Source organism: Phyllobates terribilis, unplaced genomic scaffold, assembly GCF_046119375.1.
Source record: "Phyllobates terribilis strain yellow unplaced genomic scaffold, ASM4611937v1 Scaffold_1__5_contigs__length_1240528914, whole genome shotgun sequence".
NCBI classification, from domain to species: Eukaryota; Metazoa; Chordata; class Amphibia; order Anura; family Dendrobatidae; genus Phyllobates; species Phyllobates terribilis.
This window is the reverse complement of record NW_027362761.1, coordinates 154,745,482-154,817,147: the sequence shown is the minus strand read 5'-3', so window position 1 is coordinate 154,817,147 and position 71,666 is coordinate 154,745,482.

Here is a 71,666-nt window from a genome sequence, read left to right as displayed (position 1 = left end):
TTGTGACAAAAAAATATATCTGTTGAAAATAGTCTTGTGTAGGCCCGACATCGCAGTGTGGTTTCGCAGTTCAACGGGTCAAATCGCTGTACTATCCAGTTTTGGGCCTTTGGTATCTAAAAAAAAAGCAGTTTGAGTGTGTCGCTCACTGTTCAGCCGCAAATATCTCTATTTAAAAAAGTGTGGTATACCCCAGTAAACAATAACTGTGGTTTTGCCATCCCACGGTAAAAAATCTCTATTATTCAGCTTTTGGTAGTTTTTTCCGTAAAGAAAAAAACAGTAGTGTCTCCTGACTGTTGAGACACAAAAATATATCTGTTGAAAACAGTCTAGTGTAGGCCCGACATCCCAGTGTGGTTTCGCAGTTCCACGGGTCAAATCGCTGTACTATCCAGTTTTGTGCCTTTGGTATCTAAAAAAAAAGCAGTTTGAGTGTGTCGCTCACTGTTCAGCCGCAAATATCTCTATTTAAAAAAGTGTGGTATACCCCAGTAAACAATAACTGTGGTTTTGCCATCCCACGGTAAAAAATCTCTATTATTCAGCTTTTGGTAGTTTTTTCCGTAAAGAAAAACAGCAGTGTCTCCTGACTGTTGTGACACAAAAATATATCTGTTGAAAATAGTCTTGTGTAGGTCCGACATCCCAGTGTGGTTTCGCAGTTCCACGGGTCAAATCGCTGTACTATCCAGTTTTGGGCCTTTGGTATCTAAAAAAAAAGCAGTTTGAGTGTGTCGCTCACTGTTCAGCCGCAAATATCTCTATTTAAAAAAGTGTGGTATACCCCAGTAAACAATAACTGTGGTTTTGCCATCACACGGTAAAAAATCTCTATTATTCAGCTTTTGGTAGTTTTTTCCATAAAGAAAAACAGTAGTGTCTCCTGACTGTTGTGACACAAAAATATATCTGTTGAAAATAGTCTTGTGTAGGCCCGACATCCCAGAGTGGTTTCGCAGTTCCACGAGTCAAATCGCTGTACTATCCAGTTTTGGGCCTTTGGTATCTAAAAAAAAAAGCAGTTTGAGTGTGTCGCTCACTGTTCAGCCGCAAATATCTCTATTTAAAAAAGTGTGGTATACCCCAGTAAACAATAACTGTGGTTTTGCCATCCCACGGTAAAAAATCTCTATTATTCAGCTTTTGGTAGTTTTTTCCGTAAAGAAAAACAGTAGTGTCTCCTGACTGTTGTGGCACAAAAATATATCTGTTGAAAATAGTCTTGTGTAGGCCCGACATCCCAGTGTGGTTTCGCATTTCCACGGGTCAAATCGCTGTACTATCCAGTTTTGGGCCCTTGGTATCTAAAAAAAAAGCAGTTTGAGTGTGTTGCTCACTGTTCAGCCGCAAATATCTCTATTTAAAAAAGTGTGGTATAACCCAGTAAACAATAACTGTGGTTTTGCCATCCCACGGTAAAAAATCTCTATTATTCAGCTTTTGGTAGTTTTTTCCGTAAAGAAAAACAGTAGTGTCTCCTGACTGTTGTGACACAAAAATATATCTGTTGAAAATAGTCTTGTGTAGGCCCGAAATCCCAGTGTGGTTTCGCAGTTCCACGGGTCAAATCGCTGTACTATCCAGTTTTGGTCCTTTGGTATCTAAAAAAAAAGCAGCTTGAGTGTGTTGCTCACTGTTTAGCCGCAAATTTCTCTATTTAAAAAAATGTGGTATACCCCAGTAAACAATAACTGTGGTTTTGCCATCCCACGGTAAAAAATCTCTATTATTCAGCTTTTGGTAGTTTTTTCCGTTAAGAAAAACAGTAGTGTCTCCTGACTGTTGTGACACAAAAATAGATCTGTTGAAAATAGTCTTGTGTAGGCCCGACATCCCAGTGTGGTTTCGCAGTTCCACGGGTCAAATCGCTGTACTATCCAGTTTTGGGCCTTTGGTATCTAAAAAAAAATCAGTTTGAGTGTGTCGCTCACTGTTCAGCCGCAAATATCTCTATTTAAAAAAGTGTGGTATACCCCAGTAAACAATAACTGTGGTTTTGCCATCCCACGGTAAAAAATCTCTATTATTCAGCTTTTGGTATTTTTTTCCGTAAAGAAAAACAGTAGTGTCTCCTCACTGTTGTGACACAAAAATATATCTGTTGAAAATAGTCTTGTGTAGGCCTGACATCCCAGTGTGGTTTCGCAGTTCCACGGGTCAAATCGCTGTACTATCCAGTTTTGGGCCTTTGGTATCTAAAAAAAAAGCAGTTTGAGTGTGTCGCTCACTTTTCAGCCGCAAATATCTCTATTTAAAAAAGGGTGGTATACCCCAGTAAACAATAACTGTGGTTTTGCCATCCCATGGTAAAAAATCTCTATTATTCAGCTTTTGGTAGTTTTTTCCGTAAAGAAAAACAGTAGTGTCTCCTGACTGTTGTGACACAAAAATATATCTGTTGAAAATAGTCTTGTGTAGGCCTAACATCCCAGTGTGGTTTCGCAGTTCCACGGGTCAAATCGCTGTACTATCCAGTTTTGGGCCTTTGGTATCTAAAAAAAAAGCAGTTTGAGTGTGTCGCTCACTGTTCAGCTGCAAATATCTCTATTTAAAAAAGTGTGGTATACCCCAGTAAACAATAACTGTGGTTTTGCCATCCCACGGTAAAAAATCTCTATTATTCAGCTTTTGGTAGTTTTTTCCATAAAGAAAAACAGTAGTGTCTCCTGACTGTTGTGACACAAAAATATATCTGATGAAAATAGTCTTGTGTAGGCCCGACATCCCAGTGTGGTTTCGCAGTTCCACGGGTCAAATCGCTGTACTATCCAGTTTTGGGCCATTGTTATCTAAAAAAAAAGCAGTTTGAGTGTGTTGCTCACTGTTCAGCCGCAAATATCTCTATTTAAAAAAGTGTGGTATAACCCAGTAAACAATAACTGTGGTTTTGCCATTCCACGGTAAAAAATCTCTATTATTCAGCTTTTGGTAGTTTTTTCCGTAAAGAAAAACAGTAGTGTCTCCTGACTGTTGTGACACAAAAATATATCTGTTGAAAATAGTCTTGTGTAGGCCCGACATCCCAGTGTGGTTTCGCAGTTCCACGGGTCAAATCGCTGTACTATCCAGTTTTGTTCCTTTGGTATCTAAAAAAAAAGCAGCTTGAGTGTGTCGCTCACTGTTTAGCCGCAAATTTCTCTATTTAAAAAAGTGTGGTATACCCCAGTAAACAATAACTGTGGTTTTGCCATCCCACGGTAAAAAATCTCTATTATTCAGCTTTTGGTAGTTTTTTCCGTAAAGAAAAACAGTAGTGTCTCCTGACTGTTGTGACACAAAAATATATCTGTTGAAAATAGTCTTGTGTAGGCCCGACATCCCAGTGTGGTTTCGCAGTTCCACGGGTCAAATCGCTGTACTATCCAGTTTTGGGCCTTTGGTATCTAAAAAAAAAGCAGTTTGAGTGTGTCGCTCACTGTTCAGCCGCAAATATCTCTATTTAAAAAAGTGTGGTATACCCCAGTAAACAATAACTGTGGTTTTGCCATCCCATGGTAAAAAATCTCTATTATTCAGCTTTTGGTAGTTTTTTCCGCAAAGAAAAACAGTAGTGTCTCCTGACTGTTGTGACACAAAAATATATCTGTTGAAAATAGTCTTGTGTAGGCCTGACATCCCAGTGTGGTTTCGCAGTGCCACGGGTCAAATCGCTGTACTATCCAGTTTTGGGCCTTTGGTATCTAAAAAACAAGCAGTTTGAGTGTGTCGCTCACTGTTCAGCTGCAAATATCTCTATTTAAAAAAGTGTGGTATACCCCAGTAAACAATAATTGTGGTTTTGCCATCCCACGGTAAAAAATCTCTATTATTCAGCTTTTGGTAGTTTTTTCCGTAAAGAAAAACAGTAGTGTCTCCTGACTGTTGTGACAAAAAAAAATATCTGTTGAAAATAGTCTTGTGTAGGCCCGACATCCCAGTGTGGTTTCGCAGTTCCACGGGTCAAATCGCTGTACTATCCAGTTTTGGGCCTTTGGTATCTAAAAAAAAAGCAGTTTGAGTGTGTCGCTCACTGTTCAGCCGCAAATATCTCTATTTAAAAAAGTGTGGTATACCCCAGTAAACAATAACTGTGGTTTTGCCATCCCACGGTAAAATATCTCTATTATTCAGATTTTGGTAGTTTTTTCCGTGAAGAAAAACAGTAGTGTCTCCTGACTGTTGTGACACAAAAACATATCTGTTGAAAATAGTCTTGTGTAGGCCCGACATCCCAGTGTGGTTTCGCAGTTCCACGGGTCAAATCGCTGTGCTATCCAGTTTTGGGCCTTTGGTGTCTAAAAAAAAAGCAGATTGAGTGTGTCGCTCACTGTTCAGCCGCAAATATCTCTATTTAAAAAAGTGTGGTATACCCTAGTAAACAATAACTGTGGTTTTGCCATCCCACGGTAAAAAATCTCTATTATTCAGCTTTTGGTAGTTTTTTCCATAAAGAAAAACAGTAGTGTCTCCTGACTGTTGAGACACAAAAATATATCTGTTGAAAACAGTCCAGTGTAGGCCCGACATCCCAGTGTGGTTTCTCAGTTCCACGGGTCAAATCGCTGTACTATCCAGTTTTGGGCCTTTGGTATCTAAAAAAAAAGCAGTTTGAGTGTGTCGCTCACTGTTCAGCCGCAAATATCTCTATTTAAAAAAGTGTGGTATACCCCAGTAAACAATAACTGTGGTTTTGCCATCCCACGGTAAAAAATCTCTATTATTCAGCTTTTGGTAGTTTTTTCCGTAAAGAAAAACAGCAGTGTCTCCTGACTGTTGTGACACAAAAACATATCTGTTGAAAATAGTCTTGTGTAGGCCCGACATCCCAGTGTGGTTTCACAGTTCCACGGGTCAAATCGCTGTACTATCCAGTTTTGGGCCTTTGGTATCTAAAAAAAAAGCAGTTTGAGTGTGTCGCTCACAGTTCAGCCGCAAATATCTCTATTTTAAAAAGTGTGGTATACCCCAGTAAACAATAACTGTGGTTTTGCCATCCCACGGTAAAAAATCTCTATTATTCAGCTTTTGGTAGTTTTCTCCGTAAAGAAAAACAGTAGTGTCTCCGGACTGTTGTGACACAAAAATATATCTGTTGAAAATAGTCTTGTGTAGGCCCGTCATCCCAGTGTGGTTTCGCAGTTCCACGGGTCAAATCGCTGTACTATCCAGTTTTGGGCCTTTGGTATCTAAAAAAAAAGCAGTTTGAGTGTGTCGCTCACTGTTCAGCCGCAAATATCTCTATTTAAAAAAGTGTGGTATACCCCAGTAAACAATAACTGTGGTTTTGCCATCCCATGGTAAAAAATCTCTATTATTCAGCTTTTGGTAGTTTTTTCCATAAAGAAAAACAGTAGTGTCTCCTGACTGTTGTGACACAAAAATATATCTGTTAAAATAGTCTTGTGTAGGCCCGACATCCCAGTGTGGTTTCGCAGTTCCACGGGTCAAATAGCTGTACTATCCAGTTTTGGGCCTTTGGTATCTAAAAAAAAAGCAGTTTGAGTGTGTCGCTCACTGTTCAGCCGCAAATATCTCTATTTAAAAAAGAGTGGTATACCCCAGTAAACAATAACTGTGGTTTTGCCATCCCACGGTAAAAAATCTCTATTATTCAGCATTTGGTAGTTTTTTCCGCAAAGAAAAACAGTAGTGTCTCCTGACTGTTGTGACACAAAAATATATCTGTTGAAAATAGTCTTGTGTAGGCCTGACATCCCAGTGTGGTTTCGCAGTGCCACGGGTCAAATCGCTGTACTATCCAGTTTTGGGCCTTTGGTATCTAAAAAAAAAGCAGTTTGAGTGTGTCGCTCACTGTTCAGCTGCAAATATCTCTATTTAAAAAAGTGTGGTATACCCCAGTAAACAATAACTGTGGTTTTGCCATCCCACGGTAAAAAATCTCTATTATTCAGCTTTTGGTAGTTTTTTCCGTAAAGAAAAACAGTAGTGTCTCCTGACTGTTGTGACAAAAAAATATATCTGTTGAAAATAGTCTTGTGTAGGCCCGACATCCCAGTGTGGTTTCGCAGTTCCACGGGTCAAATCGCTGTACTATCCAGTTTTGGGCCATTGGTATCTAAAAAAAAAGCAGTTTGAGTGTGTTGCTCACTGTTCAGCCGCAAATATCTCTATTTAAAAAAGTGTGGTATAACCCAGTAAACAATAACTGTGGTTTTGCCATCCCACGGTAAAAAATCTCTATTATTCAGCTTTTGGTAGTTTTTTCCGTAAAGAAAAACAGTAGTGTCTCCTGACTGTTGTGACACAAAAATATATTTGTTGAAAATAGTCTTGTGTAGGCCCGACATCCCAGTGTGGTTTCGCAGTTCCACGGGTCAAATCGCTGTACTATCCAGTTTTGGGCCTTTGGTATCTAAAAAAAAGCAGTTTGAGTGTGTCGCTCACTGTTCAGCCGCAAATATCTCTATTTAAAAAAGTGTGGTATACCCCAGTAAACAATAACTGTGGTTTTGCCATCCCATGGTAAAAAATCTCTATTATTCAGCTTTTGGTAGTTTTTTCCGCAAAGAAAAACAGTAGTGTCTCCTGACTGTTGTGACACAAAAATATATCTGTTGAAAATAGTCTTGTGTAGGCCTGACATCCCAGTGTGGTTTCGCAGTGCCACGGGTCAAATCGCTGTACTATCCAGTTTTGGGCCTTTGGTATCTAAAAAAAAAGCAGTTTGAGTGTGTCGCTCACTGTTCAGCTGCAAATATCTCTATTTAAAAAAGGGTGGTATACCCCAGTAAACAATAATTGTGGTTTTGCCATCCCACGGTAAAAAATCTCTATTATTCAGCTTTTGGTATTTTTTTCCGTAAAGAAAAACAGTAGTGTCTCCTGACTGTTGTGACAAAAAAATATATCTGTTGAAAATAGTCTTGTGTAGGCCCGACATCCCAGTGTGGTTTCGCAGTTCCACGGGTCAAATCGCTGTACTATCCAGTTTTGGGCCTTTGGTATCTAAAAAAAAAGCAGTTTGAGTGTGTCGCTCACTGTTCAGCCGCAAATATCTCTATTTAAAAAAGTGTGGTATACCCCAGTAAACAATAACTGTGGTTTTGCCATCCCACGGTAAAATATCTCTATTATTCAGATTTTGGTAGTTTTTTCCGTGAAGAAAAACAGTAGTGTCTCCTGACTGTTGTGACACAAAAACATATTTGTTGAACATAGTCTTGTGTAGGCCCGACATCCCAGTGTGGTTTCGCAGTTCCACGGGTCAAATCGCTGTGCTATCCAGTTTTGGGCCTTTGGTATCTAAAAAAAAAGCAGATTGAGTGTGTCGCTCACTGTTCAGCCGCAAATATCTCTATTTAAAAAAGTGTGGTATACCCTAGTCAACAATAACTGTGGTTTTGCCATCCCACGGTAAAAAATCTCTATTATTCAGCTTTTGGTAGTTTTTTCCGTAAAGAAAAACAGTAGTGTCTCCTGACTGTTGTGACACAAAAATATATCTGTTGAAAATAGTCTTGTGTAGGCCTGACATCCCAGTGTGGTTTCGCAGTTCCACGGGTCAAATCGCTGTACTATCCAGTTTTGGGCCTTTGGTATCTAAAAAAAAAGCAGTGTGAGTGTGTCGCTCACTGTTCAGCCGCAAATATCTCTATTTAAAAAAGTGTGGTATACCCCAGTAAACAATAATTGTGGTTTTGCCATCCCATGGTAAAAAATCTCTATTATTCAGCTTTTGGTAGTTTTTTCCGTAAAAAAAAACAGTAGTGTCTCCTGACTGTTGTGACAAAAAAATATATCTGTTGAAAATAGTCTTGTGTAGGCCCGACATCCCAGTGTGGTTTCGCAGTACCACAGGTAAAATCGCTGTACTATCCAGTTTTGGGCCTTTGGTATCTAAAAAAAAAGCAGTTTGAGTGTGTCGCTCACTTTTCAGCCGCAAATATCTCTATTTATAAAAGTGTGGTATACCCCAGTAAACAATAACTGTGGTTTTGACATCCCATGGTAAAAAATCTCTATTATTCAGCTTTTGGTAGTTTTTTCCGTAAAAAAAAACAGTAGTGTCTCCTGACTGTTGTGACAAAAAAATATATCTGTTGAAAATAGTCTTGTGTAGGCCCGACATCCCAGTGTGGTTTCGCAGTACCACAGGTAAAATCGCTGTACTATCCAGTTTTGGGCCTTTGGTATCTAAAAAAAAGCAGTTTGAGTGTGTCGCTCACTGTTCAGCCGCAAATATCTCTATTTAAAAAAGTGTGGTATACCCCAGTAAACAATAACTGTGGTTTTGCAATCCCACGGTAAAAAATCTCTATTATTCAGCTTTTGGTAGTTTTTTCCGTAAAGAAAAACAGAAGTGTCTCCTGACTGTTGAGACACAAAAATATATCTGTTGAAAACAGTCCAGTGTAGGCCCGACATCCCAGTGTGGTTTCGCAGTTCCACGGGTCAAATCGCTGTACTATCCAGTTTTGGGCCTTTGGTATCTAAAAAAAAAGCAGTTTGAGTGTGTCGCTCACTGTTCAGCCGCAAATATCTCTATTTAAAAAAGTGTGGTATACCCCAGTAAACAATAACTGTGGTTTTGCCATCCCACGGTAAAAAATCTCTATTATTCAGCTTTTGGTAGTTTTTTCCGTAAAGAAAAACAGCAGTGTCTCCTGACTGTTGTGACACAAAAACATATCTGTTGAAAATAGTCTTGTGTAGGCCCGACATCCCAGTGTGGTTTCACAGTTCCACGGGTCAAATCGCTGTACTATCCAGTTTTGGGCCTTTGGTATCTAAAAAAAAAGCAGTTTGAGTGTGTCGCTCACAGTTCAGCCGCAAATATCTCTATTTAAAAAAGTGTGGTATACCCCAGTAAACAATAACTGTGGTTTTGCCATCCCACGGTAAAAAATCTCTATTATTCAGCTTTTGGTAGTTTTCTCCGTAAAGAAAAACAGTAGTGTCTCCTGACTGTTGTGACACAAAAATATATCTGTTGAAAATAGTCTTGTGTAGGCCCGACATCCCAGTGTGGTTTCGCAGTTCCACGGGTCAAATCGCTGTACTATCCAGTTTTGGGCCTTTGGTATCTAAAAAAAAAGCAGTTTGAGTGTGTCGCTCACTGTTCAGCCGCAAATATCTCTATTTAAAAAAGTGTGGTATACCCCAGTAAACAATAACTGTGGTTTTGCCATCCCACGGTAAAAAATCTCTATTATTCAGCTTTTGGTAGTTTTTTCCGTAAAGAAAAACAGTAGTGTCTCCTGACTGTTGTGACACAAAAATATATCTGTTGAAAATAGTCTTGTGTATGCCCGACATCCCAGTGTGGTTTCGCAGTTCCACAGGTCAAATCGCTGTATTATCCAGTTTTGGGCCTTTGGTATCTAAAAAAAAAAGCAGTTTGAGTGTGTCGCTCACTGTTCAGCCGCAAATATCTCTATTTAAAAAAGTGTGGTATACCCCAGTAAACAATAACTGTGGTTTTGCCATCCCACGGTAAAAAATCTCTATTATTCAGCTTTTGGTAGTTTTTTCCGTAAAGAAAAATAGTAGTGTCTCCTGACTGTTGTGACACAAAAATATATCTGTTGAAAATAGTCTTGTGTAGGCCCGACATCCCAGTGTGGTTTCGCAGTTCCACGGGTCAAATCGCTGTACTATCCAGTTTTGGGCCTTTGGTATCTAAAAAAAAAGCAGTTTGAGTGTGTCGCTCACTGTTCAGCCGCAAATATCTCTATTTAAAAAAGTGTGGTATACCCCAGTAAACAATAACTGTGGTTTTGCCATCCCACGGTAAAAAATCTCTATTATTCAGCTTTTGGTAGTTTTTTCCGTAAAGAAAAACAGTAGTGTCTCCTGACTGTTGTGACACAAAAATATATCTGTTGAAAATAGTCTTGTGTAGGCCCGACATCCCAGTGTGGTTTCGCAGTTCCACGGGTCAAATCGCTGTACTATCCAGTTTTGGGCCTTTGGTATCTAAAAAAAAAAGCAGTTTGAGTGTGTCGCTCACTGTTCAGCCGCAAATATCTCTATTTAAAAAAGTGTGGCATACCCCAGTAAACAATAACTGTGGTTTTGCCATCCCACGGTAAAAAATCTCTATTATTCAGCTTTTGGTAGTTTTTTCCGTAAAGAAAAACAGTAGTGTCTCCTGACTGTTGTGACACAAAAATATATCTGTTGAAAATAGTCTTGTGTAGGCCCGACATCCCAGTGTGGTTTCGCAGTTCCACGGGTCAAATCGCTGTACTATCCAGTTTTGGGCCTTTGGTATCTAAAAAAAAAAGCAGTTTGAGTGTGTCGCTCACTGTTCAGCCGCAAATATCTCTATTTAAAAAAGTGTGGTATACCCCAGTAAACAATAACTGTGGTTTTGCCATCCCACGGTAAAAAATCTCTATTATTCAGCTTTTGGTAGTTTTTTCCGTAAAGAAAAACAGAAGCGTCTCCTGACTGTTGTGACACAAAAATATATCTGTTGAAAATAGTCTTGTGTAGGCCCGACATTCCAGTGTGGTTTCGCAGTTCCACAGGTCAAATCGCTGTACTATCCAGTTTTGGGCCTTTGGTATCTAAAAAAAAAAGCAGTTTGAGTGTGTCGCTCACTGTTCAGCCGCAAATATCTCTATTTAAAAAAGTGTGGTATACCCCAGTAAACAATAACTGTGGTTTTGCCATCCCATGGTAAAAAATCTCTATTATTCAGCTTTTGGTAGTTTTTTCCGTAAAGAAAAACAGTAGTGTCTCCTGACTGTTGTGACACAAAAATATATCTGTTGAAAATAGTCTTGTGTAGGCCCGACATCCCAGTGTGGTTTCGCAGTTCCACGGGTCAAATCGCTGTACTATCCAGTTTTGGGCCTTTGGTATCTAAAAAAAAAAGCAGTTTGAGTGTGTCGCTCACTGTTCAGCCGCAAATATCTCTATTTAAAAAAGTGTGGCATACCCCAGTAAACAATAACTGTGGTTTTGCCATCCCACGGTAAAAAATCTCTATTATTCAGCTTTTGGTAGTTTTTCCGTAAAGAAAAACAGTAGTGTCTCCTGACTGTTGTGACGCAAAAATATATCTGTTGAAAATAGTCTTGTGTAGGCCCGACATCCCAGTGTGGTTTCGCAGTTCCACGGGTCAAATCGCTGTACTATCCAGTTTTGGGCCTTTGGTATCTAAAAAAAAAAGCAGTTTGAGTGTGTCGCTCACTGTTCAGCCGCAAATATCTCTATTTAAAAAAGTGTGGTATACCCCAGTAAACAATAACTGTGGTTTTGCCATCCCACGGTAAAAAATCTCTATTATTCAGCTTTTGGTAGTTTTTTCCGTAAAGAAAAACAGAAGCGTCTCCTGACTGTTGTGACACAAAAATATATGTGTTGAAAATAGTCTTGTGTAGGCCCGACATCCCAGTATGGTTTCGCAGTTCCACAGGTCAAATCGCTGTACTATCCAGTTTTGGGCCTTTGGTATCTAAAAAAAAAAGCAGTTTGAGTGTGTCGCTCACTGTTCAGCCGCAAATATCTCTATTTAAAAAAGTGTGGTATACCCCAGTAAACAATAACTGTGGTTTTGCCATCCCACGGTAAAAAATCTCTATTATTCAGCTTTTGGTAGTTTTTTCCGTAAAGAAAAATAGTAGTGTCCCTAACTGTTGTGACACAAAAATATATCTGTTGAAAATAGTCTTGTGTAGGCCCGACATCCCAGTGTGGTTTCGCAGTTCCACGGGTCAAATCGCTGTACTATCCAGTTTTGGGCCTTTGGTATCTAAAAAAAAGCAGTTTGAGTGTGTCGCTCACTGTTCAGCTGCAAATATCTCTATTTAAAAAAGTGTGGTATACCCCAGTAAACAATAACTGTGGTTTTGCCATCCCACGGTAAAAAATCTCTATTATTCAGCTTTTGGTAGTTTTTTCCATAAAGAAAAACAGCAGTGTCTCCTGACTGTTGTGACACAAAAATATATCTGTTGAAAATAGTCTTGTGTAGGCCCGACATCCCAGTGTGGTTTCGCAGTTCCACGGGTCAAATAGCTGTACTATCCAGTTTTGGGCCTTTGGTATCTAAAAAAAAAGCAGTTTGAGTGTGTCGCTCACTGTTCAGCCGCAAATATCTCTATTTAAAAAAGAGTGGTATACCCCAGTAAACAATAGCTGTGGTTTTGCCATCCCACGGTAAAAAATCTCTATTATTCAGCTTTTGGTAGTTTTTTCCGTAAAGAAAAACAGTAGTGTCTCCTGACTGTTGTGACACAAAAATATATCTGTTGAAAATAGTCTTGTGTAGGCCCGACATCCCAGTGTGGTTTCGCAGTTCCACGGGTCAAATCGCTGTACTATCCAGTTTTGGGCCTTTGGTATCTAAAAAAAAAGCAGTTTGACTGTGTCGCTCACTGTTCAGCCGCAAATATCTCTATTTAAAAAAGTGTGGCATACCCCAGTAAAAATAACTGTGGTTTTGCCATCCCACGGTAAAAGATCTCTATTATTCAGCTTTTGGTAGTTTTTTCCGTAAAGAAAAACAGTAGTGTCTCCTGACTGTTGTGACGCAAAAAAATATCTGTTGAAAATAGTCTTGTGTAGGCCCGACATCCCAGTGTGGTTTCGCAGTTCCACGGGTCAAATCGCTGTACTATCCAGTTTTGGGCCTTTGGTATCTAAAAAAAAAGCAGTTTGAGTGTGTCGCTCACTGTTCAGCCGCAAATATCTCTATTTAAAAAAGTGTGGTATACCCCAGTAAACAATAACTGTGGTTTTGCCATCCCACGGTAAAAAATCTCTATTATTCAGCTTTTGGTAGTTTTTTCCGTAAAGAAAAACAGAAGCGTCTCCTGACTGTTTTGACACAAAAATATATCTGTTGAAAATAGTCTTGTGTAGGCCCGACATCCCAGTGTGGTTTCGCAGTACCACAGGTCAAATCGCTGTACTCTCCAGTTTTGGGCCTTTGGTATCTAAAAAAAAAAGCAGTTTGAGTGTGTCGCTCACTGTTCAGCCGCAAATATCTCTATTTAAAAAAGTTTGGTATACCCCAGTAAACAACAACTGTGGTTTTGCCATCCCACGGTAAAAAATCTCTATTATTCAGCTTTTGGTAGTTTTTTCCGTAAAGAAAAATAGTAGTGTCCCTGACTGTTGTGACACAAAAATATATCTGTTGAAAATAGTCTTGTGTAGGCCCGACATCCCAGTGTGGTTTCGCAGTTCCACGGGTCAAATCGCTGTACTATCCAGTTTTGGGCCTTTGGTATCTAAAAAAAAGCAGTTTGAGTGTGTCGCTCACTGTTCAGCCGCAAATATCTCTATTTAAAAAAGTGTGGTATACCCCAGTAAACAATAACTGTGGTTTTGCCATCCCACGGTAAAAAATCTCTATTATTCAGCTTTTGGTAGTTTTTTCCATAAAGAAAAACAGCAGTGTCTCCTGACTGTTGTGACACAAAAATATATCTGTTGAAAATAGTCTTGTGTAGGCCCGACATCCCAGTGTGGTTTCGCAGTTCCACGGGTCAAATAGCTGTACTATCCAGTTTTGGGCCTTTGGTATCTAAAAAAAAAGCAGTTTGAATGTGTCGCTCACTGTTCAGCCGCAAATATCTCTATTTAAAAAAGAGTGGTATACCCCAGTAAACAATAGCTGTGGTTTTGCCATCCCACGGTAAAAAATCTCTATTATTCAGCTTTTGGTAGTTTTTTCCGTAAAGAAAAACAGTAGTGTCTCCTGACTGTTGTGACACAAAAATATATCTGTTGAAAATAGTCTTGTGTAGGCCCGACATCCCAGTGTGGTTTCGCAGTTCCACGGGTCAAATCGCTGTACTATCCAGTTTTGGGCCTTTGGTATCTAAAAAAAAAGCAGTTTGAGTGTGTCGCTCACTGTTCAGCCGCAAATATCTCTATTTAAAAAAGTGTGGCATACCCCAGTAAACAATAACTGTGGTTTTGCCATCCCACGGTAAAAAATCTCTATTATTCAGCTTTTGGTAGTTTTTTCCGTAAAGAAAAACAGTAGTGTCTCCTGACTGTTGTGACGCAAAAATATATCTGTTGAAAATAGTCTTGTGTAGGCCCGACATCCCAGTGTGGTTTCGCAGTTCCACGGGTCAAATCGCTGTACTATCCAGTTTTGGGCCTTTGGTATCTAAAAAAAAAGCAGTTTGAGTGTGTCGCTCACTGTTCAGCCGCAAATATCTCTATTTAAAAAAGTGTGGTATACCCCAGTAAACAATAACTGTGGTTTTGCCATCCCACGGTAAAAAATCTCTATTATTCAGCTTTTGGTAGTTTTTTCCGTAAAGAAAAACAGAAGCGTCTCCTGACTGTTTTGACACAAAAATATATCTGTTGAAAATAGTCTTGTGTAGGCCCGACATCCCAGTGTGGTTTCGCAGTACCACAGGTCAAATCGCTGTACTCTCCAGTTTTGGGCCTTTGGTATCTAAAAAAAAAAGCAGTTTGAGTGTGTCGCTCACTGTTCAGCCGCAAATATCTCTATTTAAAAAAGTTTGGTATACCCCAGTAAACAACAACTGTGGTTTTGCCATCCCACGGTAAAAAATCTCTATTATTCAGCTTTTGGTAGTTTTTTCCGTAAAGAAAAATAGTAGTGTCCCTGACTGTTGTGACACAAAAATATATCTGTTGAAAATAGTCTTGTGTAGGCCCGACATCCCAGTGTGGTTTCGCAGTTCCACGGGTCAAATCGCTGTACTATCCAGTTTTGGGCCTTTGGTATCTAAAAAAAAGCAGTTTGAGTGTGTCGCTCACTGTTCAGCCGCAAATATCTCTATTTAAAAAAGTGTGGTATACCCCAGTAAACAATAACTGTGGTTTTGCCATCCCACGGTAAAAAATCTCTATTATTCAGCTTTTGGTAGTTTTTTCCATAAAGAAAAACAGCAGTGTCTCCTGACTGTTGTGACACAAAAATATATCTGTTGAAAATAGTCTTGTGTAGGCCCGACATCCCAGTGTGGTTTCGCAGTTCCACGGGTCAAATAGCTGTACTATCCAGTTTTGGGCCTTTGGTATCTAAAAAAAAAGCAGTTTGAATGTGTCGCTCACTGTTCAGCCGCAAATATCTCTATTTAAAAAAGAGTGGTATACCCCAGTAAACAATAGCTGTGGTTTTGCCATCCCACGGTAAAAAATCTCTATTATTCAGCTTTTGGTAGTTTTTTCCGTAAAGAAAAACAGTAGTGTCTCCTGACTGTTGTGACACAAAAATATATCTGTTGAAAATAGTCTTGTGTAGGCCCGACATCCCAGTGTGGTTTCGCAGTTCCACGGGTCAAATCGCTGTACTATCCAGTTTTGGGCCTTTGGTATCTAAAAAAAAAGCAGTTTGAGTGTGTCGCTCACTGTTCAGCCGCAAATATCTCTATTTAAAAAAGTGTGGCATACCCCAGTAAACAATAACTGTGGTTTTGCCATCCCACGGTAAAAAATCTCTATTATTCAGCTTTTGGTAGTTTTTTCCGTAAAGAAAAACAGTAGTGTCTCCTGACTGTTGTGACGCAAAAATATATCTGTTGAAAATAGTCTTGTGTAGGCCCGACATCCCAGTGTGGTTTCGCAGTTCCACGGGTCAAATCGCTGTACTATCCAGTTTTGGGCCTTTGGTATCTAAAAAAAAAGCAGTTTGAGTGTGTCGCTCACTGTTCAGCCGCAAATATCTCTATTTAAAAAAGTGTGGTATACCCCAGTAAACAATAACTGTGGTTTTGCCATCCCACGGTAAAAAATCTCTATTATTCAGCTTTTGGTAGTTTTTTCCGTAAAGAAAAACAGAAGCGTCTCCTGACTGTTTTGACACAAAAATATATCTGTTGAAAATAGTCTTGTGTAGGCCCGACATCCCAGTGTGGTTTCGCAGTACCACAGGTCAAATCGCTGTACTCTCCAGTTTTGGGCCTTTGGTATCTAAAAAAAAAAGCAGTTTGAGTGTGTCGCTCACTGTTCAGCCGCAAATATCTCTATTTAAAAAAGTGTGGTATACCCCAGTAAACAATAACTGTGGTTTTGCCATCCCACGGTAAAAAATCTCTATTATTCAGCTTTTGGTAGTTTTTTCCGTAAAGAAAAACAGAAGTGTCTCCTGACTGTTGTGACACAAAAATATATCTGTTGAAAATAGTCTTGTGTAGGCCCGACATCCCAGTGTGGTTTCGCAGTCCCACAGGTCAAATCGCTGTCCTCTCCAGTTTTGGGCCTTTGGTATCTAAAAAAAAAAGCAGTTTGAGTGTGTCGCTCACTGTTCAGTCGCAAATATCTCTATTTAAAAAAGTGTGGTATACCCCAGTAAACAATAATTGTGGTTTTGCCATCCCACGGTAAAAAAATCTCTATTATTCAGCTTTTGGTAGTTTTTTCCGTAAAAAAAAACAGTAGTGTCTCCTGACTGTTGTGACAAAAAAATATATCTGTTGAAAATAGTCTTGTGTAGGCCCGACATCCCAGTGTGGTTTCGCAGTACCACGGGTCAAATCGCTATACTATCCAGTTTTGGGCCTTTGGTATCTAAAAAAAACAGTTTGAGTGTGTAGCTCACTGTTCAGCCGCAAATATCTCTATTTAAAAAAGTGTGGTATACCACCGTAAACAATAACTGTGGTTTTGCCATCCCACGGTAAAAAATCTCTATTATTCAGCTTTTGGTAGTTTTTTCCGTAAAGAAAAACAGTAGTGTCTCCTGACTGTTGAGACACAAAAATATATCTGTTGAAAACAGTCCAGTGTAGGCCCGACATCCCAGTGTGGTTTCGCAGTTCCACGGGTCAAATCGCTGTACTATCCAGTTTTGGGCCTTTGGTATCTAAAAAAAAAGCAGTTTGAGTGTGTCGCTCACTGTTCAGCCGCAAATATCTCTATTTAAAAAAGTGTGGTATACCCCAGTAAACAATAACTGTGGTTTTGCCATCCCACGGTAAAAAATCTCTATTATTCAGCTTTTGGTAGTTTTTTCCATAAAGAAAAACAGTAGTGTCTCCTGACTGTTGTGACACAAAAATATATCTGTTGAAAATAGTCTTGTGTAGGCCCGACATCCCAGTGTGGTTTCGCAGTTCCACGGGTCAAATCGCTGTACTATCCAGTTTTGGGCCTTTGGTATCTAAAAAAAAGCAGTTTGAGTGTGTCGCTCACTGTTCAGCCACAAATATCTCTATTTAAAAATGTGTGGCATACCCCAGTAAACAATAACTGTGGTTTTGCCATCCCACGGTAAAAAATCTCTATTATTCAGCTTTTGGTAGTTTTTTCCGTAAAGAAAAACAGTAGTGTCTCCTGACTGTTGTGACACAAAAATATATCTGTTGAAAATAGTCTTGTGTAGGCCCGACATCCCAGTGTGGTTTCGCAGTTCCACAGGTCAAATCGCTGTACTATCCAGTTTTGGGCCTTTGGTATCTAAAAAAAAAGCAGTTTGAGTGTGTCGCTCACTGTTCAGCCGCAAATATCTCTATTTAAAAAAGTGTGGTATACCCCAGTAAACAATAATTGTGGTTTTGCCATCCCACGGTAAAAAAATCTCTATTATTCAGCTTTTGGTAGTTTTTTCCGTAAAAAAAAACAGTAGTGTCTCCTGACTGTTGTGACAAAAAAATATATCTGTTGAAAATAGTCTTGTGTAGGCCCGACATCCCAGTGTGGTTTCGCAGTACCACGGGTCAAATCGCTATACTATCCAGTTTTGGGCCTTTGGTATCTAAAAAAAACAGTTTGAGTGTGTAGCTCACTGTTCAGCCGCAAATATCTCTATTTAAAAAAGTGTGGTATACCACCGTAAACAATAACTGTGGTTTTGCCATCCCACGGTAAAAAATCTCTATTATTCAGCTTTTGGTAGTTTTTTCCGTAAAGAAAAACAGTAGTGTCTCCTGACTGTTGAGACACAAAAATATATCTGTTGAAAACAGTCCAGTGTAGGCCCGACATCCCAGTGTGGTTTCGCAGTTCCACGGGTCAAATCGCTGTACTATCCAGTTTTGGGCCTTTGGTATCTAAAAAAAAAGCAGTTTGAGTGTGTCGCTCACTGTTCAGCCGCAAATATCTCTATTTAAAAAAGTGTGGTATACCCCAGTAAACAATAACTGTGGTTTTGCCATCCCACGGTAAAAAATCTCTATTATTCAGCTTTTGGTAGTTTTTTCCATAAAGAAAAACAGTAGTGTCTCCTGACTGTTGTGACACAAAAATATATCTGTTGAAAATAGTCTTGTGTAGGCCCGACATCCCAGTGTGGTTTCGCAGTTCCACGGGTCAAATCGCTGTACTATCCAGTTTTGGGCCTTTGGTATCTAAAAAAAAGCAGTTTGAGTGTGTCGCTCACTGTTCAGCCACAAATATCTCTATTTAAAAATGTGTGGCATACCCCAGTAAACAATAACTGTGGTTTTGCCATCCCACGGTAAAAAATCTCTATTATTCAGCTTTTGGTAGTTTTTTCCGTAAAGAAAAACAGTAGTGTCTCCTGACTGTTGTGACACAAAAATATATCTGTTGAAAATAGTCTTGTGTAGGCCCGACATCCCAGTGTGGTTTCGCAGTTCCACAGGTCAAATCGCTGTACTCTCCAGTTTTGGGCCTTTGGTATCTAAAAAAAAAGCAGTTTGAGTGTGTCGCTCACTGTTCAGCCGCAAATATCTCTATTTAAAAAAGTGTGGTATACCCCAGTAAACAATAACTGTGGTTTTGCCATCCCACGGTAAAAAATCTCTATTATTCAGCTTTTGGTAGTTTTTTCCATAAAGAAAAACAGTAGTGTCTCCTGACTGTTGTGACACAAAAATATATCTGTTGAAAATAGTCTTGTGTAGGCCCGACATCCCAGTGTGGTTTCGCAGTTCCACGGGTCAAATAGCTGTACTATCCAGTTTTGGGCCTTTGGTATCTAAAAAAAAAGCAGTTTGAGTGTGTCGCTCACTGTTCAGCCGCAAATATCTCTATTTAAAAAAGAGTGGTATACCCCAGTAAACAATAACTGTGGTTTTTCCATCCCACGGTAAAAAATCTCTATTATTCAGCTTTTGGTAGTTTTTTCCGTAAAGAAAAACAGTAGTGTCTCCTGACTGTTGTGACAAAAAAATATATCTGTTGAAAATAGTCTTGTGTAGGCCCGACATCCCAGTGTGGTTTCGCAGTTCCACGGGTCAAATCGCTGTACTATCCAGTTTTGGGCCTTTGGTATCTAAAAAAAAAGCAGTTTGAGTGTGTCGCTCACTGTTCAGCCGCAAATATCTCTATTTAAAAAAGTGTGGCATACCCCAGTAAACAATAACTGTGGTTTTGCCATCCCACCGTAAAAAATCTCTATTATTCAGCTTTTGATAGTTTGTTCCGTAAAGAAAAACAGTAGTGTCTCCTGACTGTTGTGACACAAAAATATATCTGTTGAAAATAGTCTTGTGTAGGCCCGACATCCCAGTATGGTTTCGCAGTTCCACGGGTCAAATCGCTGTACTATCCAGTTTTCGGCCTTTGGTATCTAAAAAAAAAAGCAGTTTGAGTGTGTCGCTCACTGTTCAGCCGCAAATATCTCTATTTAAAAAAGTGTGGTATACCCCAGTAAACAATAACTGTGGTTTTGCCATCCCACGGTAAAAAATCTCTATTATTCAGCTTTTGGTAGTTTTTTCCGTAAAGAAAAACAGAAGTGTCTCCTGACTGTTGTGACACAAAAATATATCTGTTGAAAATAGTCTTGTGTAGGCCCGACATCCCAGTGTGGTTTCGCAGTACCACAGGTCAAATCGCTGTACTCTCCAGTTTTGGGCCTTTGGTATCTAAAAAAAAAGCAGTTTGAGTGTGTCGCTCACTGTTCAGCCGCAAATATCTCTATTTAAAAAAGTGTGGTATACCCCAGTAAACAATAACTGTGGTTTTGCCATCCCACGGTAAAAAATCTCTATTATTCAGCTTTTGGTAGTTTTTTCCGTAAAGAAAAACAGAAGTGTCTCCTGACTGTTGTGACACAAAAATATATCTGTTGAAAATAGTCTTGTGTAGGCCTGACATCCCAGTGTGGTTTCGCAGTTCCACGGGTCAAATCGCTGTACTATCCAGTTTTGGGCCTTTGATATCTAAAAAAAAAGCAGTGTGAGAGTGTCGCTCACTGTTCAGCCGCAAATATCTCTATTTAAAAAAGTGTGGTATACCCCAATAAACAATAATTGTGGTTTTGCCATCCCACGGTAAAAAATCTCTATTATTCAGCTTTTGGTAGTTTTTTCCGTAAAAAAAAACAGTAGTGTCTCCTGACTGTTGTGACAAAAAAATATATCTGTTGAAAATAGTCTTGTGTAGGCCCGACATCCCAGTGTGGTTTCGCAGTTCCACGGGTCAAATCGCTGTACTATCCAGTTTTGGGCCTTTGGTATCTAAAAAAAAAGCAGTTTGAGTGTGTCGCTCACTTTTCAGCCGCACATATCTCTATTTAAAAAAGTGTGGTATACCCCAGTAAACAATAACTGTGGTTTTGCCATCCCATGGTAAAAAATCTCTATTATTCAGCTTTTGGTAGTTTTTTCCGTAAAGAAAAACAGTAGTGTCTCCTGACTGTTGAGACACAAAAATATATCTGTTGAAAACAGTCTAGTGTAGGCCCGACATCCCAGTGTGGTTTCGCAGTTCCACGGGTCAAATCGCTGTACTATCCAGTTTTGGGCCTTTGGTATCTAAAAAAAAAGAAGTTTGAGTGTGTCGCTCACTGTTCAGCTGCAAATATCTCTATTTAAAAAAGTGTGGTATACCCCAGTAAACAATAACTGTGGTTTTGCCATCCCATGGTAAAAAATCTCTATTATTCAGCTTTTGGTAGTTCTTTCCGTAAAGAAAAACAGTAGTGTCTCCTGACTGTTGAGACACAAAAATATATCTGTTGAAAATAGTCTTGTGTAGGCCCGACATCCCAGTGTGGTTTTGCAGTTCCACGGGTCAAATAGCTGTACTATCCAGTTTTGGGCCTTTGGTATCTAAAAAAAAAGCAGTTTGAGTGTGTCGCTCACTGTTCAGCCGCAAATATCTCTATTTAAAAAAGAGTGGTATACCAGAGTAAACAATAACTGTGGTTTTGCCATCCCACGGTAAAAAATCTCTATTATTCAGCTTTTGGTAGTTTTTTCCGTAAAGAAAAACAGTAGTGTCTCCTGACTGTTGTGACACAAAAATATATCTGTTGAAAATAGTCTTGTGTAGGCCCGACATCCCAGTGTGGTTTCGCAGTTCCACGGGTCAAATATCTGTACTATCCAGTTTTGGGCCTTTGGTATCTAAAAAAAAAGCAGTTTGAGTGTGTCGCTCACTGTTCAGCCGCAAATATCTCTATTTAAAAAAGAGTGGTATACCCCAGTAAACAATAACTGTGGTTTTGCCATCCCACGGTAAAAAATCTCTATTATTCAGCTTTTGGTAGTTTTTTCCGTAAATAAAAACAGTAGTGTCTCCTGACTGTTGTGACAAAAAAATATATCTGTTGAAAATAGTCTTGTGTAGGCCCGACATCCCAGTGTGGTTTCGCAGTTCCACGGGTCAAATCGCTGTACTATCCAGTTTTGGGCCTTTGGTATCTAAAAAAAAAGCAGTTTGAGTGTGTCGCTCACTGTTCAGCCGCAAATATCTCTATTTAAAAAAGTGTGGCATACCCCAGTAAACAATAACTGTGGTTTTGCCATCCCACGGTAAAAAATCTCTATTATTCAGCTTTTGGTAGTTTTTTCCGTAAAGAAAAACAGTAGTGTCTCCTGACTGTTGTGACACAAAAATATATCTGTTGAAAATAGTCTTGTGTAGGCCCGACATCCCAGTATGGTTTCGCAGTTCCACGGGTCAAATCGCTGTACTATCCAGTTTTCGGCCTTTGGTATCTAAAAAAAAAAGCAGTTTGAGTGTGTCGCTCACTGTTCAGCCGCAAATATCTCTATTTAAAAAAGTGTGGTATACCCCAGTAAACAATAACTGTGGTTTTGCCATCCCACGGTAAAAAATCTCTATTATTCAGCTTTTGGTAGTTTTTTCCGTAAAGAAAAACAGAAGTGTCTCCTGACTGTTGTGACACAAAAATATATCTGTTGAAAATAGTCTTGTGTAGGCCCGACATCCCAGTGTGGTTTCGCAGTACCACACGTCAAATCGCTGTACTCTCCAGTTTTGGGCCTTTGGTATCTAAAAAAAAAGCAGTTTGAGTGTGTCGCTCACTGTTCAGCCGCAAATATCTCTATTTAAAAAAGTGTGGTATACCCCAGTAAACAATAACTGTGGTTTTGCCATCCCACGGTAAAAAATCTCTATTATTCAGCTTTTGGTAGTTTTTTCCGTAAAGAAAAACAGAAGTGTCTCCTGACTGTTGTGACACAAAAATATATCTGTTGAAAATAGTCTTGTGTAGGCCTGACATCCCAGTGTGGTTTCGCAGTTCCACGGGTCAAATCGCTGTACTATCCAGTTTTGGGCCTTTGATATCTAAAAAAAAGCAGTGTGAGAGTGTCGCTCACTGTTCATCCGCAAATATCTCTATTTAAAAAAGTGTGGTATACCCCAATAAACAATAATTGTGGTTTTGCCATCCCACGGTAAAAAATCTCTATTATTCAGCTTTTGGTAGTTTTTTCCGTAAAAAAAAACAGTAGTGTCTCCTGACTGTTGTGACAAAAAAATATATCTGTTGAAAATAGTCTTGTGTATGCCCGACATCCCAGTGTGGTTTCGCAGTTCCACGGGTCAAATCGCTGTACTATCCAGTTTTGGGCCTTTGGTATCTAAAAAAAAAGCAGTTTGAGTGTGTCGCTCACTTTTCAGCCGCACATATCTCTATTTAAAAAAGTGTGGTATACCCCAGTAAACAATAACTGTGGTTTTGCCATCCCATGGTAAAAAATCTCTATTATTCAGCTTTTGGTAGTTTTTTCCGTAAAGAAAAACAGTAGTGTCTCCTGACTGTTGAGACACAAAAATATATCTGTTGAAAATAGTCTTGTGTAGGCCCGACATCCCAGTGTGGTTTTGCAGTTCCACGGGTCAAATAGCTGTACTATCCAGTTTTGGGCCTTTGGTATCTAAAAAAAAAGCAGTTTGAGTGTGTCGCTCACTGTTCAGCCGCAAATATCTCTATTTAAAAAAGAGTGGTATACCAGAGTAAACAATAACTGTGGTTTTGCCATCCCACGGTAAAAAATCTCTATTATTCAGCTTTTGGTAGTTTTTTCCGTAAAGAAAAACAGTAGTGTCTCCTGACTGTTGTGACACAAAAATATATCTGTTGAAAATAGTCTTGTGTAGGCCCGACATCCCAGTGTGGTTTCGCAGTTCCACGGGTCAAATAGCTGTACTATCCAGTTTTGGGCCTTTGGTATCTAAAAAAAAAGCAGTTTGAGTGTGTCGCTCACTGTTCAGCCGCAAATATCTCTATTTAAAAAAGAGTGGTATACCCCAGTAAACAATAACTGTGGTTTTGCCATCCCACGGTAAAAAATCTCTATTATTCAGCTTTTGGTAGTTTTTTCCGTAAATAAAAACAGTAGTGTCTCCTGACTGTTGTGACAAAAAAATATATCTGTTGAAAATAGTCTTGTGTAGGCCCGACATCCCAGTGTGGTTTCGCAGTTCCACGGGTCAAATCGCTGTACTATCCAGTTTTGGGCCTTTGGTATCTAAAAAAAAAGCAGTTTGAGTGTGTCGCTCACTGTTCAGCCGCAAATATCTCTATTTAAAAAAGTGTGGCATACCCCAGTAAACAATAACTGTGGTTTTGCCATCCCACGGTAAAAAATCTCTATTATTCAGCTTTTGGTAGTTTTTTCCGTAAAGAAAAACAGTAGTGTCTCCTGACTGTTGTGACACAAAAATATATCTGTTGAAAATAGTCTTGTGTAGGCCCGACATCCCAGTATGGTTTCGCAGTTCCACGGGTCAAATCGCTGTACTATCCAGTTTTCGGCCTTTGGTATCTAAAAAAAAAAGCAGTTTGAGTGTGTCGCTCACTGTTCAGCCGCAAATATCTCTATTTAAAAAAGTGTGGTATACCCCAGTAAACAATAACTGTGGTTTTGCCATCCCACGGTAAAAAATCTCTATTATTCAGCTTTTGGTAGTTTTTTCCGTAAAGAAAAACAGAAGTGTCTCCTGACTGTTGTGACACAAAAATATATCTGTTGAAAATAGTCTTGTGTAGGCCCGACATCCCAGTGTGGTTTCGCAGTACCACAGGTCAAATCGCTGTACTATCCAGTTTTGGGCCTTTGGTATCTAAAAAAAAAGCAGTTTGAGTGTGTCGCTCACTGTTCAGCCGCAAATATCTCTATTTAAAAAAGTGTGGTATACCCCAGTAAACAATAACTGTGGTTTTGCCATCCCACGGTAAAAAATCTCTATTATTCAGCTTTTGGTAGTTTTTTCCGTAAAGAAAAACAGAAGTGTCTCCTGACTGTTGTGACACAAAAATATATCTGTTGAAAATAGTCTTGTGTAGGCCTGACATCCCAGTGTGGTTTCGCAGTTCCACGGGTCAAATCGCTGTACTATCCAGTTTTGGGCCTTTGATATCTAAAAAAAAAGCAGTGTGAGAGTGTCGCTCACTGTTCAGCCGCAAATATCTCTATTTAAAAAAGTGTGGTATACCCCAATAAACAATAATTGTGGTTTTGCCATCCCACGGTAAAAAATCTCTATTATTCAGCTTTTGGTAGTTTTTTCCGTAAAAAAAAACAGTAGTGTCTCCTGACTGTTGTGACAAAAAAATATATCTGTTGAAAATAGTCTTGTGTAGGCCCGACATCCCAGTGTGGTTTCGCAGTTCCACGGGTCAAATCGCTGTACTATCCAGTTTTGGGCCTTTGGTATCTAAAAAAAAAGCAGTTTGAGTGTGTCGCTCACTTTTCAGCCGCACATATCTCTATTTAAAAAAGTGTGGTATACCCCAGTAAACAATAACTGTGGTTTTGCCATCCCATGGTAAAAAATCTCTATTATTCAGCTTTTGGTAGTTTTTTCCGTAAAGAAAAACAGTAGTGTCTCCTGACTGTTGAGACACAAAAATATATCTGTTGAAAACAGTCTAGTGTAGGCCCGACATCCCAGTGTGGTTTCGCAGTTCCACGGGTCAAATCGCTGTACTATCCAGTTTTGGGCCTTTGGTATCTAAAAAAAAAGAAGTTTGAGTGTGTCGCTCACTGTTCAGCTGCAAATATCTCTATTTAAAAAAGTGTGGTATACCCCAGTAAACAATAACTGTGGTTTTGCCATCCCACGGTAAAAAATCTCTATTATTCAGCTTTTGGTAGTTTTTTCCGTAAAGAAAAACAGTAGTGTCTCCTGACTGTTGTGACACAAAAATATATCTGTTGAAAATAGTCTTGTGTAGGCCCGACATCCCAGTGTGGTTTCGCAGTTCCACGGGTCAAATATCTGTACTATCCAGTTTTGGGCCTTTAGTATCTAAAAAAAAGCAGTTTGAGTGTGTCGCTCACTGTTCAGCCGCAAATATCTCTATTTAAAAAAGAGTGGTATACCCCAGTAAACAATAACTGTGGTTTTGCCATCCCACGGTAAAAAATCTCTATTATTCAGCTTTTGGTAGTTTTTTCCGTAAAAAAAAACAGTAGTGTCTCCTGACTGTTGTGACAAAAAAATATATCTGTTGAAAATAGTCTTGTGTAGGCCCGACATCCCAGTGTGGTTTCGCAGTTCCACGGGTCAAATCGCTGTACTATCCAGTTTTGGGCCTTTGGTATCTAAAAAAAAAGCAGTTTGAGTGTGTCGCTCACTGTTCAGCCGCAAATATCTCTATTTAAAAAAGTGTGGCATACCCCAGTAAACAATAACTGTGGTTTTGCCATCCCACAGTAAAAAATCTCTATTATTCAGCTTTTGGTAGTTTTTTCCGTAAAGAAAAACAGTAGTGTCTCCTGACTGTTGTGACACAAAAATATATCTGTTGAAAATAGTCTTGTGTAGGCCCGACATCCCAGTATGGTTTCGCAGTTCCACGGGTCAAATCGCTGTACTATCCAGTTTTCGGCCTTTGGTATCTAAAAAAAAAAGCAGTTTGAGTGTGTCGCTCACTGTTCAGCCGCAAATATCTCTATTTAAAAAAGTGTGGTATACCCCAGTAAACAATAACTGTGGTTTTGCCATCCCTCGGTAAAAAATCTCTATTATTCAGCTTTTGGTAGTTTTTTCCGTAAAGAAAAACAGAAGTGTCTCCTGACTGTTGTGACACAAAAATATATCTGTTGAAAATAGTCTTGTGTAGGCCCGACATCCCAGTGTGGTTTCGCAGTACCACAGGTCAAATCGCTGTACTCTCCAGTTTTGGGCCTTTGGTATCTAAAAAAAAAGCAGTTTGAGTGTGTCGCTCACTGTTCAGCCACAAATATCTCTATTTAAAAAAGTGTGGTATACCCCAGTAAACAATAACTGTGGTTTTGCCATCCCACGGTAAAAAATCTCTATTATTCAGCTTTTGGTAGTTTTTTCCGTAAAGAAAAACAGAAGTGTCTCCTGACTGTTGTGACACAAAAATATATCTGTTGAAAATAGTCTTGTGTAGGCCTGACATCCCAGTGTGGTTTCGCAGTTCCACGGGTCAAATCGCTGTACTATCCAGTTTTGGGCCTTTGATATCTAAAAAAAAAGCAGTGTGAGAGTGTCGCTCACTGTTCAGCCGCAAATATCTCTATTTAAAAAAGTGTGGTATACCCCAATAAACAATAATTGTGGTTTTGCCATCCCACGGTAAAAAATCTCTATTATTCAGCTTTTGGTAGTTTTTTCCGTAAAAAAAAACAGTAGTGTCTCCTGACTGTTGTGACAAAAAAATATATCTGTTGAAAATAGTCTTGTGTAGGCCCGACATCCCAGTGTGGTTTCGCAGTTCCACGGGTCAAATCGCTGTACTATCCAGTTTTGGGCCTTTGGTATCTAAAAAAAAAGCAGTTTGAGTGTGTCGCTCACCTTTCAGCCGCACATATCTCTATTTAAAAAAGTGTGGTATACCCCAGTAAACAATAACTGTGGTTTTGCCATCCCATGGTAAAAAATCTCTATTATTCAGCTTTTGGTAGTTTTTTCCGTAAAGAAAAACAGTAGTGTCTCCTGACTGTTGAGACACAAAAATATATCTGTTGAAAACAGTCTAGTGTAGGCCCGACATCCCAGTGTGGTTTCGCAGTTCCACGGGTCAAATCGCTGTACTATCCAGTTTTGGGCCTCTGGTATCTAAAAAAAAAGAAGTTTGAGTGTGTCGCTCACTGTTCAGCTGCAAATATCTCTATTTAAAAAAGTGTGGTATACCCCAGTAAACAATAACTGTGGTTTTGCCATCCCACGGTAAAAAATCTCTATTATTCAGCTTTTGGTAGATTTTTCCGTAAAGAAAAACAGCAGTGTCTCCTGACTGTTGTGACACAAAAATATATCTGTTGAAAATAGTCTTGTGTAGGCCCGATATCCCAGTGTGGTTTTGCAGTTCCACGGGTCAAATAGCTGTACTATCCAGTTTTGGGCCTTTGGTATCTAAAAAAAAAGCAGTTTGAGTGTGTCGCTCACTGTTCAGCCGCAAATATCTCTATTTAAAAAAGAGTGGTATACCAGAGAAAACAATAACTGTGGTTTTGCCATCCCACGGTAAAAAATCTCTATTATTCAGCTTTTGGTAGTTTTTTCCGTAAAGAAAAACAGTAGTGTCTCCTGACTGTTGTGACACAAAAATATATCTGTTGAAAATAGTCTTGTGTAGGCCCGACATCCCAGTGTGGTTTCGCAGTTCCACGGGTCAAATAGCTGTACTATCCAGTTTTGGGCCTTTGGTATCTAAAAAAAAAGCAGTTTGAGTGTGTCGCTCACTGTTCAGCCGCAAATATCTCTATTTAAAAAAGAGTGGTATACCCCAGTAAACAATAACTGTGGTTTTGCCATCCCACGGTAAAAAATCTCTATTATTCAGCTTTTGGTAGTTTTTTCCGTAAAGAAAAACAGTAGTGTCTCCTGACTGTTGTGACAAAAAAATATATCTGTTGAAAATAGTCTTGTGTAGGCCCGACATCCCAGTGTGGTTTCGCAGTTCCACGGGTCAAATCGCTGTACTATCCAGTTTTGGGCCTTTGGTATCTAAAAAAAAAGCAGTTTGAGTGTGTCGCTCACTGTTCAGCCGCAAATATCTCTATTTAAAAAAGTGTGGCATACCCCAGTAAACAATAACTGTGGTTTTGCCATCCCACGGTAAAAAATCTCTATTATTCAGCTTTTGGTAGTTTTTTCCGTAAAGAAAAACAGTAGTGTCTCCTGACTGTTGTGACACAAAAATATATCTGTTGAAAATAGTCTTGTGTAGGCCCGACATCCCAGTATGGTTTCGCAGTTCCACGGGTCAAATCGCTGTACTATCCAGTTTTCGGCCTTTGGTATCTAAAAAAAAAAGCAGTTTGAGTGTGTCGCTCACTGTTCAGCCGCAAATATCTCTATTTAAAAAAGTGTGGTATACCCCAGTAAACAATAACTGTGGTTTTGCCATCCCTCGGTAAAAAATCTCTATTATTCAGCTTTTGGTAGTTTTTTCCGTAAAGAAAAACAGAAGTGTCTCCTGACTGTTGTGACACAAAAATATATCTGTTGAAAATAGTCTTGTGTAGGCCCGACATCCCAGTGTGGTTTCGCAGTACCACAGGTCAAATCGCTGTACTCTCCAGTTTTGGGCCTTTGGTATCTAAAAAAAAAGCAGTTTGAGTGTGTCGCTCACTGTTCAGCCGCAAATATCTCTATTTAAAAAAGTGTGGTATACCCCAGTAAACAATAACTGTGGTTTTGCCATCCCACGGTAAAAAATCTCTATTATTCAGCTTTTGGTAGTTTTTTCCGTAAAGAAAAACAGAAGTGTCTCCTGACTGTTGTGACACAAAAATATATCTGTTGAAAATAGTCTTGTGTAGGCCTGACATCCCAGTGTGGTTTCGCAGTTCCACGGGTCAAATCGCTGTACTATCCAGTTTTGGGCCTTTGGTATCTAAAAAAAAAGCAGTTTGAGTGTGTCGCTCACTGTTCAGCCGCAAATATCTCTATTTAAAAAAGTGTGGCATACCCCAGTAAACAATAACTGTGGTTTTGCCATCCCACGGTAAAAAATCTCTATTATTCAGCTTTTGGTAGTTTTTTCCGTAAAGAAAAACAGTAGTGTCTCCTGACTGTTGTGACACAAAAATATATCTGTTGAAAATAGTCTTGTGTAGGCCCGACATCCCAGTATGGTTTCGAAGTTCCACGGGTCAAATCGCTGTACTATCCAGTTTTCGGCCTTTGGTATCTAAAAAAAAAAGCAGTTTGAGTGTGTCGCTCACTGTTCAGCCGCAAATATCTCTATTTAAAAAAGTGTGGTATACCCCAGTAAACAATAACTGTGGTTTTGCCATCCCACGGTAAAAAATCTCTATTATTCAGCTTTTGGTAGTTTTTTCCGTAAAGAAAAACAGAAGTGTCTCCTGACTGTTGTGACACAAAAATATATCTGTTGAAAATAGTCTTGTGTAGGCCCGACATCCCAGTGTGGTTTCGCAGTACCACACGTCAAATCGCTGTACTCTCCAGTTTTGGGCCTTTGGTATCTAAAAAAAAAGCAGTTTGAGTGTGTCGCTCACTGTTCAGCCGCAAATATCTCTATTTAAAAAAGTGTGGTATACCCCAGTAAACAATAACTGTGGTTTTGCCATCCCACGGTAAAAAATCTCTATTATTCAGCTTTTGGTAGTTTTTTCCGTAAAGAAAAACAGAAGTGTCTCCTGACTGTTGTGACACAAAAATATATCTGTTGAAAATAGTCTTGTGTAGGCCTGACATCCCAGTGTGGTTTCGCAGTTCCACGGGTCAAATCGCTGTACTATCCAGTTTTGGGCCTTTGATATCTAAAAAAAAGCAGTGTGAGAGTGTCGCTCACTGTTCAGCCGCAAATATCTCTATTTAAAAAAGTGTGGTATACCCCAATAAACAATAATTGTGGTTTTGCCATCCCACGGTAAAAAATCTCTATTATTCAGCTTTTGGTAGTTTTTTCCGTAAAAAAAAACAGTAGTGTCTCCTGACTGTTGTGACAAAAAAATATATCTGTTGAAAATAGTCTTGTGTAGGCCCGACATCCCAGTGTGGTTTCGCAGTTCCACGGGTCAAATCGCTGTACTATCCAGTTTTGGGCCTTTGGTATCTAAAAAAAAAGCAGTTTGAGTGTGTCGCTCACTTTTCAGCCGCACATATCTCTATTTAAAAAAGTGTGGTATACCCCAGTAAACAATAACTGTGGTTTTGCCATCCCATGGTAAAAAATCTCTATTATTCAGCTTTTGGTAGTTTTTTCCGTAAAGAAAAACAGTAGTGTCTCCTGACTGTTGAGACACAAAAATATATCTGTTGAAAATAGTCTTGTGTAGGCCCGACATCCCAGTGTGGTTTTGCAGTTCCACGGGTCAAATAGCTGTACTATCCAGTTTTGGGCCTTTGGTATCTAAAAAAAAAGCAGTTTGAGTGTGTCGCTCACTGTTCAGCCGCAAATATCTCTATTTAAAAAAGAGTGGTATACCAGAGTAAACAATAACTGTGGTTTTGCCATCCCACGGTAAAAAATCTCTATTATTCAGCTTTTGGTAGTTTTTTCCGTAAAGAAAAACAGTAGTGTCTCCTGACTGTTGTGACACAAAAATATATCTGTTGAAAATAGTCTTGTGTAGGCCCGACATCCCAGTGTGGTTTCGCAGTTCCACGGGTCAAATAGCTGTACTATCCAGTTTTGGGCCTTTGGTATCTAAAAAAAAAGCAGTTTGAGTGTGTCGCTCACTGTTCAGCCGCAAATATCTCTATTTAAAAAAGAGTGGTATACCCCAGTAAACAATAACTGTGGTTTTGCCATCCCACGGTAAAAAATCTCTATTATTCAGCTTTTGGTAGTTTTTTCCGTAAATAAAAACAGTAGTGTCTCCTGACTGTTGTGACAAAAAAATATATCTGTTGAAAATAGTCTTGTGTAGGCCCGACATCCCAGTGTGGTTTCGCAGTTCCACGGGTCAAATCGCTGTACTATCCAGTTTTGGGCCTTTGGTATCTAAAAAAAAAGCAGTTTGAGTGTGTCGCTCACTGTTCAGCCGCAAATATCTCTATTTAAAAAAGTGTGGCATACCCCAGTAAACAATAACTGTGGTTTTGCCATCCCACGGTAAAAAATCTCTATTATTCAGCTTTTGGTAGTTTTTTCCGTAAAGAAAAACAGTAGTGTCTCCTGACTGTTGTGACACAAAAATATATCTGTTGAAAATAGTCTTGTGTAGGCCCGACATCCCAGTATGGTTTCGCAGTTCCACGGGTCAAATCGCTGTACTATCCAGTTTTCGGCCTTTGGTATCTAAAAAAAAAAGCAGTTTGAGTGTGTCGCTCACTGTTCAGCCGCAAATATCTCTATTTAAAAAAGTGTGGTATACCCCAGTAAACAATAACTGTGGTTTTGCCATCCCACGGTAAAAAATCTCTATTATTCAGCTTTTGGTAGTTTTTTCCGTAAAGAAAAACAGAAGTGTCTCCTGACTGTTGTGACACAAAAATATATCTGTTGAAAATAGTCTTGTGTAGGCCCGACATCCCAGTGTGGTTTCGCAGTACCACAGGTCAAATCGCTGTACTATCCAGTTTTGGGCCTTTGGTATCTAAAAAAAAAGCAGTTTGAGTGTGTCGCTCACTGTTCAGCCGCAAATATCTCTATTTAAAAAAGTGTGGTATACCCCAGTAAACAATAACTGTGGTTTTGCCATCCCACGGTAAAAAATCTCTATTATTCAGCTTTTGGTAGTTTTTTCCGTAAAGAAAAACAGAAGTGTCTCCTGACTGTTGTGACACAAAAATATATCTGTTGAAAATAGTCTTGTGTAGGCCTGACATCCCAGTGTGGTTTCGCAGTTCCACGGGTCAAATCGCTGTACTATCCAGTTTTGGGCCTTTGATATCTAAAAAAAAAGCAGTGTGAGAGTGTCGCTCACTGTTCAGCCGCAAATATCTCTATTTAAAAAAGTGTGGTATACCCCAATAAACAATAATTGTGGTTTTGCCATCCCACGGTAAAAAATCTCTATTATTCAGCTTTTGGTAGTTTTTTCCGTAAAAAAAAACAGTAGTGTCTCCTGACTGTTGTGACAAAAAAATATATCTGTTGAAAATAGTCTTGTGTAGGCCCGACATCCCAGTGTGGTTTCGCAGTTCCACGGGTCAAATCGCTGTACTATCCAGTTTTGGGCCTTTGGTATCTAAAAAAAAGCAGTTTGAGTGTGTCGCTCACTTTTCAGCCGCACATATCTCTATTTAAAAAAGTGTGGTATACCCCAGTAAACAATAACTGTGGTTTTGCCATCCCATGGTAAAAAATCTCTATTATTCAGCTTTTGGTAGTTTTTTCCGTAAAGAAAAACAGTAGTGTCTCCTGACTGTTGAGACACAAAAATATATCTGTTGAAAACAGTCTAGTGTAGGCCCGACATCCCAGTGTGGTTTCGCAGTTCCACGGGTCAAATCGCTGTACTATCCAGTTTTGGGCCTTTGGTATCTAAAAAAAAAGAAGTTTGAGTGTGTCGCTCACTGTTCAGCTGCAAATATCTCTATTTAAAAAAGTGTGGTATACCCCAGTAAACAATAACTGTGGTTTTGCCATCCCACGGTAAAAAATCTCTATTATTCAGCTTTTGGTAGTTTTTTCCGTAAAGAAAAACAGTAGTGTCTCCTGACTGTTGTGACACAAAAATATATCTGTTGAAAATAGTCTTGTGTAGGCCCGACATCCCAGTGTGGTTTCGCAGTTCCACGGGTCAAATAGCTGTACTATCCAGTTTTGGGCCTTTGGTATCTAAAAAAAAGCAGTTTGAGTGTGTCGCTCACTGTTCAGCCGCAAATATCTCTATTTAAAAAAGAGTGGTATACCCCAGTAAACAATAACTGTGGTTTTGCCATCCCACGGTAAAAAATCTCTATTATTCAGCTTTTGGTAGTTTTTTCCGTAAAGAAAAACAGTAGTGTCTCCTGACTGTTGTGACAAAAAAATATATCTGTTGAAAATAGTCTTGTGTAGGCCCGACATCCCAGTGTGGTTTCGCAGTTCCACGGGTCAAATCGCTGTACTATCCAGTTTTGGGCCTTTGGTATCTAAAAAAAAAGCAGTTTGAGTGTGTCGCTCACTGTTCAGCCGCAAATATCTCTATTTAAAAAAGTGTGGCATACCCCAGTAAACAATAACTGTGGTTTTGCCATCCCACGGTAAAAAATCTCTATTATTCAGCTTTTGGTAGTTTTTTCCGTAAAGAAAAACAGTAGTGTCTCCTGACTGTTGTGACACAAAAATATATCTGTTGAAAATAGTCTTGTGTAGGCCCGACATCCCAGTATGGTTTCGCAGTTCCACGGGTCAAATCGCTGTACTATCCAGTTTTCGGCCTTTGGTATCTAAAAAAAAAAGCAGTTTGAGTGTGTCGCTCACTGTTCAGCCGCAAATATCTCTATTTAAAAAAGTGTGGTATACCCCAGTAAACAATAACTGTGGTTTTGCCATCCCTCGGTAAAAAATCTCTATTATTCAGCTTTTGGTAGTTTTTTCCGTAAAGAAAAACAGAAGTGTCTCCTGACTGTTGTGACACAAAAATATATCTGTTGAAAATAGTCTTGTGTAGGCCCGACATCCCAGTGTGGTTTCGCAGTACCACAGGTCAAATCGCTGTACTCTCCAGTTTTGGGCCTTGGGTATCTAAAAAAAAAGCAGTTTGAGTGTGTCGCTCACTGTTCAGCCACAAATATCTCTATTTAAAAAAGTGTGGTATACCCCAGTAAACAATAACTGTGGTTTTGCCATCCCACGGTAAAAAATCTCTATTATTCAGCTTTTGGTAGTTTTTTCCGTAAAGAAAAACAGAAGTGTCTCCTGACTGTTGTGACACAAAAATATATCTGTTGAAAATAGTCTTGTGTAGGCCTGACATCCCAGTGTGGTTTCGCAGTTCCACGGGTCAAATCGCTGTACTATCCAGTTTTGGGCCTTTGATATCTAAAAAAAAAGCAGTGTGAGAGTGTCGCTCACTGTTCAGCCGCAAATATCTCTATTTAAAAAAGTGTGGTATACCCCAATAAACAATAATTGTGGTTTTGCCATCCCACGGTAAAAAATCTCTATTATTCAGCTTTTGGTAGTTTTTTCCGTAAAAAAAAACAGTAGTGTCTCCTGACTGTTGTGACAAAAAAATATATCTGTTGAAAATAGTCTTGTGTAGGCCCGACATCCCAGTGTGGTTTCGCAGTTCCACGGGTCAAATCGCTGTACTATCCAGTTTTGGGCCTTTGGTATCTAAAAAAAAAGCAGTTTGAGTGTGTCGCTCACTTTTCAGCCGCACATATCTCTATTTAAAAAAGTGTGGTATACCCCAGTAAACAATAACTGTGGTTTTGCCATCCCATGGTAAAAAATCTCTATTATTCAGCTTTTGGTAGTTTTTTCCGTAAAGAAAAACAGTAGTGTCTCCTGACTGTTGAGACACAAAAATATATCTGTTGAAAACAGTCTAGTGTGGGCCCGACATCCCAGTGTGGTTTCGCAGTTCCACGGGTCAAATCGCTGTACTATCCAGTTTTGGGCCTCTGGTATCTAAAAAAAAAGAAGTTTGAGTGTGTCGCTCACTGTTCAGCTGCAAATATCTCTATTTAAAAAAGTGTGGTATACCCCAGTAAACAATAACTGTGGTTTTGCCATCCCACGGTAAAAAATCTCTATTATTCAGCTTTTGGTAGATTTTTCCGTAAAGAAAAACAGCAGTGTCTCCTGACTGTTGTGACACAAAAATATATCTGTTGAAAATAGTCTTGTGTAGGCCCGATATCCCAGTGTGGTTTTGCAGTTCCACGGGTCAAATAGCTGTACTATCCAGTTTTGGGCCTTTGGTATCTAAAAAAAAAGCAGTTTGAGTGTGTCGCTCACTGTTCAGCCGCAAATATCTCTATTTAAAAAAGAGTGGTATACCAGAGTAAACAATAACTGTGGTTTTGCCATCCCACGGTAAAAAATCTCTATTATTCAGCTTTTGGTAGTTTTTTCCGTAAAGAAAAACAGTAGTGTCTCCTGACTGTTGTGACACAAAAATATATCTGTTGAAAATAGTCTTGTGTAGGCCCGACATCCCAGTGTGGTTTCGCAGTTCCACGGGTCAAATAGCTGTACTATCCAGTTTTGGGCCTTTGGTATCTAAAAAAAAAGCAGTTTGAGTGTGTCGCTCACTGTTCAGCCGCAAATATCTCTATTTAAAAAAGTGTGGTATACCCCAGTAAACAATAACTGTGGTTTTGCCATCCCACGGTAAAAAATCTCTATTATTCAGCTTTTGGTAGTTTTTTCCGTAAAGAAAAACAGTAGTGTCTCCTGACTGTTGTGACAAAAAAATATATCTGTTGAAAATAGTCTTGTGTAGGCCCGACATCCCAGTGTGGTTTCGCAGTTCCACGGGTCAAATCGCTGTACTATCCAGTTTTGGGCCTTTGGTATCTAAAAAAAAAGCAGTTTGAGTGTGTCGCTCACTGTTCAGCCGCAAATATCTCTATTTAAAAAAGTGTGGCATACCCCAGTAAACAATAACTGTGGTTTTGCCATCCCACGGTAAAAAATCTCTATTATTCAGCTTTTGGTAGTTTTTTCCGTAAAGAAAAACAGTAGTGTCTCCTGACTGTTGTGACACAAAAATATATCTGTTGAAAATAGTCTTGTGTAGGCCCGACATCCCAGTATGGTTTCGCAGTTCCACGGGTCAAATCGCTGTACTATCCAGTTTTCGGCCTTTGGTATCTAAAAAAAAAAGCAGTTTGAGTGTGTCGCTCACTGTTCAGCCGCAAATATCTCTATTTAAAAAAGTGTGGTATACCCCAGTAAACAATAACTGTGGTTTTGCCATCCCTCGGTAAAAAATCTCTATTATTCAGCTTTTGGTAGTTTTTTCCGTAAAGAAAAACAGAAGTGTCTCCTGACTGTTGTGACACAAAAATATATCTGTTGAAAATAGTCTTGTGTAGGCCCGACATCCCAGTGTGGTTTCGCAGTACCACAGGTCAAATCGCTGTACTCTCCAGTTTTGGGCCTTTGGTATCTAAAAAAAAAGCAGTTTGAGTGTGTCGCTCACTGTTCAGCCGCAAATATCTCTATTTAAAAAAGTGTGGTATACCCCAGTAAACAATAACTGTGGTTTTGCCATCCCACGGTAAAAAATCTCTATTATTCAGCTTTTGGTAGTTTTTTCCGTAAAGAAAAACAGAAGTGTCTCCTGACTGTTGTGACACAAAAATATATCTGTTGAAAATAGTCTTGTGTAGGCCTGACATCCCAGTGTGGTTTCGCAGTTCCACGGGTCAAATCGCTGTACTATCCAGTTTTGGGCCTTTGATATCTAAAAAAAAAGCAGTGTGAGAGTGTCGCTCACTGTTCAGCCGCAAATATCTCTATTTAAAAAAGTGTGGTATACCCCAATAAACAATAATTGTGGTTTTGCCATCCCACGGTAAAAAATCTCTATTATTCAGCTTTTGGTAGTTTTTTCCGTAAAAAAAAACAGTAGTGTCTCCTGACTGTTGTGACAAAAAAATATATCTGTTGAAAATAGTCTTGTGTAGGCCCGACATCCCAGTGTGGTTTTGCAGTTCCACGGGTCAAATCGCTGTACTATCCAGTTTTGGGCCTTTGGTATCTAAAAAAAAAGCAGTTTGAGTGTGTCGCTCACTTTTCAGCCGCACATATCTCTATTTAAAAAAGTGTGGTATACCCCAGTAAACAATAACTGTGGTTTTGCCATCCCATGGTAAAAAATCTCTATTATTCAGCTTTTGGTAGTTTTTTCCGTAAAGAAAAACAGTAGTGTCTCCTGACTGTTGAGACACAAAAATATATCTGTTGAAAACAGTCTAGTGTAGGCCCGACATCCCAGTGTGGTTTCGCAGTTCCACGGGTCAAATCGCTGTACTATCCAGTTTTGGGCCTTTGGTATCTAAAAAAAAAGAAGTTTGAGTGTGTCGCTCACTGTTCAGCTGCAAATATCTCTATTTAAAAAAGTGTGGTATACCCCAGTAAACAATAACTGTGGTTTTGCCATCCCACGGTAAAAAATCTCTATTATTCAGCTTTTGGTAGTTTTTTCCGTAAAGAAAAACAGCAGTGTCTCCTGACTGTTGTGACACAAAAATATATCTGTTGAAAATAGTCTTGTGTAGACCCGACATCCCAGTGTGGTTTCGCAGTTCCACGGGTCAAATCGCTGTACTATCCAGTTTTGGGCCTTTGGTGTCTAAAAAAAAAGCAGTTTGAGTGTGTCGCTCACTGTTCAGCCGCAAATATCTCTATTTAAAAAAGTGTGGTATACCCCAGTAAACAATAACTGTGGTTTTGCCATCCCACGGTAAAAAATCTCTATTATTCAGCTTTTGGTAGTTTTCTCCGTAAAGAAAAACAGTAGTGTCTCCTGACTGTTGTGACACAAAAATATATCTGTTGAAAATAGTCTTGTGTAGGCCCGACATCCCAGTGTGGTTTCGCAGTTCCACGGGTCAAATCGCTGTACTATCCAGTTTTCGGCCTTTGGTATCTAAAAAAAAGCAGTTTGAGTGTGTCGCTCACTGTTCAGCCGCAAATATCTCTATTTAAAAAAGTGTGGTATACCCCAGTAAATAATAACTGTGGTTTTGCCATCCCTCGGTAAAAAATCTCTATTATTCAGCTTTTGGTAGTTTTTTCCGTAAAGAAAAACAGAAGTGTCTCCTGACTGTTGTGACACAAAAATATATCTGTTGAAAATAGTCTTGTGTAGGCCCGACATCCCAGTGTGGTTTCGCAGTACCACAGGTCAAATCGCTGTACTCTCCAGTTTTGGGCCTTGGGTATCTAAAAAAAAAGCAGTTTGAGTGTGTCGCTCACTGTTCAGCCACAAATATCTCTATTTAAAAAAGTGTGGTATACCCCAGTAAACAATAACTGTGGTTTTGCCATCCCACGGTAAAAAATCTCTATTATTCAGCTTTTGGTAGTTTTTTCCGTAAAGAAAAACAGAAGTGTCTCCTGACTGTTGTGACACAAAAATATATCTGTTGAAAATAGTCTTGTGTAGGCCTGACATCCCAGTGTGGTTTCGCAGTTCCACGGGTCAAATCGCTGTACTATCCAGTTTTGGGCCTTTGATATCTAAAAAAAAAGCAGTGTGAGAGTGTCGCTCACTGTTCAGCCGCAAATATCTCTATTTAAAAAAGTGTGGTATACCCCAATAAACAATAATTGTGGTTTTGCCATCCCACGGTAAAAAATCTCTATTATTCAGCTTTTGGTAGTTTTTTCCGTAAAAAAAAACAGTAGTGTCTCCTGACTGTTGTGACAAAAAAATATATCTGTTGAAAATAGTCTTGTGTAGGCCCGACATCCCAGTGTGGTTTCGCAGTTCCACGGGTCAAATCGCTGTACTATCCAGTTTTGGGCCTTTGGTATCTAAAAAAAAAGCAGTTTGAGTGTGTCGCTCACTTTTCAGCCGCACATATCTCTATTTAAAAAAGTGTGGTATACCCCAGTAAACAATAACTGTGGTTTTGCCATCCCATGGTAAAAAATCTCTATTATTCAGCTTTTGGTAGTTTTTTCCGTAAAGAAAAACAGTAGTGTCTCCTGACTGTTGAGACACAAAAATATATCTGTTGAAAACAGTCTAGTGTGGGCCCGACATCCCAGTGTGGTTTCGCAGTTCCACGGGTCAAATCGCTGTACTATCCAGTTTTGGGCCTCTGGTATCTAAAAAAAAAGAAGTTTGAGTGTGTCGCTCACTGTTCAGCTGCAAATATCTCTATTTAAAAAAGTGTGGTATACCCCAGTAAACAATAACTGTGGTTTTGCCATCCCACGGTAAAAAATCTCTATTATTCAGCTTTTGGTAGATTTTTCCGTAAAGAAAAACAGCAGTGTCTCCTGACTGTTGTGACACAAAAATATATCTGTTGAAAATAGTCTTGTGTAGGCCCGATATCCCAGTGTGGTTTTGCAGTTCCACGGGTCAAATAGCTGTACTATCCAGTTTTGGGCCTTTGGTATCTAAAAAAAAAGCAGTTTGAGTGTGTCGCTCACTGTTCAGCCGCAAATATCTCTATTTAAAAAAGAGTGGTATACCAGAGTAAACAATAACTGTGGTTTTGCCATCCCACGGTAAAAAATCTCTATTATTCAGCTTTTGGTAGTTTTTTCCGTAAAGAAAAACAGTAGTGTCTCCTGACTGTTGTGACACAAAAATATATCTGTTGAAAATAGTCTTGTGTAGGCCCGACATCCCAGTGTGGTTTCGCAGTTCCACGGGTCAAATAGCTGTACTATCCAGTTTTGGGCCTTTGGTATCTAAAAAAAAAGCAGTTTGAGTGTGTCGCTCACTGTTCAGCCGCAAATATCTCTATTTAAAAAAGTGTGGTATACCCCAGTAAACAATAACTGTGGTTTTGCCATCCCACGGTAAAAAATCTCTATTATTCAGCTTTTGGTAGTTTTTTCCGTAAAGAAAAACAGTAGTGTCTCCTGACTGTTGTGACAAAAAAATATATCTGTTGAAAATAGTCTTGTGTAGGCCCGACATCCCAGTGTGGTTTCGCAGTTCCACGGGTCAAATCGCTGTACTATCCAGTTTTGGGCCTTTGGTATCTAAAAAAAAAGCAGTTTGAGTGTGTCGCTCACTGTTCAGCCGCAAATATCTCTATTTAAAAAAGTGTGGCATACCCCAGTAAACAATAACTGTGGTTTTGCCATCCCACGGTAAAAAATCTCTATTATTCAGCTTTTGGTAGTTTTTTCCGTAAAGAAAAACAGTAGTGTCTCCTGACTGTTGTGACACAAAAATATATCTGTTGAAAATAGTCTTGTGTAGGCCCGACATCCCAGTATGGTTTCGCAGTTCCACGGGTCAAATCGCTGTACTATCCAGTTTTCGGCCTTTGGTATCTAAAAAAAAAAGCAGTTTGAGTGTGTCGCTCACTGTTCAGCCGCAAATATCTCTATTTAAAAAAGTGTGGTATACCCCAGTAAACAATAACTGTGGTTTTGCCATCCCTCGGTAAAAAATCTCTATTATTCAGCTTTTGGTAGTTTTTTCCGTAAAGAAAAACAGAAGTGTCTCCTGACTGTTGTGACACAAAAATATATCTGTTGAAAATAGTCTTGTGTAGGCCCGACATCCCAGTGTGGTTTCGCAGTACCACAGGTCAAATCGCTGTACTCTCCAGTTTTGGGCCTTTGGTATCTAAAAAAAAAGCAGTTTGAGTGTGTCGCTCACTGTTCAGCCGCAAATATCTCTATTTAAAAAAGTGTGGTATACCCCAGTAAACAATAACTGTGGTTTTGCCATCCCACGGTAAAAAATCTCTATTATTCAGCTTTTGGTAGTTTTTTCCGTAAAGAAAAACAGAAGTGTCTCCTGACTGTTGTGACACAAAAATATATCTGTTGAAAATAGTCTTGTGTAGGCCTGACATCCCAGTGTGGTTTCGCAGTTCCACGGGTCAAATCGCTGTACTATCCAGTTTTGGGCCTTTGATATCTAAAAAAAAAGCAGTGTGAGAGTGTCGCTCACTGTTCAGCCGCAAATATCTCTATTTAAAAAAGTGTGGTATACCCCAATAAACAATAATTGTGGTTTTGCCATCCCACGGTAAAAAATCTCTATTATTCAGCTTTTGGTAGTTTTTTCCGTAAAAAAAAACAGTAGTGTCTCCTGACTGTTGTGACAAAAAAATATATCTGTTGAAAATAGTCTTGTGTAGGCCCGACATCCCAGTGTGGTTTTGCAGTTCCACGGGTCAAATCGCTGTACTATCCAGTTTTGGGCCTTTGGTATCTAAAAAAAAAGCAGTTTGAGTGTGTCGCTCACTTTTCAGCCGCACATATCTCTATTTAAAAAAGTGTGGTATACCCCAGTAAACAATAACTGTGGTTTTGCCATCCCATGGTAAAAAATCTCTATTATTCAGCTTTTGGTAGTTTTTTCCGTAAAGAAAAACAGTAGTGTCTCCTGACTGTTGAGACACAAAAATATATCTGTTGAAAACAGTCTAGTGTAGGCCCGACATCCCAGTGTGGTTTCGCAGTTCCACGGGTCAAATCGCTGTACTATCCAGTTTTGGGCCTTTGGTATCTAAAAAAAAAGAAGTTTGAGTGTGTCGCTCACTGTTCAGCTGCAAATATCTCTATTTAAAAAAGTGTGGTATACCCCAGTAAACAATAACTGTGGTTTTGCCATCCCACGGTAAAAAATCTCTATTATTCAGCTTTTGGTAGTTTTTTCCGTAAAGAAAAACAGCAGTGTCTCCTGACTGTTGTGACACAAAAATATATCTGTTGAAAATAGTCTTGTGTAGACCCGACATCCCAGTGTGGTTTCGCAGTTCCACGGGTCAAATCGCTGTACTATCCAGTTTTGGGCCTTTGGTGTCTAAAAAAAAAGCAGTTTGAGTGTGTCGCTCACTGTTCAGCCGCAAATATCTCTATTTAAAAAAGTGTGGTATACCCCAGTAAACAATAACTGTGGTTTTGCCATCCCACGGTAAAAAATCTCTATTATTCAGCTTTTGGTAGTTTTCTCCGTAAAGAAAAACAGTAGTGTCTCCTGACTGTTGTGACACAAAAATATATCTGTTGAAAATAGTCTTGTGTAGGCCCGACATCCCAGTGTGGTTTCGCAGTTCCACGGGTCAAATCGCTGTACTATCCAGTTTTCGGCCTTTGGTATCTAAAAAAAAGCAGTTTGAGTGTGTCGCTCACTGTTCAGCCGCAAATATCTCTATTTAAAAAAGTGTGGTATACCCCAGTAAATAATAACTGTGGTTTTGCCATCCCACGGTAAAAAATCTCTATTATTCAGCTTTTGGTAGTTTTTTCCGTAAAGAAAAACAGAAGTGTCTCCTGACTGTTGTGACACAAAAATATATCTGTTGAAAATAGTCTTGTGTAGGCACGACATCCCAGTGTGGTTTCGCAGTACCACAGGTCAAATCGCTGTACTCTCCAGTTTTGGGCCTTTGGTATCTAAAAAAAAAGCAGTTTGAGTGTGTCGCTCACTGTTCAGCCGCAAATATCTCTATTTAAAAAAGTGTGGTATACCCCAGTAAACAATAACTGTGGTTTTGCCATCCCACGGTAAAATATCTCTATTATTCAGCTTTTGGTAGTTTTTCCGTAAAGAAAAACAGTAGTGTCTCCTGACTGTTGTGACACAAAAACATATCTGTTGAAAATAGTCTTGTGTAGGCCCGACATCCCAGTGTGGTTTCGCAGTTCCACGGGTCAAATCGCTGTACTATCCAGTTTTGGGCCTTTGGTATCTAAAAAAAAAGCAGTTTGAGTGTGTCGCTCACTGTTCAGCCGCAAATATCTCTATCTAAAAAAGTGTGGTATACCCCAGTAAATAATAACTGTGGTTTTGCCATCCCACGGTAAAAAATCTCTATTATTCAGCTTTTGGTAGTTTTTTCCGTAAAGAAAAACAGCAGTGTCTCCTGACTGTTGTGACACAAAAATATATCTGTTGAAAATAGTCTTGTGTAGGCCCGACATCCCAGTGTGGTTTCGCAGTTCCACGGGTCAAATCGCTGTACTATCCAGTTTTGGGCCTTTGGTGTCTAAAAAAAAAGCAGTTTGAGTGTGTCGCTCACTGTTCAGCCGCAAATATCTCTATTTAAAAAAGTGTGGTATACCCCAGTAAACAATAACTGTGGTTTTGCCATCCCACGGTAAAAAATCTCTATTATTCAGCTTTTGGTAGTTTTCTCCGTAAAGAAAAACAGTAGTGTCTCCTGACTGTTGTGACACAAAAATATATCTGTTGAAAATAGTCTTGTGTAGGCCCGACATCCCAGTGTGGTTTCGCAGTTCCACGGGTCAAATCGCTGTACTATCCAGTTTTCGGCCTTTGGTATCTAAAAAAAAGCAGTTTGAGTGTGTCGCTCACTGTTCAGCCGCAAATATCTCTATTTAAAAAAGTGTGGTATACCCCAGTAAATAATAACTGTGGTTTTGCCATCCCACGGTAAAAAATCTCTATTATTCAGCTTTTGGTAGTTTTTTCCGTAAAGAAAAACAGAAGTGTCTCCTGACTGTTGTGACACAAAAATATATCTGTTGAAAATAGTCTTGTGTAGGCACGACATCCCAGTGTGGTTTCGCAGTACCACAGGTCAAATCGCTGTACTCTCCAGTTTGGGGCCTTTGGTATCTAAAAAAAAAGCAGTTTGAGTGTGTCGCTCACTGTTCAGCCGCAAATATCTCTATTTAAAAAAGTGTGGTATACCCCAGTAAACAATAACTGTGGTTTTGCCATCCCACGGTAAAATATCTCTATTATTCAGCTTTTGGTAGTTTTTCTGTAAAGAAAAACAGTAGTGTCTCCTGACTGTTGTGACACAAAAACATATCTGTTGAAAATAGTCTTGTGTAGGCCCGACATCCCAGTGTGGTTTCGCAGTTCCACGGGTCAAATCGCTGTACTATCCAGTTTTGGGCCTTTGGTATCTAAAAAAAAAGCAGTTTGAGTGTGTCGCTCACTGTTCAGCCGCAAATATCTCTATCTAAAAAAGTGTGGTATACCATAGTAAACAATAACTGTGGTTTTGCCATCCCACGGTAAAAAATCTCTATTTTTCAGCTTTTGGTAGTTTTTTCCGTAAAGAAAAACAGTAGTGTCTCCTGACTGTTGTGACACAAAAATATATCTGTTGAAAATAGTCTTGTGTAGGCCTGACATCCCAGTGTGGTTTCGCAGTTCCACGGGTCAAATCGCTGTACTATCCAGTTTTGGGCCTTTGATATCTAAAAAAAAAGCAGTGTGAGGGTGTCGCTCACTGTTCAGCCGCAAATATCTCTATTTAAAAAAGTGTGGTATTCACCAGTAAACAATAATTGTGGTTTTGCCATCCCACGGTAAAAAATCTCTTTTATTCAGCTTTTGGTAGTTTTTTCCGTAAAAAAAAACAGTAGTGTCTCCTGACTGTTGTGACAAAAAAATATATCTGTTGAAAATAGTCTTGTGTAGGCCCGACATCCCAGTGTGGTTTCGCAGTTCCACGGGTCAAATCGCTGTACGATCCAGTTTTGGGCCTTTGGTATCTAAAAAATAAGCAGTTTGAGTGTGTCGCTCACTGTTCAGCCGCAAATATCTCTATTTAAAAAAGTGTGGTATACCATAGTAAACAATAACTGTGGTTTTGCCATCCCACGGTAAAAAATCTCTATTTTTCAGCTTTTGGTAGTTTTTTCCGTAAAGAAAAACAGTAGTGTCTCCAGACTGTTGTGACACAAAAATATATCTGTTGAAAATAGTCTTGTGTAGGCCTGACATCCCAGTGTGGTTTCGCAGTTCCACGGGTCAAATCGCTGTACTATCCAGTTTTGGGCCTTTGGTATCTAAAAAAAAGCAGTTTGAGTGTGTCGCTCACTGTTCAGCCACAAATATCTCTATTTAAAAATGTGTGGCATACCCCAGTAAACAATAACTGTGGTTTTGCCATCCCACGGTAAAAAATCTCTATTATTCAGCTTTTGGTAGTTTTTTCCGTAAAGAAAAACAGTAGTGTCTCCTGACTGTTGTGACACAAAAATATATCTGTTGAAAATAGTCTTGTGTAAGCCCGACATCCCAGTGTGGTTTCGCAGTTCCACGGGTCAAATCGCTGTACTATCCAGTTTTGGGCCTTTGGTATCTAAAAAAAAGCAGTTTGAGTGTGTCGCTCACTGTTCAGCCGCAAATATCTCTATTTAAAAAAGTGTGGTATACCCCAGTAAACAATAACTGTGGTTTTGCCATCCCACGGTAAAAAATCTCTATTATTCAGCTTTTGGTAGTTTTTTCCATAAAGAAAAACAGTAGTGTCTCCTGACTGTTGTGACACAAAAATATATCTGTTGAAAATAGTCTTGTGTAGGCCCGACATCCCAGTGTGGTTTCGCAGTTCCACGGGTCAAATAGCTGTACTATCCAGTTTTGGGCCTTTGGTATCTAAAAAAAAAGCAGTTTGAGTGTGTCGCTCACTGTTCAGCCGCAAATATCTCTATTTAAAAAAGAGTGGTATACCCCAGTAAACAATAACTGTGGTTTTGCCATCCCACGGTAAAAAATCTCTATTATTCAGCTTTTGGTAGTTTTTTCCGTAAAGAAAAACAGTAGTGTGTCCTGACTGTTGTGACAAAAAAATATATCTGTTGAAAATAGTCTTGTGTAGGCCCGACATCCCAGTGTGGTTTCGCAGTTCCACGGGTCAAATCGCTGTACTATCCAGTTTTGGGCCTTTGGTATCTAAAAAAAAAGCAGTTTGAGTGTGTCGCTCACTGTTCAGCCGCAAATATCTCTATTTAAAAAAGTGTGGCATACCCCAGTAAACAATAACTGTGGTTTTGCCATCCCACGGTAAAAAATCTCTATTATTCAGCTTTTGGTAGTTTGTTCCGTAAAGAAAAACAGTAGTGTCTCCTGACTGTTGTGACACAAAAATATATCTGTTGAAAATAGTCTTGTGTAGGCCCGACATCCCAGTATGGTTTCGCAGTTCCACGGGTCAAATCGCTGTACTATCCAGTTTTCGGCCTTTGGTATCTAAAAAAAAAGCAGTTTGAGTGTGTCGCTCACTGTTCAGCTGCAAATATCTCTATTTAAAAAAGTGTGGTATACCCCAGTAAACAATAACTGTGGTTTTGCCATCCCACGGTAAAAAATCTCTATTATTCAGCTTTTGGTAGTTTTTTCCGCAAAGAAAAACAGAAGTGTCTCCTGACTGTTGTGACACAAAAATATATCTGTTGAAAATAGTCTTGTGTAGGCCCGACATCCCAGTGTGGTTTCGCAGTACCACAGGTCAAATCGCTGTACTCTCCAGTTTTGGGCCTTTGGTATCTAAAAAAAAAGCAGTTTGAGTGTGTCGCTCACTGTTCAGCCGCAAATATCTCTATTTAAAAAAGTGTGGTATACCCCAGTAAACAATAACTGTGGTTTTGCCATCCCACGGTAAAAAATCTCTATTATTCAGCTTTTGGTAGTTTTTTCCGTAAAGAAAAACAGAAGTGTCTCCTGACTGTTGTGACACAAAAATATATCTGTTGAAAATAGTCTTGTGTAGGCCTGACATCCCAGTGTGGTTTCGCAGTTCCACGGGTCAAATCGCTGTACTATCCAGTTTTGGGCCTTTGATATCTAAAAAAAAAGCAGTGTGAGAGTGTCGCTCACTGTTCAGCCGCAAATATCTCTATTTAAAAAAGTGTGGTATACCCCAATAAACAATAATTGTGGTTTTGCCATCCCACGGTAAAAAATCTCTATTATTCAGCTTTTGGTAGTTTTTTCCGTAAAAAAAAACAGTAGTGTCTCCTGACTGTTGTGACAAAAAAATTTATCTGTTGAAAATAGTCTTGTGTAGGCCCGACATCCCAGTGTGGTTTCGCAGTTCCACGGGTCAAATCGCTGTACTATCCAGTTTTGGGCCTTTGGTATCTAAAAAAAAAGCAGTTTGAGTGTGTCGCTCACTTTTCAGCCGCACATATCTCTATTTAAAAAAGTGTGGTATACCCCAGTAAACAATAACTGTGGTTTTGCCATCCCATGGTAAAAAATCTCTATTATTCAGCTTTTGGTAGTTTTTTCCGTAAAGAAAAACAGTAGTGTCTCCTGACTGTTGAGACACAAAAATATATCTGTTGAAAACAGTCTAGTGTAGGCCCGACATCCCAGTGTGGTTTCGCAGTTCCACGGGTCAAATCGCTGTACTATCCAGTTTTGGGCCTTTGGTATCTAAAAAAAAAGAAGTTTGAGTGTGTCGCTCACTGTTCAGCTGCAAATATCTCTATTTAAAAAAGTGTGGTATACCCCAGTAAACAATAACTGTGGTTTTGCCATCCCACGGTAAAAAATATCTATTATTCAGCTTTTGGTAGTTTTTTCCGCAAAGAAAAACAGCAGTGTCTCCTGACTGTTGTGACACAAAAATATATCTGTTGAAAATAGTCTTGTGTAGGCCCGACATCCCAGTGTGGTTTTGCAGTTCCACGGGTCAAATAGCTGTACTATCCAGTTTTGGGCCTTTGGTATCTAAAAAAAAAGCAGTTTGAGTGTGTCGCTCACTGTTCAGCCGCAAATATCTCTATTTAAAAAAGAGTGGTATACCAGAGTAAACAATAACTGTGGTTTTGCCATCCCACGGTAAAAAATCTCTATTATTCAGCTTTTGGTAGTTTTTTCCGTAAAGAAAAACAGTAGTGTCTCCGGACTGTTGTGACACAAAAATATATCTGTTGAAAATAGTCTTGTGTAGGCCCGACATCCCAGTGTGGTTTCGCAGTTCCACGGGTCAAATAGCTGTACTATCCAGTTTTGGGCCTTTGGTATCTAAAAAAAAAGCAGTTTGAGTGTGTCGCTCACTGTTCAGCCGCAAATATCTCTATTTAAAAAAGAGTGGTATACCCCAGTAAACAATAACTGTGGTTTTGCCATCCCACGGTAAAAAATCTCTATTATTCATCTTTTGGTAGTTTTTTCCGTAAAGAAAAACAGTAGTGTCTCCTGACTGTTGTGACAAAAAAATATATCTGTTGAAAATAGTCTTGTGTAGGCCCGACATCCCAGTGTGGTTTCGCAGTTCCACGGGTCAAATCGCTGTACTATCCAGTTTTGGGCCTTTGGTATCTAAAAAAAAAGCAGTTTGAGTGTGTCGCTCACTGTTCAGCCGCAAATATCTCTATTTAAAAAAGTGTGGCATACCCCAGTAAACAATAACTGTGGTTTTGCCATCCCACGGTAAAAAATCTCTATTATTCAGCTTTTGGTAGTTTTTTCCGTAAAGAAAAACAGTAGTGTCTCCTGACTGTTGTGACACAAAAATATATCTGTTGAAAATAGTGTTGTGTAGGCCCGACATCCCAGTATGGTTTCGCAGTTCCACGGGTCAAATCGCTGTACTATCCAGTTTTCGGCCTTTGGTATCTAAAAAAAAAAGCAGTTTGAGTGTGTCGCTCACTATTCAGCCGCAAATATCTCTATTTAAAAAAGTGTGGTATACCCCAGTAAACAATAACTGTGGTTTTGCCATCCCACGGTAAAAAATCTCTATTATTCAGCTTTTGGTAGTTTTTTCCGTAAAGAAAAACAGAAGTGTCTCCTGACTGTTGTGACACAAAAACATATCTGTTGAAAATAGTCTTGTGTAGGCCCGACATCCCAGTGTGGTTTCGCAGTACCACAGGTCAAATCGCTGTACTCTCCAGTTTTGGGCCTTTGGTATCTAAAAAAAAAGCAGTTTGAGTGTGTCGCTCACTGTTCAGCCGCAAATATCTCTATTTAAAAAAGTGTGGTATACCCCAGTAAACAATAACTGTGGTTTTGCCATCCCACGGTAAAAAATCTCTATTATTCAGCTTTTGGTAGTTTTTTCCGTAAAGAAAAACAGAAGTGTCTCCTGACTGTTGTGACACAAAAATATATCTGTTGAAAATAGTCTTGTGTAGGCCTGACATCCCAGTGTGGTTTCGCAGTTCCACGGGTCAAATCGCTGTACTATCCAGTTTTGGGCCTTTGATATCTAAAAAAAAAGCAGTGTGAGAGTGTCGCTCACTGTTCAGCCACAAATATCTCTATTTAAAAAAGTGTGGTATACCCCAATAAACAATAATTGTGGTTTTGCCATTCCACGGTAAAAAATCTCTATTATTCAGCTTTTGGTAGTTTTTTCCGTAAAAAAAAAACAGTAGTGTCTCCTGACTGTTGTGACAAAAAAATATATCTGTTGAAAATAGTCTTGTGTAGGCCCGACATCCCAGTGTGGTTTCGCAGTTCCACGGGTCAAATCGCTGTACTATCCAGTTTTGGGCCTTTGGTATCTAAAAAAAAAGCAGTTTGAGTGTGTCGCTCACTTTTCAGCCGCACATATCTCTATTTAAAAAAGTGTGGTATACCCCAGTAAACAATAACTGTGGTTTTGCCATCCCATGGTAAAAAATCTCTATTATTCAGCTTTTGGTAGTTTTTTCCGTAAAGAAAAACAGTAGTGTCTCCTGACTGTTGAGACACAAAAATATATCTGTTGAAAACTGTCTAGTGTAGGCCCGACATCCCAGTGTGGTTTCGCAGTTCCACGGGTCAAATCGCTGTAGTATCCAGTTTTGGGCCTTTGGTATCTAAAAAAAAAGAAGTTTGAGTGTGTCGCTCACTGTTCAGCTGCAAATATCTCTATTTAAAAAAGTGTGGTATACCCCAGTAAACAATAACTGTGGTTTTGCCATCCCACGGTAAAAAATCTCTATTATTCAGCTTTTGGTAGTTTTTTCCGTATAGAAAAACAGCAGTGTCTCCTGACTGTTGTGACACAAAAATATATCTGTTGAAAATAGTCTTGTGTAGGCCCGACATCCCAGTGTGGTTTCGCAGTTCCACGGGTCAAATCGCTGTACTATCCAGTTTTGGGCCTTTGGTGTCTAAAAAAAAAGCAGTTTGAGTGTGTCGCTCACTGTTCAGCCGCAAATATCTCTATTTAAAAAAGTGTGGTATACCCCAGTAAACAATAACTGTGGTTTTGCCATCCCACGGTAAAAAATCTCTATTATTCAGCTTTTGGTAGTTTTCTCCGTAAAGAAAAACAGTAGTGTCTCCTGACTGTTGTGACACAAAAATATATCTGTTGAAAATAGTCTTGTGTAGGCCCGACATCCCAGTGTGGTTTCGCAGTTCCACGGGTCAAATCGCTGTACTATCCAGTTTTCGGCCTTTGGTATCTAAAAAAAAGCAGTTTGAGTGTGTCGCTCACTGTTCAGCCGCAAATATCTCTATTTAAAAAAGTGTGGTATACCCCAGTAAATAATAACTGTGGTTTTGCCATCCCACGGTAAAAAATCTCTATTATTCAGCTTTTGGTAGTTTTTTCCGTAAAGAAAAACAGAAGTGTCTCCTGACTGTTGTGACACAAAAATATATCTGTTGAAAATAGTCTTGTGTAGGCCCGACATCCCAGTGTGGTTTCGCAGTACCACAGGTCAAATCGCTGTACTCTTCAGTTTTGGGCCTTTGGTATCTAAATAAAAAGCAGTTTGAGTGTGTCGCTCACTGTTCAGCCGCAAATATCTCTATTTAAAAAAGTGTGGTATACCCCAGTAAACAATAACTGTGGTTTTGCCATCCCACGGTGAAATATCTCTATTATTCAGCTTTTGGTAGTTTTTCCGTAAAGAAAAACAGTAGTGTCTCCTGACTGTTGTGACACAAAAACATATCTGTTGAAAATAGTCTTGTGTAGGCCCGACATCCCAGTGTGGTTTCGCAGTTCCACGGGTCAAATCGCTGTACTATCCAGTTTTGGGCCTTTGGTATCTAAAAAAAAAGCAGTTTGAGTGTGACGCTCACTGTTCAGCCGCAAATATCTCTATTTAAAAAAGTGTGGTATACCATAGTAAACAATAACTGTGGTTTTGCCATCCCACGGTAAAAAATCTCTATTTTTCAGCTTTTGGTAGTTTTTTCCGTAAAGAAAAACAGTAGTGTCTCCTGACTGTTGTGACACAAAAATATATCTGTTGAAAATAGTCTTGTGTAGGCCTGACATCCCAGTGTGGTTTCGCAGTTCCACGGGTCAAATCGCTGTACTATCCAGTTTTGGGCCTTTGATATCTAAAAAAAAAGCAGTGTGAGTGTGTCGCTCACTGTTCAGCCGCAAATATCTCTATTTAAAAAAGTGTGGTATACCCCAGTAAACAATAATTGTGGTTTTGCCATCCCACGGTAAAAAATCTCTTTTATTCAGCTTTTGGTAGTTTTTTCCGTAAAAAAAAACAGTAGTGTCTCCTGACTGTTGTGACAAAAAAATATATCTGTTGAAAATAGTCTTGTGTAGGCCCGACATCCCAGTGTGGTTTCGCAGTTCCACGGGTCAAATCGCTGTACTATCCAGTTTTGGGCCTTTGGTATCTAAAAAAAAAGCAGTTTGAGTGTGTCGCTCACTGTTCAGCCGCAAATATCTCTATTTAAAAAAGTGTGGTATACCATAGTAAACAATAACTGTGGTTTTGCCATCCCACGGTAAAAAATCTCTATTTTTCAGCTTTTGGTAGTTTTTTCCGTAAAGAAAAACAGTAGTGTCTCCTGACTGTTGTGACACAAAAATATATCTGTTGAAAATAGTCTTGTGTAGGCCTGACATCCCAGTGTGGTTTCGCAGTTCCACGGGTCAAATCGCTGTACTATCCAGTTTTGGGCCTTTGATATCTAAAAAAAAAGCAGTGTGAGTGTGTCGCTCACTGTTCAGCCGCAAATATCTCTATTTAAAAAAGTGTGGTATACCCCAGTAAACAATAATTGTGGTTTTGCCATCCCACGGTAATAAATCTCTATTATTCAGCTTTTGGTAGTTTTTTCCGTAAAGAAAAACAGTAGTGTCTCCTGACTGTTGTGACACAAAAATATATCTGTTGAAAATAGTCTTGTGTAGGCCCGACATCACAGTGTGGTTTCGCAGTTCCATGGGTCAAATCGCTGTACTATCCAGTTTTCGGCCTTTGGTATCTAAAAAAAAAGCAGTTTGAGTGTGTCGCTCACTGTTCAGCCGCAAATATCTCTATTTAAAAAAGTGTGGTATACCCCAGTAAACAATAACTGTGGTTTTGCCATCCCACGGTAAAAAATCTCTATTATTCAGCTTTTGGTAGTTTTTTCCATAAAGAAAAACAGTAGCGTCTCCTGACTGTTGTGACACAAAAATATATCTGTTGAAAATAGTCTTGTGTAGGCCCGACATCCCAGTGTGGTTTCGCAGTTCCACGGGTCAAATCGCTGTACTATCCAGTTTTGGGCCTTTGGTATCTAAAAAAAAACCAGTTTGAGTGTGTCGCTCACTGTTCAGCCGCAAATATCTCTATTTAAAAAAGAGTGGTATACCCCAGTAAACAATAACTGTGGTTTTGCCATCCCACGGTAAAAAATCTCTATTATTCAGCTTTTGGTAGTTTTTTCCGTAAAGAAAAACAGTAGTGTCTCCTGACTGTTGTGACACAAAAATATATCTGTTGAAAATCGTCTTGTGTAGGCCCGACATCCCAGTGTGGTTTCGCAGTTCCACAGGTCAAATCGCTGTACTATCCAGTTTTGGGCCTTTGGCATCTAAAAAAAAAAGCAGTTTGAGTGTGTCGCTCACTGTTCAGCCGCAAATATCTCTATTTAAAAAAGTGTGGTATACCCCAGTAAACAATAACTGTGGTTTTGCCATCCCACGGTAAAAAATCTCTATTATTCAGCTTTTGGTAGTTTTTTCCGTAAAGAAAAACAGCAGTGTCTCCTGACTGCTGTGACACAAAAATATATCTGTTGAAAATAGTCTTGTGTAGGCCCGACATCCCAGTGTGGTTTCGCAGTTCCACGGGTCAAATCGCTGTACTATCCAGTTTTCGGCCTTTGGTATCTAAAAAAAAAGCAGTTTGAGTGTGTCGCTCACTGTTCAGCCGCAGATATCTCTATTTAAAAAAGTGTGGTATACCCCAGTAAACAATAACTGTGGTTTTGCCATCTCACGGTAAAAAATCTCTATTATTCAGCTTTTGGTAGTTTTTCCATAAAGAAAAACAGTAGTGACTCCTGACTGTTGTGACACAAAAATATATCGGTTGAAAATAGTCTTGTGTAGGCCCGACATCCCAGTGTGGTTTCGCAGTTCCACGGGTCAAATCGCTGTACTATCCAGTTTTGGGCCTTTGGTATCTAAAAAATAAAGCAGTTTGAGTGTGTCGCTCACTGTTCAGCCGCAAATATCTCTATTTAAAAAAGTGTGGTATACCCCAGTAAACAATAACTGTGGTTTTGCCATCCCTCGGTAAAAAATCTCTATTATTCAGCTTTTGGTAGTTTTTTCCGTAAAGAAAAACAGAAGTGTCTCCTGACTGTTGTGACACAAAAATATATCTGTTGAAAATAGTCTTGTGCAGGCCCGAAATCCCAGTGTGGTTTCGCAGTACCACAGGTCAAATCGCTGTACTATCCAGTTTTGGGCCTTTGGTATCTAAAAAAAAAGCAGTTTGAGTGTGTCGCTCACTGTTCACCTGCAAATATCTCTATTTAAAAAAGTGTGGTATACCCCAGTAAACAATAACTGTGGTTTTGCCATCCCACGGTAAAATATCTCTATTATTCAGCTTTTGGTAGTTTTTTCCGTAAAGAAAAACAGTAGTGTCTCCTGACTGTTGTGACACAAAAATATATCTGTTGAAAATACTCTTGTGCAGGCCCGAAATCCCAGTGTGGTTTCGCAGTACCACAGGTCAAATCGCTGTACTATCCAGTTTTGGGCCTTTGGTATCTAAAAAAAAAGCAGTTTGAGTGTGTCGCTCACTGTTCACCTGCAAATATCTCTATTTAAAAAAGTGTGGTATAACCCAGTATACAATAACTGTGGTTTTGCCATCCCACGGTAAAATATCTCTATTATTCAGCTTTCGGTAGTTTTTTCCGTAAAGAAAAACAGTAGTGTCTCCTGACTGTTGTGACACAAAAATATATCTGTTGAAAATAGTGTTGTGTAGGCCCGACATCCCAGTGTGGTTTCGCAGTTCCACGGGTCAAATCGCTGAACTATCCAGTTTTGGGCCTTTGGTATCTAAAAAAAAAGCAGTTTGAGTGTGTCGCTCACTGTTCAGCCGCAAATATCTCTATTTAAAAAAGTGTGGTATACCCCAGTAAACAATAACTGTGGTTTTGCCATCCCACGGTAAAAAATCTCTATTATTCAGCTTTTGGTAGTTTTTTTCCGTAAAGAAAAACAGTAGTGTCTCCTGACTGTTGTGACACAAAAATATATCTGTTGAAAATAGTCTTGTGTATGCCCGACATCCCAGTGTGGTTTCGCAGTTCCACGGGTCAAATCGCTGTACTATCCAGTTTTGGGCCTTTGGTATCTAAAAAAAATGCAGTTTGAGTGTGTCGCTCACTGTTCAGCCGCAAATATCTCTATTTAAAAAAGTGTGGCATACCCCAGTAAACAATAACTGTGGTTTTGCCATCCCACAGTAAAAAATCTCTATTATTCATCTTTTGGTAGTTTTTTCCGTAAAGAAAAACAGTAGGGTCTCCTGACTGTTGTGACACAAAAATATATCTGTTGAAAATAGTCTTGTGTAGGCCCGACATCCCAGTGTGGTTTCGCAGTTCCACGGGTCAAATCGCTGTACTATCCAGTTTTGGGCCTTTGGTATCTAAAAAAAAACCAGTTTGAGTGTGTCGCTCACTGTTCAGCCGCAAATATCTCTATTTAAAAAAGAGTGGTATACCCCAGTAAACAATAACTGTGGTTTTGCCATCCCACGGTAAAAAATCTCTATTATTCAGCTTTTGGTAGTTTTTTCCGTAAAGAAAAACAGTAGTGTCTCCTGACTGTTGTGACACAAAAATATATCTGTTGAAAATCGTCTTGTGTAGGCCCGACATCCCAGTGTGGTTTCGCAGTTCCACAGGTCAAATCGCTGTACTATCCAGTTTTGGGCCTTTGGTATCTAAAAAAAAAAGCAGTTTGAGTGTGTCGCTCACTGTTCAGCCGCAAATATCTCTATTTAAAAAAGTGTGGTATACCCCAGTAAACAATAACTGTGGTTTTGCCATCCCACGGTAAAAAATCTCTATTATTCAGCTTTTGGTAGTTTTTTCCGTAAAGAAAAACAGCAGTGTCTCCTGACTGCTGTGACACAAAAATATATCTGTTGAAAATAGTCTTGTGTAGGCCCGACATCCCAGTGTGGTTTCGCAGTTCCACGGGTCAAATCGCTGTACTATCCAGTTTTCGGCCTTTGGTATCTAAAAAAAAAGCAGTTTGAGTGTGTCGCTCACTGTTCAGCCGCAGATATCTCTATTTAAAAAAGTGTGGTATACCCCAGTAAACAATAACTGTGGTTTTGCCATCTCACGGTAAAAAATCTCTATTATTCAGCTTTTGGTAGTTTTTCCATAAAGAAAAACAGTAGTGACTCCTGACTGTTGTGACACAAAAATATATCGGTTGAAAATAGTCTTGTGTAGGCCCGACATCCCAGTGTGGTTTCGCAGTTCCACGGGTCAAATCGCTGTACTATCCAGTTTTGGGCCTTTGGTATCTAAAAAATAAAGCAGTTTGAGTGTGTCGCTCACTGTTCAGCCGCAAATATCTCTATTTAAAAAAGTGTGGTATACCCCAGTAAACAATAACTGTGGTTTTGCCATCCCTCGGTAAAAAATCTCTATTATTCAGCTTTTGGTAGTTTTTTCCGTAAAGAAAAACAGAAGTGTCTCCTGACTGTTGTGACACAAAAATATATCTGTTGAAAATAGTCTTGTGCAGGCCCGAAATCCCAGTGTGGTTTCGCAGTACCACAGGTCAAATCGCTGTACTATCCAGTTTTGGGCCTTTGGTATCTAAAAAAAAAGCAGTTTGAGTGTGTCGCTCACTGTTCACCTGCAAATATCTCTATTTAAAAAAGTGTGGTATACCCCAGTAAACAATAACTGTGGTTTTGCCATCCCACGGTAAAATATCTCTATTATTCAGCTTTTGGTAGTTTTTTCCGTAAAGAAAAACAGTAGTGTCTCCTGACTGTTGTGACACAAAAATATATCTGTTGAAAATAGTCTTGTGCAGGCCCGAAATCCCAGTGTGGTTTCGCAGTACCACAGGTCAAATCGCTGTACTATCCAGTTTTGGGCCTTTGGTATCTAAAAAAAAAGCAGTTTGAGTGTGTCGCTCACTGTTCACCTGCAAATATCTCTATTTAAAAAAGTGTGGTATAACCCAGTATACAATAACTGTGGTTTTGCCATCCCACGGTAAAATATCTCTATTATTCAGCTTTCGGTAGTTTTTTCCGTAAAGAAAAACAGTAGTGTCTCCTGACTGTTGTGACACAAAAATATATCTGTTGAAAATAGTGTTGTGTAGGCCCGACATCCCAGTGTGGTTTCGCAGTTCCACGGGTCAAATCGCTGAACTATCCAGTTTTGGGCCTTTGGTATCTAAAAAAAAAGCAGTTTGAGTGTGTCGCTCACTGTTCAGCCGCAAATATCTCTATTTAAAAAAGTGTGGTATACCCCAGTAAACAATAACTGTGGTTTTGCCATCCCACGGTAAAAAATCTCTATTATTCAGCTTTTGGTAGTTTTTTTCCGTAAAGAAAAACAGTAGTGTCTCCTGACTGTTGTGACACAAAAATGTATCTGTTGAAAATAGTCTTGTGTATGCCCGACATCCCAGGGTGGTTTCGCAGTTCCACGGGTCAAATCGCTGTACTATCCAGTTTTGGGCCTTTGGTATCTAAAAAAAATGCAGTTTGAGTGTGTCGCTCACTGTTCAGCCGCAAATATCTCTATTTAAAAAAGTGTGGCATACCCCAGTAAACAATAACTGTGGTTTTGCCATCCCACAGTAAAAAATCTCTATTATTCATCTTTTGGTAGTTTTTTCCGTAAAGAAAAACAGTAGGGTCTCCTGACTGTTGTGACACAAAAATATATCTGTTGAAAATAGTCTTATGTAGGCCCGACATCCCAGTGTGGTTTCGCAGTTCCACGGGTCAAATCGCTGTACTATCCAGTTTTGGGCCTTTGGTATCTAAAAAAAAAGCAGTTTGAGTGTGTCGCTCACTGTTCAGCCGCAAATATCTCTATTTAAAAAAGTGTGGTATACCCCAGTAAACAATAACTGTTGTTTTGCCATCCCACGGTAAAAAATCTCTATTATTCAGCTTTTGGTAGTTTTTTCCGTAAAGAAAAACAGAAGTGTCTCCTGACTGTTGTGACACAAAAATATATCTGTTGAAAATAGTCTTGTGTAGGCCCGACATCCCAGTGTGGTTTCGCAGTACCACAGGTCAAATCGCTGTACTATCCAGTTTTGGGCCTTTGGTATCTAAAAAAAAAGGCAGTTTGAGTGTGTCGCTCACTGTTCAGCCGCAAATATCTCTATTTAAAAAACTGTGGTATACCCCAGTAAACAATAACTGTGGTTTTGCCATCCCACGGTAAAAAATCTCTATTATTCAGCTTTTGGTAGTTTTTTCCATAAAGAAAAACAGTAGTGTCTCCTGACTGTTGTGACACAAAAATATATCTGTTGAAAATAGTCTTGTGTAGGCCCGACATCCCAGTGTGGTTTCGCAGTTCCACAGGTCAAATCGCTGTACTATCCAGTTTTGGGCCTTTGGTATCTAAAAAAAAAGCAGTTTGAGTGTGTCGCTCACTGTTCACCTGCAAATATCTCTATTTAAAAAAGTGTGGTATACCCCAGTAAACAATAACTGTGATTTTGCCATCCCACGGTAAAATATCTCTATTATTCAGCTTTTGGTAGTTTTTTCCGTAAAGAAAAACAGTAGTGTCTCCTGACTGTTGTGACACAAAAATATATCTGTTGAAAATAGTCTTGTGCAGGCCCGAAATCCCAGTGTGGTTTCGCAGTACCACAGGTCAAATCGCTGTACTATCCAGTTTTGGGCCTTTGGTATCTAAAAAAAAAGCAGTTTGAGTGTGTCGCTCACTGTTCACCTGCAAATATCTCTATTTAAAAAAGTGTGGTATAACCCAGTAAACAATAACTGTGGTTTTGCCATCCCACGGTAAAATATCTCTATTATTCAGCTTTTGGTAGTTTTTTCCGTAAAGAAAAACAGTAGTGTCTCCTGACTGTTGTGACACAAAAATATATCTGTTGAAAATAGTCTTGTGTAGGCCCGACATCCCAGTGTGGTTTCGCAGTTCCACGGGTCAAATCGCTGTACTATCCAGTTTTGGGCCTTTGGTATCTAAAAAAAAAGCAGTTTGAGTGTGTCGCTCACTGTTCAGCCGCAAATATCTCTATTTAAAAAAGTGTGGTATACCCCAGTAAACAATAACTGTGGTTTGCCATCCCACGGTAAAAAATCTCTATTATTCAGCTTTTGGTAGTTTTTTTCCGTAAAGAAAAACAGTAGTGTCTCCTGACTGTTGTGACACAAAAATATATCTGTTGAAAATAGTCTTGTGTATGCCCGACATCCCAGTGTGGTTTCGCAGTTCCACGGGTCAAATCGCTGTACTATCCAGTTTTGGGCCTTTGGTATCTAAAAAAAATGCAGTTTGAGTGTGTCGCTCACTGTTCAGCCGCAAATATCTCTATTTAAAAAAGTGTGGCATGCCCCAGTAAACAATAACTGTGGTTTTGCCATCCCACAGTAAAAAATCTCTATTATTCATCTTTTGGTAGTTTTTTCCGTAAAGAAAAACAGTAGGGTCTCCTGACTGTTGTGACACAAAAATATATCTGTTGAAAATAGTCTTATGTAGGCCCGACATCCCAGTGTGGTTTCGCAGTTCCACGGGTCAAATCGCTGTACTATCCAGTTTTGGGCCTTTGGTATCTAAAAAAAAAGCAGTTTGAGTGTGTCGCTCACTGTTCAGCCGCAAATATCTCTATTTAAAAAAGTGTGGTATACCCCAGTAAACAATAACTGTTGTTTTGCCATCCCACGGTAAAAAATCTCTATTATTCAGCTTTTGGTAGTTTTTTCCGTAAAGAAAAATAGAAGTGTCTCCTGACTGTTGTGACACAAAAATATATCTGTTGAAAATAGTCTTGTGTAGGCCCGACATCCCAGTGTGGTTTCGCAGTACCACAGGTCAAATCGCTGTACTATCCAGTTTTGGGCCTTTGGTATCTAAAAAAAAAGGCAGTTTGAGTGTGTCGCTCACTGTTCAGCCGCAAATATCTCAATTTAAAAAAGTGTGGTATACCCCAGTAAACAATAACTGTGGTTTTGCCATCCCACGGTAAAAAATCTCTATTATTCAGCTTTTGGTAGTTTTTTCCATAAAGAAAAACAGTAGTGTCTCCTGACTGTTGTGACACAAAAATATATCTGTTGAAAATAGTCTTGTGTAGGCCCGACATCCCAGTGTGGTTTCGCAGTTCCACGGGTCAAATCGCTGTACTATCCAGTTTTGGGCCTTTGGTATCTAAAAAAAAAGCAGTTTGAGTGTGTCGCTCACTGTTCAGCCGAAAATATCTCTATTTAAAAAAGAGTGGTATACCCCAGTAAACAATAACTGTGGTTTTGCCATCCCACGGTAAAAAATCTCTATTATTCAGCTTTTGGTAGTTTTTTCCGTAAAGAAAAACAGTAGTGTCTCCTGACTGTTGTGACACAAAAATATATCTGTTGAAAATAGTCTTGTGTAGGCCCGACATCCCAGTGTGGTTTCGCAGTTCCACAGGTCAAATCGCTGTACTATCCAGTTTTGGGCCTTTGGTATCTAAAAAAAAAGCAGTTTGAGTGTGTCGCTCACTGTTCAGCCGCAAATATCTCTATTTAAAAAAGTGTGGTATACCCCAGTAAACAATAACTGTGGTTTTGCCATCCCACGGTAAAATATCTCTATTATTCAGCTTTTGGTAGTTTTTTCCGTAAAGAAAAACAGTAGTGTCTCCTGACTGTTGTGACACAAAAATATATCTGTTGAAAATAGTCTTGTGTAGGCCCGACATCCCAGTGTGGTTTCGCAGTTCCACGGGTCAAATCGCTGTACTATCCAGTTTTGGGCCTTTGGTATGTAAAAAAAATGCAGTTTGAGTGTGTCGCTCACTGTTCAGCCGCAAATATCTCTATTTAAAAAAGTGTGGCATACCCCAGTAAACAATAACTGTGGTTTTGCCATCCCACGGTAAAAAATCTCTATTATTCAGCTTTTGGTAGTTTTTCCATAAAGAAAAACAGTAGTGACTCCTGACTGTTGTGACACAAAAATATATCTGTTGAAAATAGTCTTGTGTAGGCCCGACATCCCAGTGTGGTTTCGCAGTTCCACGGGTCAAATCGCTGTACTATCCAGTTTTGGGCCTTTGGTATCTAAAAAATAAAGCAGTTTGAGTGTGTCGCTCACTGTTCAGCCGCAAATATCTCTATTTAAAAAAGTGTGGTATACCCCAGTAAACAATAACTGTGGTTTTGCCATCCCTCGGTAAAAAATCTCTATTATTCAGCTTTTGGTAGTTTTTTCCGTAAAGAAAAACAGAAGTGTCTCCTGACTGTTGTGACACAAAAATATATCTGTTGAAAATAGTCTTGTGCAGGCCCGAAATCCCAGTGTGGTTTCGCAGTACCACAGGTCAAATCGCTGTACTATCCAGTTTTGGGCCTTTGGTATCTAAAAAAAAAGCAGTTTGAGTGTGTCGCTCACTGTTCACCTGCAAATATCTCTATTTAAAAAAGTGTGGTATACCCCAGTAAACAATAACTGTGGTTTTGCCATCCCACGGTAAAATATCTCTATTATTCAGCTTTTGGTAGTTTTTTCCGTAAAGAAAAACAGTAGTGTCTCCTGACTGTTGTGACACAAAAATATATCTGTTGAAAATAGTCTTGTGCAGGCCCGAAATCCCAGTGTGGTTTCGCAGTACCACAGGTCAAATCGCTGTACTATCCAGTTTTGGGCCTTTGGTATCTAAAAAAAAAGCAGTTTGAGTGTGTCGCTCACTGTTCACCTGCAAATATCTCTATTTAAAAAAGTGTGGTATAACCCAGTAAACAATAACTGTGGTTTTGCCATCCCACGGTAAAATATCTCTATTATTCAGCTTTTGGTAGATTTTTCCGTAAAGAAAAACAGTAGTGTCTCCTGACTGTTGTGACACAAAAATATATCTGTTGAAAATAGTCTTATGTAGGCCCGACATCCCAGTGTGGTTTCGCAGTTCCACGGGTCAAATCGCTGTACTATCCAGTTTTGGGCCTTTGGTATCTAAAAAAAAAGCAGTTTGAGTGTGTCGCTCACTGTTCAGCCGCAAATATCTCTATTTAAAAAAGTGTGGTATACCCCAGTAAACAATAACTGTTGTTTTGCCATCCCACGGTAAAAAATCTCTCTTATTCAGCTTTTGGTAGTTTTTTCCGTAAAGAAAAATAGAAGTGTCTCCTGACTGTTGTGACACAAAAATATATCTGTTGAAAATAGTCTTGTGTAGGCCCGACATCCCAGTGTGGTTTCGCAGTACCACAGGTCAAATCGCTGTACTATCCAGTTTTGGGCCTTTGGTATCTAAAAAAAAAGGCAGTTTGAGTGTGTCGCTCACTGTTCAGCCGCAAATATCTCAATTTAAAAAAGTGTGGTATACCCCAGTAAACAATAACTGTGGTTTTGCCATCCCACGGTAAAAAATCTCTATTATTCAGCTTTTGGTAGTTTTTTCCATAAAGAAAAACAGTAGTGTCTCCTGACTGTTGTGACACAAAAATATATCTGTTGAAAATAGTCTTGTGTAGGCCCGACATCCCAGTGTGGTTTCGCAGTTCCACGGGTCAAATCGCTGTACTATCCAGTTTTGGGCCTTTGGTATCTAAAAAAAAAGCAGTTTGAGTGTGTCGCTCACTGTTCAGCCGCAAATATCTCTATTTAAAAAAGAGTGGTATACCCCAGTAAACAATAACTGTGGTTTTGCCATCCCACGGTAAAAAATCTCTATTATTCAGCTTTTGGTAGTTTTTTCCGTAAAGAAAAACAGTAGTGTCTCCTGACTGTTGTGACACAAAAATATATCTGTTGAAAATAGTCTTGTGTAGGCCCGACATCCCAGTGTGGTTTCGCAGTTCCACAGGTCAAATCGCTGTACTATCCAGTTTTGGGCCTTTGGTATCTAAAAAAAAAGCAGTTTGAGTGTGTCGCTCACTGTTCAGCCGCAAATATCTCTATTTAAAAAAGTGTGGTATACCCCAGTAAACAATAACTGTGGTTTTGCCATCCCACGGTAAAATATCTCTATTATTCAGCTTTTGGTAGTTTTTTCCGTAAAGAAAAACAGTAGTGTCTCCTGACTGTTGTGACACAAAAATATATCTGTTGAAAATAGTCTTGTGTAGGCCCGACATCCCAGTGTGGTTTCGCAGTTCCACGGGTCAAATCGCTGTACTATCCAGTTTTGGGCCTTTGGTATCTAAAAAAAATGCAGTTTGAGTGTGTCGCTCACTGTTCAGCCGCAAATATCTCTATTTAAAAAAGTGTGGCATACCCCAGTAAACAATAACTGTGGTTTTGCCATCCCACGGTAAAAAATCTCTATTATTCAGCTTTTGGTAGTTTTTCCATAAAGAAAAACAGTAGTGACTCCTGACTGTTGTGACACAAAAATATATCTGTTGAAAATAGTCTTGTGTAGGCCCGACATCCCAGTGTGGTTTCGCAGTTCCACGGGTCAAATCGCTGTACTATCCAGTTTTGGGCCTTTGGTATCTAAAAAATAAAGCAGTTTGAGTGTGTCGCTCACTGTTCAGCCGCAAATATCTCTATTTAAAAAAGTGTGGTATACCCCAGTAAACAATAACTGTGGTTTTGCCATCCCTCGGTAAAAAATCTCTATTATTCAGCTTTTGGTAGTTTTTTCCGTAAAGAAAAACAGAAGTGTCTCCTGACTGTTGTGACACAAAAATATATCTGTTGAAAATAGTCTTGTGCAGGCCCGAAATCCCAGTGTGGTTTCGCAGTACCACAGGTCAAATCGCTGTACTATCCAGTTTTGGGCCTTTGGTATCTAAAAAAAAAGCAGTTTGAGTGTGTCGTTCACTGTTCACCTGCAAATATCTCTATTTAAAAAAGTGTGGTATACCCCAGTAAACAATAACTGTGGTTTTGCCATCCCACGGTAAAATATCTCTATTATTCAGCTTTTGGTAGTTTTTTCCGTAAAGAAAAACAGTAGTGTCTCCTGACTGTTGTGACACAAAAATATATCTGTTGAAAATAGTCTTGTGCAGGCCCGAAATCCCAGTGTGGTTTCGCAGTACCACAGGTCAAATCGCTGTACTATCCAGTTTTGGGCCTTTGGTATCTAAAAAAAAAGCAGTTTGAGTGTGTCGCTCACTGTTCACCTGCAAATATCTCTATTTAAACTGTGGTTTTGCCATCCCACGGTAAAATATCTCTATTATTCAGCTTTTGGTAGATTTTTCCGTAAAGAAAAACAGTAGTGTCTCCTGACTGTTGTGACACAAAAATATATCTGTTGAAAATAGTCTTGTGTATGCCCGACATCCCAGTGTGGTTTCGCAGTTCCACGGGTCAAATCGCTGTACTATCCAGTTTTGGGCCTTTGGTATCTAAAAAAAATGCAGTTTGAGTGTGTCGCTCACTGTTCAGCCGCAAATATCTCTATTTAAAAAAGTGTGGCATACCCCAGTAAACAATAACTGTGGTTTTGCCATCCCACAGTAAAAAATCTCTATTATTCATCTTTTGGTAGTTTTTTCCGTAAAGAAAAACAGTAGGGTCTCCTGACTGTTGTGACACAAAAATATATCTGTTGAAAATAGTCTTATGTAGGCCCGACATCCCAGTGTGGTTTCGCAGTTCCACGGGTCAAATCGCTGTACTATCCAGTTTTGGGCCTTTGGTATCTAAAAAAAAAGCAGTTTGAGTGTGTCGCTCACTGTTCAGCCGCAAATATCTCTATTTAAAAAAGTGTGGTATACCCCAGTAAACAATAACTGTTGTTTTGCCATCCCACGGTAAAAAATCTCTATTATTCAGCTTTTGGTAGTTTTTTCCGTGAAGAAAAACAGAAGTGTCTCCTGACTGTTGTGACACAAAAATATATCTGTTGAAAATAGTCTTGTGTAGGCCCGACATCCCAGTGTGGTTTCGCAGTACCACAGGTCAAATCGCTGTACTATCCAGTTTTGGGCCTTTGGTATCTAAAAAAAAAGGCAGTTTGAGTGTGTCGCTCACTGTTCAGCCGCAAATATCTCTATTTAAAAAAGTGTGGTATACCCCAGTAAACAATAACTGTGGTTTTGCCATCCCACGGTAAAAAATCTCTATTATTCAGCTTTTGGTAGTTTTTTCCATAGAGAAAAACAGTAGTGTCTCCTGACTGTTGTGACACAAAAATATATCTGTTGAAAATAGTCTTGTGTAGGCCTGACATCCCAGTGTGGTTTCGCAGTGCCACGGGTCAAATCGCTGTACTATCCAGTTTTGGGCCTTTGGTATCTAAAAAAAAAGCAGTTTGAGTGTGTCGCTCACTGTTCACCTGCAAATATCTCTATTTAAAAAAGTGTGGTATACCCCAGTAAACAATAACTGTGGTTTTGCCATCCCACGGTAAAATATCTCTATTATTCAGCTTTTGGTAGTTTTTTCCGTAAAGAAAAACAGTAGTGTCTCCTGACTGTTGTGACACAAAAATATATCTGTTGAAAATAGTCTTGTGCAGGCCCGAAATCCCAGTGTGGTTTCGCAGTACCACAGGTCAAATCGCTGTACTATCCAGTTTTGGGCCTTTGGTATCTAAAAAAAAAGCAGTTTGAGTGTGTCGCTCACTGTTCACCTGCAAATATCTCTATTTAAAAAAGTGTGGTATAACCCAGTAAACAATAACTGTGGTTTTGCCATCCCATGGTAAAATATCTCTATTATTCAGCTTTTGGTAGTTTTTTCCGTAAAGAAAAACAGTAGTGTCTCCTGACTGTTGTGACACAAAAATATATCTGTTGAAAATAGTCTTGTGTAGGCCCGACATCCCAGTGTGGTTTCGCAGTTCCACGGGTCAAATCGCTGTACTATCCAGTTTTGGGCCTTTGGTATCTAAAAAAAAAGCAGTTTGAGTGTGTCGCTCACTGTTCAGCCGCAAATATCTCTATTTAAAAAAGTGTGGTATACCCCAGTAAACAATAACTGTGGTTTGCCATCCCACGGTAAAAAATCTCTATTATTCAGCTTTTGGTAGTTTTTTTCCGTAAAGAAAAACAGTAGTGTCTCCTGACTGTTGTGACACAAAAATATATCTGTTGAAAATAGTCTTGTGTATGCCCGACATCCCAGTGTGGTTTCGCAGTTCCACGGGTCAAATCGCTGTACTATCCAGTTTTGGGCCTTTGGTATCTAAAAAAAATGCAGTTTGAGTGTGTCGCTCACTGTTCAGCCGCAAATATCTCTATTTAAAAAAGTGTGGCATACCCCAGTAAACAATAACTGTGGTTTTGCCATCCCACAGTAAAAAATCTCTATTATTCATCTTTTGGTAGTTTTTTCCGTAAAGAAAAACAGTAGGGTCTCCTGACTGTTGTGACACAAAAATATATCTGTTGAAAATAGTCTTATGTAGGCCCGACATCCCAGTGTGGTTTCGCAGTTCCACGGGTCAAATCGCTGTACTATCCAGTTTTGGGCCTTTGGTATCTAAAAAAAAAGCAGTTTGAGTGTGTCGCTCACTGTTCAGCCGCAAATATCTCTATTTAAAAAAGTGTGGTATACCCCAGTAAACAATAACTGTTGTTTTGCCATCCCACGGTAAAAAATCTCTATTATTCAGCTTTTGGTAGTTTTTTCCGTGAAGAAAAACAGAAGTGTCTCCTGACTGTTGTGACACAAAAATATATCTGTTGAAAATAGTCTTGTGTAGGCCCGACATCCCAGTGTGGTTTCGCAGTACCACAGGTCAAATCGCTGTACTATCCAGTTTTGGGCCTTTGGTATCTAAAAAAAAAGGCAGTTTGAGTGTGTCGCTCACTGTTCAGCCGCAAATATCTCTATTTAAAAAAGTGTGGTATACCCCAGTAAACAATAACTGTGGTTTTGCCATCCCACGGTAAAAAATCTCTATTATTCAGCTTTTGGTAGTTTTTTCCATAGAGAAAAACAGTAGTGTCTCCTGACTGTTGTGACACAAAAATATATCTGTTGAAAATAGTCTTGTGTAGGCCCGACATCCCAGTGTGGTTTCGCAGTTCCACGGGTCAAATCGCTGTACTATCCAGTTTTGGGCCTTTGGTATCTAAAAAAAAAGCAGTTTGAGTGTGTCGCTCACTGTTCAGCCGCAAATATCTCTATTTAAAAAAGAGTGGTATACCCCAGTAAACAATAACTGTGGTTTTGCCATCCCACGGTAAAAAATCTCTATTATTCAGCTTTTGGTAGTTTTTTCCGCAAAGAAAAACAGTAGTGTCTCCTGACTGTTGTGACACAAAAATATATCTGTTGAAAATAGTCTTGTGTAGGCCTGACATCCCAGTGTGGTTTCGCAGTGCCACGGGTCAAATCGCTGTACTATCCAGTTTTGGGCCTTTGGTATCTAAAAAAAAAGCAGTTTGAGTGTGTCGCTCACTGTTCACCTGCAAATATCTCTATTTAAAAAAGTGTGGTATACCCCAGTAAACAATAACTGTGGTTTTGCCATCCCACGGTAAAATATCTCTATTATTCAGCTTTTGGTAGTTTTTTCCGTAAAGAAAAACAGTAGTGTCTCCTGACTGTTGTGACACAAAAATATATCTGTTGAAAATAGTCTTGTGCAGGCCCGAAATCCCAGTGTGGTTTCGCAGTACCACAGGTCAAATCGCTGTACTATCCAGTTTTGGGCCTTTGGTATCTAAAAAAAAAGCAGTTTGAGTGTGTCGCTCACTGTTCACCTGCAAATATCTCTATTTAAAAAAGTGTGGTATAACCCAGTAAACAATAACTGTGGTTTTGCCATCCCATGGTAAAATATCTCTATTATTCAGCTTTTGGTAGTTTTTTCCGTAAAGAAAAACAGTAGTGTCTCCTGACTGTTGTGACACAAAAATATATCTGTTGAAAATAGTCTTGTGTAGGCCCGACATCCCAGTGTGGTTTCGCAGTTCCACGGGTCAAATCGCTGTACTATCCAGTTTTGGGCCTTTGGTATCTAAAAAAAAAGCAGTTTGAGTGTGTCGCTCACTGTTCAGCCGCAAATATCTCTATTTAAAAAAGTGTGGTATACCCCAGTAAACAATAACTGTGGTTTGCCATCCCACGGTAAAAAATCTCTATTATTCAGCTTTTGGTAGTTTTTTTCCGTAAAGAAAAACAGTAGTGTCTCCTGACTGTTGTGACACAAAAATATATCTGTTGAAAATAGTCTTGTGTATGCCCGACATCCCAGTGTGGTTTCGCAGTTCCACGGGTCAAATCGCTGTACTATCCAGTTTTGGGCCTTTGGTATCTAAAAAAAATGCAGTTTGAGTGTGTCGCTCACTGTTCAGCCGCAAATATCTCTATTTAAAAAAGTGTGGCATACCCCAGTAAACAATAACTGTGGTTTTGCCATCCCACAGTAAAAAATCTCTATTATTCATCTTTTGGTAGTTTTTTCCGTAAAGAAAAACAGTAGGGTCTCCTGACTGTTGTGACACAAAAATATATCTGTTGAAAATAGTCTTATGTAGGCCCGACATCCCAGTGTGGTTTCGCAGTTCCACGGGTCAAATCGCTGTACTATCCAGTTTTGGGCCTTTGGTATCTAAAAAAAAAGCAGTTTGAGTGTGTCGCTCACTGTTCAGCCGCAAATATCTCTATTTAAAAAAGTGTGGTATACCCCAGTAAACAATAACTGTTGTTTTGCCATCCCACGGTAAAAAATCTCTATTATTCAGCTTTTGGTAGTTTTTTCCGTGAAGAAAAACAGAAGTGTCTCCTGACTGTTGTGACACAAAAATATATCTGTTGAAAATAGTCTTGTGTAGGCCCGACATCCCAGTGTGGTTTCGCAGTACCACAGGTCAAATCGCTGTACTATCCAGTTTTGGGCCTTTGGTATCTAAAAAAAAAGGCAGTTTGAGTGTGTCGCTCACTGTTCAGCCGCAAATATCTCTATTTAAAAAAGTGTGGTATACCCCAGTAAACAATAACTGTGGTTTTGCCATCCCACGGTAAAAAATCTCTATTATTCAGCTTTTGGTAGTTTTTTCCATAGAGAAAAACAGTAGTGTCTCCTGACTGTTGTGACACAAAAATATATCTGTTGAAAATAGTCTTGTGTAGGCCCGACATCCCAGTGTGGTTTCGCAGTTCCACGGGTCAAATCGCTGTACTATCCAGTTTTGGGCCTTTGGTATCTAAAAAAAAAGCAGTTTGAGTGTGTCGCTCACTGTTCAGCCGCAAATATCTCTATTTAAAAAAGAGTGGTATACCCCAGTAAACAATAACTGTGGTTTTGCCATCCCACGGTAAAAAATCTCTATTATTCAGCTTTTGGTAGTTTTTTCCGCAAAGAAAAACAGTAGTGTCTCCTGACTGTTGTGACACAAAAATATATCTGTTGAAAATAGTCTTGTGTAGGCCTGACATCCCAGTGTGGTTTCGCAGTGCCACGGGTCAAATCGCTGTACTATCCAGTTTTGGGCCTTTGGTATCTAAAAAAAAAGCAGTTTGAGTGTGTCGCTCACTGTTCACCTGCAAATATCTCTATTTAAAAAAGTGTGGTATACCCCAGTAAACAATAACTGTGGTTTTGCCATCCCACGGTAAAATATCTCTATTATTCAGCTTTTGGTAGTTTTTTCCGTAAAGAAAAACAGTAGTGTCTCCTGACTGTTGTGACACAAAAATATATCTGTTGAAAATAGTCTTGTGCAGGCCCGAAATCCCAGTGTGGTTTCGCAGTACCACAGGTCAAATCGCTGTACTATCCAGTTTTGGGCCTTTGGTATCTAAAAAAAAAGCAGTTTGAGTGTGTCGCTCACTGTTCACCTGCAAATATCTCTATTTAAAAAATAGTGGTATAACCCAGTAAACAATAACTGTGGTTTTGCCATCCCATGGTAAAATATCTCTATTATTCAGCTTTTGGTAGTTTTTTCCGTAAAGAAAAACAGTAGTGTCTCCTGACTGTTGTGACACAAAAATATATCTGTTGAAAATAGTCTTGTGTAGGCCCGACATCCCAGTGTGGTTTCGCAGTTCCACGGGTCAAATCGCTGTACTATCCAGTTTTGGGCCTTTGGTATCTAAAAAAAATGCAGTTTGAGTGTGTCGCTCACTGTTCAGCCGCAAATATCTCTATTTAAAAAAGTGTGGCATACCCCAGTAAACAATAACTGTGGTTTTGCCATCCCACAGTAAAAAATCTCTATTATTCATCTTTTGGTAGTTTTTTCCGTAAAGAAAAACAGTAGGGTCTCCTGACTGTTGTGACACAAAAATATATCTGTTGAAAATAGTCTTATGTAGGCCCGACATCCCAGTGTGGTTTCGCAGTTCCACGGGTCAAATCGCTGTACTATCCAGTTTTGGGCCTTTGGTATCTAAAAAAAAAGCAGTTTGAGTGTGTCGCTCACTGTTCAGCCGCAAATATCTCTATTTAAAAAAGTGTGGTATACCCCAGTAAACAATAACTGTTGTTTTGCCATCCCACGGTAAAAAATCTCTATTATTCAGCTTGTATTAGTTTTTTCCGTAAAGAAAAACAGAAGTGTCTCCTGACTGTTGTGACACAAAAATATATCTGTTGAAAATAGTCTTGTGTAGGCCCGACATCCCAGTGTGGTTTCGCAGTACCACAGGTCAAATCGCTGTACTATCCAGTTTTGGGCCTTTGGTATCTAAAAAAAAAGGCAGTTTGAGTGTGTCGCTCACTGTTCAGCCGCAAATATCTCTATTTAAAAAAGTGTGGTATACCCCAGTAAACAATAACTGTGGTTTTACCATCCCACGGTAAAAAATCTCTATTATTCAGCTTTTGGTAGTTTTTTCCATAAAGAAAAACAGTAGTGTCTCCTGACTGTTGTGACACAAAAATATATCTGTTGAAAATAGTCTTGTGTAGGCCCGACATCCCAGTGTGGTTTCGCAGTTCCACGGGTCAAATCGCTGTACTATCCAGTTTTGGGCCTTTGGTATCTAAAAAAAAAGCAGTTTGAGTGTGTCGCTCACTGTTCAGCCGCAAATATCTCTATTTAAAAAAGTGTGGCATACCCCAGTAAACAATAACTGTGGTTTTGCCATCCCACGGTAAAAAATCTCTATTATTCAGCTTTTGGTAGTTTTTCCATAAAGAAAAACAGTAGTGACTCCTGACTGTTGTGACACAAAAATATATCTGTTGAAAATAGTCTTGTGTAGGCCCGACATCCCAGTGTGGTTTCGCAGTTCCACGGGTCAAATCGCTGTACTATCCAGTTTTGGGCCTTTGGTATCTAAAAAATAAAGCAGTTTGAGTGTGTCGCTCACTGTTCAGCCGCAAATATCTCTATTTAAAAAAGTGTGGTATACCCCAGTAAACAATAACTGTGGTTTTGCCATCCCTCGGTAAAAAATCTCTATTATTCAGCTTTTGGTAGTTTTTTCCGTAAAGAAAAACAGAAGTGTCTCCTGACTGTTGTGACACAAAAATATATCTGTTGAAAATAGTCTTGTGCAGGCCCGAAATCCCAGTGTGGTTTCGCAGTACCACAGGTCAAATCGCTGTACTATCCAGTTTTGGGCCTTTGGTATCTAAAAAAAAAGCAGTTTGAGTGTGTCGCTCACTGTTCACCTGTAAATATCTCTATTTAAAAAAGTGTGGTATACCCCAGTAAACAATAACTGTGGTTTTGCCATCCCACGGTAAAATATCTCTATTATTCAGCTTTTGGTAGTTTTTTCCGTAAAGAAAAACAGTAGTGTCTCCTGACTGTTGTGACACAAAAATATATCTGTTGAAAATAGTCTTGTGCAGGCCCGAAATCCCAGTGTGGTTTCGCAGTACCACAGGTCAAATCGCTGTACTATCCAGTTTTGGGCCTTTGGTATCTAAAAAAAAAGCAGTTTGAGTGTGTCGCTCACTGTTCACCTGCAAATATCTCTATTTAAAAAAGTGTGGTATAACCCAGTAAACAATAACTGTGGTTTTGCCATCCCACGGTAAAATATCTCTATTATTCAGCTTTTGGTAGTTTTTTCCGTAAAGAAAAACAGTAGTGTCTCCTGACTGTTGTGACACAAAAATATATCTGTTGAAAATAGTCTTGTGTAGGCCCGACATCCCAGTGTGGTTTCGCAGTTCCACGGGTCAAATCGCTGTACTATCCAGTTTTGGGCCTTTGGTATCTAAAAAAAAAGCAGTTTGAGTGTGTCGCTCACTGTTCAGCCGCAAATATCTCTATTTAAAAAAGTGTGGTATACCCCAGTAAACAATAACTGTGGTTTTGCCATCCCACGGTAAAAAATCTCTATTATTCAGCTTTTGGTAGTTTTTTTCCGTAAAGAAAAACAGTAGTGTCTCCTGACTGTTGTGACACAAAAATATATCTGTTGAAAATAGTCTTGTGTATGCCCGACATCCCAGTGTGGTTTCGCAGTTCCACGGGTCAAATCGCTGTACTATCCAGTTTTGGGCCTTTGGTATCTAAAAAAAATGCAGTTTGAGTGTGTCGCTCACTGTTCAGCCGCAAATATCTCTATTTAAAAAAGTGTGGCATACCCCAGTAAACAATAACTGTGGTTTTGCCATCCCACAGTAAAAAATCTCTATTATTCATCTTTTGGTAGTTTTTTCCGTAAAGAAAAACAGTAGGGTCTCCTGACTGTTGTGACACAAAAATATATCTGTTGAAAATAGTCTTATGTAGGCCCGACATCCCAGTGTGGTTTCGCAGTTCCACGGGTCAAATCGCTGTACTATCCAGTTTTGGGCCTTTGGTATCTAAAAAAAAAGCAGTTTGAGTGTGTCGCTCACTGTTCAGCCGCAAATATCTCTATTTAAAAAAGTGTGGTATACCCCAGTAAACAATAACTGTTGTTTTGCCATCCCACGGTAAAAAATCTCTATTATTCAGCTTGTATTAGTTTTTTCCGTAAAGAAAAACAGAAGTGTCTCCTGACTGTTGTGACACAAAAATATATCTGTTGAAAATAGTCTTGTGTAGGCCCGACATCCCAGTGTGGTTTCGCAGTACCACAGGTCAAATCGCTGTACTATCCAGTTTTGGGCCT